This window comes from Zosterops lateralis (assembly GCF_965231275.1).
Source record: "Zosterops lateralis genome assembly, chromosome: 1".
Taxonomy (NCBI): domain Eukaryota; kingdom Metazoa; phylum Chordata; class Aves; order Passeriformes; family Zosteropidae; genus Zosterops; species Zosterops lateralis.
Window position 1 is genome coordinate 120,123,222 of NC_139762.1, and position 72,089 is coordinate 120,195,310.

The 72,089-nt window shown below is 36.6% G+C and overlaps 1 protein-coding gene across 1 annotated transcript; it reads right to left on the bottom strand.

Annotated features, from left to right (window-relative positions):
• Positions 1 to 22,539: 22,539 nt before the first annotated feature.
• On the bottom strand, positions 22,540 to 54,293 carry TRPA1 (transient receptor potential cation channel subfamily A member 1). Its single transcript, XM_083877248.1, has 27 exons — positions 53,736 to 54,293; positions 51,099 to 51,261; positions 49,899 to 50,074; positions 48,067 to 48,174; positions 47,507 to 47,615; positions 47,030 to 47,175; positions 45,630 to 45,766; positions 43,314 to 43,362; positions 40,230 to 40,329; positions 39,201 to 39,301; positions 37,747 to 37,916; positions 37,494 to 37,658; positions 36,725 to 36,839; positions 35,268 to 35,434; positions 34,343 to 34,436; positions 33,668 to 33,727; positions 32,644 to 32,742; positions 31,772 to 31,842; positions 31,208 to 31,355; positions 30,516 to 30,605; positions 30,117 to 30,286; positions 27,903 to 28,032; positions 27,594 to 27,776; positions 26,612 to 26,680; positions 25,886 to 25,996; positions 25,299 to 25,396; positions 22,540 to 23,547 (listed from the first exon to the last, which is right to left on the bottom strand). The coding sequence occupies exons 1-27, from the start codon at positions 54,237 to 54,239 to the stop codon at positions 23,316 to 23,318; spliced, it is 3,765 nt and encodes a 1,254-aa protein (XP_083733374.1). The 5' UTR covers positions 54,240 to 54,293; the 3' UTR covers positions 22,540 to 23,315.
• Between the last annotated feature and the right edge of the window lie 17,796 nt (positions 54,294 to 72,089).

The following is a 72,089-nucleotide window of genomic DNA, read 5'->3' on the forward strand; positions in this document are numbered from 1 at the left end:
TCACAGGGAAGGAGGGAGCTGCTCAACATTCACATGCATAAGACAAGGCCAAGGACAAAATATTGACAAGATCACAACTAACACTCAGCTGTGTAACCCCATGGGCTGTTTCTGTACTTTTTTATTTTGTGGTACAGGTCTTTGTCTCAAAGCGTTTTGGGAGATCACCTGGAAGTTGTAAATTTTAAGCAGTTTAGCTGATGCTAAATCCAAAACAAAATTTGATCTCAGTAATTGTCTTTGTGGATAGAAAAGTTAAAACCTTCTTCTTCAGGACAACGGAAGGAAGAATACATACATTATCTGTGTGTAATTAGTTCTATAAGCATAGGTGTGACCAGTTCCTGATCACGAGCAAAGTGATTTTCTTCAAAGAAAGTGACGGTAGAGATGTTCATGTGGGAAATTGTACTACATCATCCTCCCAAAATTCTTTGTTGCAGTGTTTGCCTACTGTTTGCTGGACTATTGTGAATCCTAAACTGTACTTTATGTTTGTCTTATGGGAAAAAAAAAAGCGCCTTGACTAAAGCAATTCCTGTGTGTGGTCTGAAGCTGGCTATCGCAAGTCAATCAGTCACACTTTCACACACCTCCTCTGTAACTCTCTAGGGTATGGAGAGAGTTATTTTTATACAAAACAATTATATTTCCCTGTACCTCCATTAAACACAAACCATGTCTCATATTTTCATCTCAGGCATAGGCAAACCATGCAGTCCTGTGCAAATCATACACTGTGTGTGACGGAAACTCTGTAATTTTCTGGCATTTGTGAAACCAAGATGTATATCCCTGTACCTTATCTTTTCCATTTTTCAGCTAAGAGATTTGCTCAAACATTAAAATTGGTGTCACCTGTATGGTGAGTAATGCCTATGAAGTTTAGTTCTTCTGCAGGGGGAAGTGTTTTTGGGGTGAGGACTATCTGAAGGAAACAGCATGTAAAAGAGTCACAAAATCCCAGAAAGAATTTTCAGACAAACCTGCAGATATTCTCCAGAGTCTCTTAAAAATGACTAAGGAGGTGCTGCCTTCACTGAGTTTGTAGAGCACTTTCAACTTCAGTTTCTGTCTCCAGCACAAGGTGAAAAGTCCTGTGATGTTTGCTACTACCCACGTCTAATTTGAACCATTTAGCAAGGCCTCCAGTTCATTGTTTTAAAATCATACATCTTAAAACTGCACAGCTGTTCACCGCTTATTGCCAGCTAGATAACAGCTATAAAATGCAAGCCATAAGACAAATATTTCTGCAGATTTGCTAGGTTATAGCCATCCAAAAATATTCCCTCTGCTGCCCAATATGCAAACACCCTTTCTACTGTTAGATTTTATGACTGCCAAGGATGGAAGTTGTAAAGAATGTGATACCATTGTGCTATACCATAAACTGCTATTTCACTAGATTCTGCAATTTCTTTGGGGAAATCTAGACCAAAAAAAAATATAAAAAGTTATGTGGAACCCCCCCTTAATTTATTAGAAATCCCTTCCTTCTCAGATACAGTCAAATACATTATCATAAATATGTTTTACAAATAGTGCTCCAAGTTCAGAGACCACCCTAACTAATGACCATGTACAGAAACCTGGGGTTTGCCTGAACAATACTATTTCTCCAGTTCTAACAGTTATGCATTAATATGGTGTGAAAAACCTATATATAGAATGCTTTTGTTAAAATCAGATTAAACTAATTCTATATGAAGTGCTTTAATGAAAAATGCTTAATGGCTGAAATACTATAAGACTGCAGTTTGAGTGCAGGTGCAAAAATGATATTCTACACTCCCTGGAGAGCAAACTTGTACATACTGTGAAATATCAATTAAAGTTTATAGTTGCCTGTACCGGTTAAATGTCTTTTTCATGGGAAATTTTCATCTTCTCTTATGAAGCACTCACTCGGGTCAAAATGTGTACTGAATTATGCGGGCATTTTGAGTTATTAAGGAATAGATTTGTTTTACAAGCAAGCTGTAAGCATTCTTTGCAGTTTTTATGAGGTCATCTACATGACTTTTAAATGGTGCTCTTGGCCAACCTCGATTCTCAGATCAGTTCATTAATTCACACAGCTGTCTTTAAAAACTACAAGAATAATATATACTGGAGTCTGGAAGAAAGAGGTGGATTTCAAGGCTGTATTTCAACCAAGGGGTCTGTTGACATCATAAACTATGAGAGGACAGCCTAAGCTGTTTTGTGAACAGCAGCAAGCTCATGATTGAAATACAGCCTGCTTAATTAATTAATTCAGAATATGTGGAGAAAGGATGCAAAATTCATTTTCAAGTGAGCACACCTCCCAGACAGTGTCAGCTGGGACATGTGCAATGTTCAGCGTTGGCAGAGGTTGTCCCAAATAAAATCTCATATTCTATGGTGTATGCTATGGTAGTAAGCCTGCTCACATATTTCTGGATCTGAATGGGGAAGACCTGGATTTAATTTCTGATTCTGCCACACTTCCTGGGTGGTTTTGGACAGGTGTCTGATTTCTCTGTGTTTTTAATTCTACATTTTTAAATTCTGGCATAGTACATCTCCTTTTTTCATTTCTTACCTATCCTTTTTCTATCTTGTTAAAAAATTTTGCCATAGTCTGTCTGCCAAACAATGCTTGCATCATAGTTGATGCAAACTTTTGAGATCTCAAGATGCTCTTGATGAGCAAATAAAATCTTAAGTACATTCATACAGGAAAGACTTGTTAAGGGGAGTGTTTAAAAGAATGCAACACAGACTAAAAAATTTGTATCAAAACTTTTTAGAAACAGCATGTGCTTCCTATTCTTAACATGCCTCTCCATAGTCTGGTAGGGAGCAAAGGTAAAAATCTAAGAAATACTTGCAGCTGAGAAGATATATAGTAGAAAATTGATTCATTCAGAATGTGGTGACTAAAGCAGTGAGGATCCACCCCAAGATTTTATCTCTTCCCCTTTACTGCAAATAAAACTGGCACAAAGAGTAAGTAGAGAGCTAGAAACTGAGATACAGTTATACTTAGCTGTATTTATTTTTTCAAGATATTTGCATTAAGCCAGATAAAGTTGCTTAGAGGCATATTTGAACTGAGTCGCTTGCAGCTGATTAATGGAGAAAGCTTTCTGAATTCAGTAAATTCTGAATGTTTTCTGAATGTGTTTATAATGAAAGCAGTCATCATGCTGTGTTGATTTCAGGTTTAATCCCTTTCCTTTCTTTGATTTTAGGAGCAAGCAATATTCAGAGCTGTTTGTAACTCACATTTTACAACCTGTGTGGGCAAGGTGGATGATCTGAGACATCCTTCAGGTCAGAAAACCTGCTGTAACCTCTGTTCTACGGCTCAAGGCCAGTGTGTGCCCCCGTCACTGCTGCAGAATCAGAGATCTCCAAGGGTCTACTCAGGAAAACAGAGCAATATCAGCACCAACAGGACCTTGTACTGATGCTGGCATATCCATTAGCCAAGTAAATACTTGGATTTCAGTCCTTGGGGTTCTTCCCTTTGGAGAGTTTCAGATCAGATTACCTGATTTCTATGAAAGGAAGTGGAAAAGCACTGGCAGTGACACATTTATCACCACTTTACCTGTAAATGTGTGACACACAGATTATTTACCTTCCATTTGCTCTCTGCCTGGCAGTAGAGGCTGAAGCAGGAAGGGATGATAGAGCAGTTTTCCTGAGGAGTTGTGCCATGGTTGTGCACTGTGACTACTGACAGTTGCCTATCATGGTGCTCAGCCTGCCCAGGACAAACTGTGGGGGCAGGAGACCAGGGTAGCCCAAGGTAGCCCAGCCCGCAGTGGGAATGGAATTTTCCCTGCCATGTAGTGGGAATCATAATGAGGAATGCCATCAGCATCCTGCTGGTGCATCACAAAGGTGCAATAAGAGTCCCTGTCAGAGGCACTGCCAACCAAGCAGCACAAGTGGGACACTGGAAAATAAATACTGGCTGCTAATCAAATGTACAGACTTTGAGGAAAGAAATGGAGTAGGACTCTTCATTTAAAACATGGTGCAGCTAAATACCAATGAAGGAGGAACGTGAGGGATGCTGGACAAAGAGAAGCAGCGTCCTATCCTAAGCCCCCAGGGCATGACTTTGTTAACTAGCCTGAAGAGAAACACTGTAAGAAGATAGCTGAGTCTCTGTTACCACATCCTGTAAGGAAGTCACTGGGCACATTAAATGTATAAAAAGCCCATAAATGACATTGTAACAGTGGAAATCACTGAAGATCAGATATAGCCTGCTTTTTAACTTAGAGCAAGGAGGAATAGCAGAAACCATCAACATTGACTAAAGAAAGATCTTAAAAAAAATGCAGGATGTGCTCTCTGAGAAGTATGGAAACTATTCTACCCCCATTTTTGTCAGAGCTCAATGGCTGGAAAGAGTAGAGCTTTGGGGTCCTGCTAGCTACACCACTGCAGAACTTTGGGAAAAGTGATGATTTCCTGCAGTGGACATTCTTCCCTCCTGCTGCCTGTGAGAAATCCAGAATTGTGTAATTTGAATAGCAACTACCTATTGATAATATATTATTTGAAGAATGCCTCCTCCCGGTAACAGGAATGCTAAGGTCTGTCACTTGGGTTTTGGCCTTTTTGGTTTTGCATTTTAACCTCTTGTTTTTGCATTTTAACCTCTTTATTATTTAATTTTGTGTTTTCTGAGCCTCTTCTGTAAGAGAGTGCTACTCAGTACCACTAGTAATATGCAATACATGAGCAGCCAGTCCTACATTGTGTTTCCAGGATTACCTCTCAAATATCTCAGTTACAGTATCTTTAGTTCACCAGTGAAAAGCTCTGTGGTTTCTCAAAGTCCTGTTTGCCAGTTAGGAGAAAAGAGGCAAATCTTCTCTACATATGACATCACACAGAAAACAGAGAAGTTGTGGCTCTTCCATTCCTGGAAGGGGCCAAGGCCAGGCTGTGTGGGGCTTTGATCAATCTGGTTCAATGAAATGTGCCCATGGCAGGAAGGTTGGAACTTATGAGCACTAAGGTACCTTCCAACCCAACCCATTTTATGATTCACAAATAAAAATTTGCAAAAGCCTCTGAAGTACTTATTTAGAGTCTACACACCTACTTTCAAATATTGATGTTTTAAATTGCATCTCTCATCCTCTGCACAGGAACTCATGACAAGTATATTTGTGTCTAGAATGCCCTTAAAATATCTTCAGAAGTGTCTGGAAAGAGCTGTAGGCTCTAGCCATGCCTCTGGAAATCTCATTATAGCCCCTGACTCATTCAGGGCAAGCAGGCAGGACTTCCACCATCATGGAGAGTGTGATGAAAGCTGGATGGTACATGGATGATGAAATTTCACACATTGCAAAACCTGTGCTTTGTCAGGATAAATGGTTTCCTCTTCCAGGACAAATCCCTTTTTCATTTTAAACTAGAATCACTGCCATTGAATACACTGTAAATAAAAATAAAAAGCTAAACCCTGGATATAGAGCTTCCTTAGTCCTTGAAAGTGTTGGCATTTTGTGGAAAAGCAATCAAACAGGTCATAAAATACTTTGTGTTGAAATGGGCCGTTCGTAACTGTGAAACAGTGAAGGCTGTGACACCACATGGGCATCCCCAGACTCCATTGGAAAAACTAACCCTTGCTTCTTGTGCTCCTCTGAATTTTCTGTTAGGAAAGCACCTAATGCATGAAAAAACCATGAAGATGCAATATCATTTACTCTTCAAGTCTTAACATACATTGCTTCTTCTTGTTCCAGGAACCAAGGAACACTGGCCACTGCGTCTTTGTGGCCTTTGCTGTGTTTTGGCAGGTAGACGCCATTAAGAGGAAAGAATAAAAGAGCTGCCCAGAATTGCTCAGCTTGCCTGTTAGCTCAGCTTTACCTTTATTGTATAACTCCGACATACATTGTTCAGTCATTTGGCCTGATATATCACTTCTTGGGCAGAAAATACACCTTTCCAAAGTCACTTTCTTCTCTGGTTTATTTTAGTTATCCCAAAAGCATTCCTTCTAAGACCCTTGCACCTTCAAGCTTGCCACATACAGCAGTTGAGAAGACGGCACCATTTCCAGCATTACTTTTTTTAGCACCACTGGCTTCCAGGAACATTTGAAAGTATTAAAATCACCTGCTCCAGCTTTCTGCCAGTTCTCTTCCAAACTCAGACTGCTTCAGTTATTCCATTTTTCTCACTGTGTACTTTATTTCTTACACTGTGTAAAAAAGACATGACAGGAGTTTTGGCAAGGATGCTCAGGGCTTTTCCTCTTTGGGTCATTTCCAGGACATAGTCATGTAATTTTAAAAGATTTGCCCCTGCTTCAGGCATGAACTGGCCACAGCAACAGCTGTGCTCCATGGATGCTTTTTCCTCCTCTCTCCTCTGGATTTCAGGTGAGGGAGCAAAGCAGACGGTCCCTAATTGTCCTGACTGCTCCTACATGGCTTTCTCTTCTACTACTGCCTATTAGTGAGCGGGAAAAGCAAATGGAAAACACTCCCTTTTTTTTTTTTTTTTTTTTTTTTTTGCAATAGTTGTTCTAGTCTGCAGCTGTGTTTAATTAATTACTTGGGTAAGTGAGATGGATAGAAGTGCTTTTCAAAGCTGTTGAGAAGAGAGCTGTCTGCAGCTAATTATACTGTTAAAATAATCCCATGGCATTCCTCAGACTTTTCATCCTCTGACTGAATAACAGTTTAGCAAAATATCCAAGGATCACTTATAGGTTTGAATAAACAGCTGGGAAGAGTGGTAAAGCAAAATAGGATTCAGCTAGGAACAACTAAATGATTTTCAGCTTGCTCACAGACAAATCATAAAAGATCAGATACTAGGAAAATACAAGGAGGATTTTCAAAATGTTTCTCCTTCTTTGCCCAAAATATTTATTTAAGTTTGCTTTTTCGTTCTTTAGATAGTTGACATGATTCATTTTAACAAAAATACTTAATACTTATCAAAATCACTTGTGAAAGTTCCTCGTAACTGCCAAGAGGGAAAACCAACCAGACTATCATGTAACATTTTTTGCTCATTTTGGGAAGAAAAATATATATGTGAAAACAGAAATAGTAGTACCACAGAGCCAAAAGAAAGATTTTTCAAGGACTTAATAGCGTGGGTATTTTTTTTTTTTCCCAGAACATACTTTTTTGTCAAACAACCTAGGTCACAGCTGAGAAATTAGATTGGGGGGGCAAAAGAGAAACATTAAGTAGCTGATGAATGGGGAGACCTGCAATAACAAAATGACAAGTTATTTTGTTCTTCCATAAAATGCTGTAAGACAGGTTTCCTCTTCTTTGCATGTATAACTCCATATTGCAAATTGTTCACGCAAGAGACATAACATCATAATGTAAAAAGTAAAGAATAAAAATGGAAAAGATCTTCCAATCTGTGGCCACAGAAGTAGTTTTATTCCAATATGTTTATCTCTGCATAAGCCTTGGTGAGCTGCCAGTGCATGGAGCATTTCTCAATGCTGCTACCTATTATAAACACACAATATCCTAAGAGGCATATTTCTCTTAAAAACACATCATCTGAAAATAAAGTGCACATATGCAAGGTGAGTAAAATCAGTGCCAGCCAATGTCTAATGATACCCATCAGAGCCACTTCTTCATAGGTTTTCTGTTCACTGAGCTTCCAAAAAACCATGATGGGAGATGATGCTTACTTAACATCAAGCTATATCTCAGTTTAAACATCACGATTTTTAGTTTTGCTGCATATAAAAACATCTTAGTTCAGAACGTTCTCTTGAGCATGACAGGTCTAAATATTAATGGAAGTGTTAATTCAGCTTTCATGTCGACAGTCCAGCTAATATTGCAATTGCAACAGCCTTTTTCAAAAGAGACACGTATTTGCAGAGCTGAGTATGCAGTAGCTACTACTTTGACAATGTGCCAGTAGCAGCCACTGTAGGTAGACAGTGGAAAAATATTTCACTTTTGTGGAAATAAGCCTGAGTATGGGCAGGCAGAAAGGAGACATCAGTGTCATGCACAGACAGCCAGTGCAGACACAGCCTGGAGATTTCATTTGGCTGCCAACTGTAGACAATTTTCTGCAATGGTTCAGAGCTCTACACACCTAGCAAAGACAACATTTTTCCGAGCTAAATTTATGCCTGACACTTTCATTTAGAACATGTCATTAGTAATCTCAACAAAAGGAAGTATTCAAACACTGAGCATCCACAAAAATATCCTTAAAGCAGCTGTTGCACTGCAACAGCTTTTAAATCCTATTGGCAATTTTCTCATATATTGATAAATCTCATTAAGGAGAGACTGAGCTTGGCAGTACTGTTTTTCCTCTCTGCCCTTCACCTTTCTCTCAAAAGAATAGGGCAGTGGTTTCTTTTATTTGGGGGGGTAAGAGTTGTCAATGAGGACAATCAACACTTGAAGCCCTAGAGATGTAGCTCTATGTCACCATAATCATGTGTGTTTATAGTTTGGCCCTCTGGTGTCCTCTGAAGGTGACTTACAATTGTCTCCTGAAGGGTCCTAATGGAGGTAACCTCTGCCTGGACAGACGTGGCCTTTCAGAGCTGCTTTACATTGCTTGATCTCTTATAGATCCCTTATAGATCTCTCTTGATCTCTTATAGATGATGCAAAAGGGGATGGAGTATGGGGGGAATGCTAAATGTGTATCAGCTGATGTCTTGTTTCTTTCTCTGATATTTCTTTTGTAATTGTATTTTCTTGGTTTATAACATGACCATGCAACCCTCTCAAATGAGAAGATAGCTGCAAAGTCAGCAGCAGGAATTAAGTACCTGTCATGGAAACAGAAGCCTGGATCCTAGATGGGACTGGATCTCAGTCCTCTGTGGAGATGTGACAGATTCTGTTTAGCTTGGTCAGGAAGAGAGTTTGTCTCCACCAAAAAATTGGCATCAATAACTCAACTGTAACAGTAAAGCTTTAGGCTTTGTGTCATCTCCTTTTACTTAGTCCCTACAGAGTTTTCAGTGCCCTCTGTCTTTGCAGTTCTCACCTAGAACAGGCATGTTTAGCAAACACAGACATGCACACAACAAAAACTTTATTTATGGATTCTTGTTGGCAGTATTTACTTTTTTAAGTGTGTTTTTCAGTTAGCAGGTTCAATTAGTCCTACTGAACAGTTGAAAGATCAGCTTCCAATCTAAAGGGGAATAAATAGTGGTCTTTTGAGTTCTATTGTCTTCCACCGTCTTCAGAATATGAAATAGAAAATGTCACCACAATCAAGTGCAGACGGTGTGATCACATTGTGACTGTGACAAACATGGCACTCAGCCCTATCTGAGACAAAAAAATGTGTAATTTCCATTTGATATTTCCACTGCTAGTTACAGCTGAAGTCAACCAACCACCGTGTCAGACATTTTCTATAGTACGTTGCATGATTCGGACTCCCCAGTGCCAGTGGGAATAAAGTCAATTAATTCAAAGGACTCCAAGACAATATCAGATAGGCTATCTCATATGGGATTTGCACACTGAGAACCTTTCACAGTGCTCTGGACACCAAAAGACTCTTATATTAGTGTTGCAATAGGTCAGTTACAAAGAATAACCCATCCCTTCCTACACCCAAAAATCCCAAAAGTGATGGAACAATAAGAGATAAGAGAAACAAAACAAAACAAAACAAAACAAAAACAAAAACAAACAAACAAACAAAAAAAAAAAAAAAAAGAGAGAGAGAACAGAAAGAGGAAGGAGAGGGCACCAGGCTAGGACATTTCTACAGTCACAGATGTACAGTCTCTGGTGATCCCATAAAGATGTAGAATATATGGAATGTACTACATTTTCTGACACTTTTCTTGGAAACTTCCCATTTCAGTGACATATCTCAATGCTGGAGACAATTCTCCCCAGAAAACTTCATGCCAATCATTCTTTGCCTCTGGTTCAGAGTGGTAAATGAACAAGATATGAAGGAATCAGAAGGTAATACATGGTCTCTCTCCCACCTGGTCTTGAGATAACTCCTTCAAAAGATAAAACTACGAAGTGACCACTGAAACGGTCAAGGCAGCAAATATAAAGGGAGAAAATGTATTTCCCTAACAGCTCCACCACTGCTAATCACACATGACATTTATAAATGAACTGTACATAATACAGAAAGCCTTTGTTGATTTGATATGTAGCAGGGGGATTTTGGTTTTTTCTATCTCACCGAAACAGTTTATGGACCACTTGGCTTTCCATTACTGATTGCACAGACCTCCTGGTGCAATGAGTGCTTATAGGGTAAGTTGATATTCAGGCAATGTTTGCAGTATAATTTAGCTTTCTTTTGGCAAAAAAACATGGTAGGATTCAGCAACATGTGACCAGTCAGCCAGCCACAGCTCAGAGGCTCCAGCTGATGGTCCCTGTCCTGTGTCATACATCCACTACATGAAGGATCTACCATGGCATGGTGCTAACACTCTCTACAATAGGACTACATTATTTTGATATGTGTGGTGTTATTCAAACCCTGCTCTGCTTGTTTCAGAGATCAGTTGTAGAGAAATCAAAACTTGTGACAACTGTAGTGTAGAATTTATATGAATCCCAGGTTACTGAAGTTATTTTCAAAGGCAGTCACCCTGTGTTTTGTATCTTATGAACAGCAATGATTTAACGTCAAGAAAGCACAATTTATTCTGATGAAATTTTCTTCAGAAATGAAACTTAGCTTCCAGTGGGACTTCATAGATTTTACAGTTTTCAGAACTTGAATCATAGATTTTTGAGCTGGAACTGAACAATGAAAAATCCTACACTGCTATTAGGTAATTTTCTCTTTAATTTTGGCCAAAAGAACACTGATTTTTGAAATTCATTCCCAAAATCTTTGTCTAACATATTTTTAAATCACTCTTATGATGGAACTTCTGACATTCTTCTTCAGACAATTTTCCCAAATCTAATCAACCAATTAACATCTTTTTTTTCCTCCTATTTGAATGAAATTTGTTGCCCTTAAATATTTTCTTTGAAATTCCACTGCAGTTAAAGATTTATACATATAATAATAATAATAATAATAATACAAAAAATACACTCCTAATAATGATTGTTGTATGCATAGTTTATTGCAGTAGTAGTGCCCTCTGTTCAAAAAAATCTGATCCATATGTCAGATGTACCCTGTGGACAGTGGAATCCTGCAGCCTGGATGCTGATAGGAGATTGGCATCCTGTCAAAGCTAGAGTGCTTGAAGGTGAAATGAGGCACAAGCAAGAGGTCCACTAACCCAGTGAAATGTGTTTGATTTGCTGTGCAAGATCTCTTTATCTTCTAACTCCTTCTAGATTCTCCTCCCTTGCAAGGTCAGGCACTCGGAGGAGCAATTTATAAACTCACAGCTCATATTCTGGTTGCAGTTCCAGAACTGACACGAAATTAAATCAGTCTTGAGTTCAGTAGAGTACAAAAATTACCTTCCCAGTCTACTGAGCCCTTCAAGACTTCCAATAAATCTCCCAGCAGCAGCATTCCAGTGCTGGCTGCCTATCTTCCTTGCCTTACAGAAAGACCTTGAAATGGAAACAGAACGGTTTTCTTTGAAGTCATATTTCATAGCACAAAAAGACATGCACAGAAACAGCTGACTTAAGTGGTTTCCCCCTCTCGTTCAAAGTATGTTCTGTAAAGTCTTAAATGGGACTTTTTAGTTAATCCCCAGAACTCTTAATTGCAGGGGCCACAGCACATATGAAAGTGGGAGCTGATACTGACAAAGGTTCCTTTTTTAAAAAGATGAGAGCAAAATACTTTAAAAATATGCAGGCTAGAAGAAACATTATTATGCTTCATCTAATTGCATTCCTCCCCCGAAAATTATAGCACTCCTCCCTAAAAAATATTAAACTTAAGCAAGTATATTCAGTTCATCTTAGAACTGGCACTGAGTGCAAATGAAATATATCCCTGCATAATTATTAAATTGAGCCATAATTACCTCTGGTAAGATTCCCTGGGCTTCAGTTAGAGATGTGCTGGGTTTTAGAACAATCCTTTCACTTCCTCTTGTGGAGAAGCAGGAATGGGTCTCAAGGCTGGCTCTGGTCCTTCCAGAGCCCATTTTGCTGGTGTATGACCTGGCATGATTGACTGCTCTGACACAGGTGACAACAGACATTCAGAAAGTTTTCAGAACCTTCATAAAGGTCACCCTATCCTTTCATAAAAAGCTGCTGTGGTTTCTTTAATGTCAGGCTTTCTGTTGCTTGAACCAGATTAAATACTGTGCAGTGGATATGGACAGCAGCCCTGGCACCTCTCAAACTTTGGTCCTGATGCTGACGCTGGCTTTAGCCTGGGACACACTTCTATTTTAGGTGCAGAGCCCTCTGAACCTGTCTGTGTGCAAGTGGGCTCCAGGAGGAACTCCCACGTGAGTGACCCGTGAGGACTTCATTTTGTTTAAGGCTGCTTAAAGTGTTATTGGAAAATTCTGTAAGGCAGCTCAAGTGAGTGAAAATGATTTGCTTAGGATGAATGTAACCACCAGTGCATTACTTCACATAATCTAAACAGAGTTTCAGGCACACTTCATCTATCATTCCCTGAAAGAGGGAGACTGAGTTAATGCTCTCTGACAAATATTATGTTTCTCAGGCAGCCCTGGTGCTGTCTTCCACATTTCCTGACCCACTTTGATTAGATATATAAACAGCACAACTAAAACACAGGTTGGATTTTGCTGTTGGAAATGCAAGATAAGGATACCATAAAGGCTCATCAACACCCCAGCCCTCTTTGTAAGAGACACCCAGCACTCATGAGATTGGAGATTCCTTCTCAGTGCTGTAAGATGAGTCATTTGGCTAATAACTATGATTTATAACAGCATTTTAATTGCTCCCTGGGCTCTCTGATGAAGACAGAAGGGGGCAGGGTGTCACACCTCGGGACAGTGTCCTTCAGGGCAGGGGGAGAGGGGAGAGCAAGTGAGCACAGCTCAGAGAGCAGCTGGAGTGGCCCAGGAGGAAAGAAGGAAAAGATGCCAGGCAGAGCCACTGATGGCTCCTGGCAGCTGGTTTGCTAATGCTGACACTCTCCTCTGAATCTAATATGAATGTCAGGGACAGGACTTGGAGCTTGTAACGAAGAGGGAAAACTCCAGCTCTTCCATGTCACTTTTGCTACAAAAAATTTGTCTAGCAAACCTTTTGGTGCTACAACTCTGTACTGGATGTTTGAGTAGGTTAAATTTGCCTTTCAAACACCCACTGCCTCAAATGTATTCATTCATTAGCTCTAAGTGGGCCCATAGCCACATCTCTGGGCATGTATACAAAGACTAATCAGAAGAAAATTAGGACATTTCTTTGCAAACATGTAAACCTCCTACATCCATCAAACTGCAATTCCCCAAAGTCAATCCTCAGTGCTCACTTTCCCAGAAAGAAGCATTACAGGGAAACTTGGAAGTCAGCGAAAAATGTTCAAGGCACACATCCTCACTATATTGCTAATCCAAAGGGCTCAGAGGTTAACTGAGAGCTGGCGGGAAGAACAAAAGAGTTTTCTCTCTCTGGTTTCCCTGATATGATCATGCTAAAACATTGGCTGGAGCAGCAAAAGCTTAAAACAGCACTCCAGAGAGCTGGCCTTGTGCCCTATCTTCAGATCTTCACTCAGTTTTTTGGGGAGGAGAGTACAAACTGAGCAATGCCACCTTCCTTAGGCTGTACAGAGAGGCATCTTTCAGGCTGCTAAATTGTCACTTGTCATAGCTAACTGTACAATCTATGTATCCTGGTTAACCAAACCCAGATTTAATTCTTCATTTTGCACAGGAAGTAAGAGTCTTATCCTACTGTATCCTACTGTCTTGTCTATCAGATATCCAATTTACATTTCTACTGAATATTAAGACGGGAAGAAGAGCATCCCAGGGTTAGTGTTATTGTCTTATGTGAGTTATAATAAGGGGATCTTTTACTGCATTTGGTGATATCTTTATATCAAGAGCCCAAAGATTTTTTTAATGGGAAAAAGAAAAAAAAAATAACAAACACAATTTCTGTCACTGCTAGGAAATAAAAAATGGCTATGACTGTCAGCTACAGCAATAGAGAAATAATAAATTTGGTTTTAACTGCTCCCAGAGATTACCACACCAAACTGGTGGGGGGCGGGGGGGGGGGGGGGGGGGATCTGGCTACAGACAGCTTACATTTGGCCAGGTCATGCACAACCCCAGCAGGCAAATAAATCTGTGATCAGGAAAAATTTACAAAAGAGAGGACAATTTATTAAGGGTCAGTTTTTAAAGTTAGCGAGGACTCTCCAGCCTGCAATGGGCTGATGCAGCAGGGGTGGGAAGAGGCCTGACAGCCCAGTCACCAGCTCAGTCCACAACCAGCTGATTGCTTACCCAGCCCTGCTGTCCCTGCACAAAGGCTAAATTGGATTCCATGGAGCCTGCTTTAACATTCTGGGGGTGAACATTATTGTCTGAAGCTTCCTGTGAGCACGGCAAGGCTCTATGATGGGACAAGGGAAACTTTGGACAACCTGGAATCTTGTCTAGGGTCAGAAAGCAGAGAAAGAAACCAAGGCAAATCTTAGTTTGCAATGACAACTGAATTAATTTAGGAATTAGGAAGAACAGGTCAGTGTTTTGTGTTTTTCTCTCCTTCTCCACTGGGACTTTCTTTCCTTTAATTGACCCATTTTATTGACTTTGCTTCAATCATCTTCAGATTGCTGCCTACATTGAGGCCCCTCTGGACGATGATTTCAAGTTCTCTGAAGTAAAAATGGAACTTTGTTTTCAATGGTCTGTGGGACTTTCTGCCATGGTCATTATTATCCTGTCACTTCTGTGCAGTTATTAGTTAGCCTAACAGCAAAATATGACTGGGAGAATGAAGAATCACTTTGGGGTTTGAGGCAGCTACACCATCCCTCCACTTCCATGGCTGCAAGCTGTGTTACAAATGCTGGCAAGCTGTGACATTACAGAAGGGGCATCCACAAGGCTCTGCAACCCTGAAAGCCTCTCAGAAAACATCATATGTGTTCAATTTGGGAAAGACCACAAGTTACAACAGTATTTGTGACACCTGCTACACATCTTGCCTATCACTGCCTTGCCTTGCCTTGCTGGTTCTGATATAGAAGGCGATCTTTAAAAATATCTTCTTATTTTTATAACATTACCACAGTAATACGTATTCTTACAAACATTCTGAGGCTGTATTGCAGGAAGAGTGCAGGCCACTGAGCCAGTGAAAGCCAAATGGCAGAAGCTCAGTTTCTACAGATTAGAAGAATCAAATTGATTAGGGTGGCCACTGGGGCCACCGCTGCTTTGGGAGGTTATTTTTGTCCTGGAATGCATAACTCACGCTGCAGCACCTGTTGTTTGGTTTTCCTGGCTGCTGGTTGTTAAGTGCACCCCACAAATGGAGATGGGAGGTCTGGGGGGTGCCCAGTGCAGCACTGCTTGTGTTTCACATCCCTGTGACTACTGCTTGCACTGGCTGACCTGATCTTGCTGATAGAAGCCAAGAGGCAAGTGCAGTGCTAGTATGGAGGCAGTGAACAAAATCTTGATGCATTTTGAGCAGCAAAGGACCATATACTCTATTCATGCTTTGACAGAAGTACAGGTTTGCTACTTCACATTAGAATCCTCTTGGTGGGGGACTGTGCAGCAAAATATCAGTGGTACTTCTCCCCTGGATGTATTCAGACTCATTCACTCATGTTCTGAAATCTGGCATAATTTGCTGTAAAGTTTTCATGAACTTCCCCAGCATTTCTTAAGTTTTTCAGGCTGAGAATGCTGTATCTTAACTTAGGTGCAAGTACCTGTGTGTGTATTCCCCTGGCAGGAACCAGGATTGCCACCTGCCATCAGAAGGACCTTCAAGCATTTCCTAAGTTCCTAGGCAATGTGGAGGTTAAATGTGGCAGAAAAGTAGGGAAGACTCACTGCAAAAAAATGCCTCTTATAACTGAAAAAATGGAGTATCTGGAGTAAAGTACCCTAAGGCTCTCTGCTCCATTTGAGTAAAACAGCAGAGCAGCTACATGTTCCACTCTCTTGGGGTGCAGGTAAACAGATGGACCTGGAAGGCATGGGACAGGGCTCAGAGCAGGTTGCCTGTGCTGGGTGAGGCTTCCATCACATTGGTGTGGCATTCAGGCTGCATCTGAAGTACTGTGTCCAGCTCTGGGCTCCCCAACACAAGAAAGACAAGAAACTACCAAAGCAGGTTTAGCAGAGGGTTACAAAGATGATTAGGGGCTGGAACATCTCTCTCATGAAGACAGGCTGAGGAAGCAGGTCCCGTTTAGGCTGGAGAAAGAAGACTGAGAGGGCATCTCACCAATGCTTACAAATATTTATGTTAAGGGCCAGACCCTTCTGTGGTGCCCAGGACCAGGACAAAGGGCAATGGGTCCAAACTAAAATACAGGATTCTATCTCAGTATGAAGAAAACCTTTGTTTCTTTCAGGGTGACAGAGCACTGTTGAGAGGTTGTGGGGTCTCCTTTTCTTCAGATATTCAAAAGCTGTCTGGATGAGATTGTGTGTAACCTGCTCCAGGTGAACCTATTTATAGCAGGAGGGTTGGTCTGGATGATCTCCAGAGGTACCTTCCTACACCAGCCATTCTATCATTCTGTGATCATTTTTATTTTCTTCAGCCCCTCTTATTAGAGGTTTTAACTTTTCTTAAAGTCTAGGAAAAAAAAGTCCACAGGCCTAGATATGTATTATTTCTCTGTTTCAAAATCCAACAGTAAGCTCTTTACCGATTATTCAACCTTTATTTAAAGACTATTTTGTAAGTTAGGATTTTAGACATTAAAAAGCGGGCTTTTACATCAGAAAATATGCATGTTGGAACTAGGATTCCATTGTTTCACTCTAGAGTCATTAATACATGTTTTATGAGCTTCTCAGTTATAATTGATGCATTGTTGTGTTTTTTCAGATAAGTGGATAATGCTTTTATCTCTTCTGAAAAACAAAAAACCTCCCTTGTGACTCACAGCCTTTGTGGGCTCTTGGCTCCATCCTTAATTCCTCCAGCACTCCTTGACTTTTCTTTCACTGGTGAAATTTAAGAAGTTTTATAGTACTGATAACTTTGCTGTCCCAAACCCAAAGGTCCCAGGTGACCTCTGAGCTAGTGTCAATAAAGCACCTCCCACATTTTCTCCACTCCTTTAAGATTTGCCATATTTCCTGCAGCCCCCTGGTTGGGTCAGAAATGCTTTATGTTTGCAGCTCCTCCTCCTCCTCATCTGACACTCACTAGTCCATGCTGTTCATATCTATAGATTTCACAATTAAGAAAATAGCTATTTGAACAGTGCATGTTCATTTGCTCATGCTTTCTGGAGAAAGTGAGACTGTGCACCTCAGGGTGTGCCTCATGGCCAGGAAGAGGAACACACATGGCATCCTCTGTGCCACCTGTGTCTGACCTCTCTGTGTGACAACATCTGCCACAACTGATCTCAGGCAAAGGAGACATCATAGAAGCACCTCAGCTGCTGTGAAGCAGCAATCAGGATAATCTCCCAGGTCATGGGAGGCTTCCCAGCTTCAGGCCACAGCTGATGTTGTGTCTTGGAGGCAGCAGAGGTGGATTTCAGCAGTCGCCTTCATTTTCTAAGCTCCTTTTACAGTGTTTAGAAATGTGTATTTCTGCCTTACATTCCTATAGGAAGTTTATATGGGAAATACTTTCTTTCACTTCTCCAAATGTTTTCCTGTGATTGTACCAGCCTCATTTTTGTCCCTCAGTCTTTCTATAAGACCCTACTTGTCTGGTGGGTGGGAGGATAAATTTGTACGCTTCTGACTGTGGTCATCTGTCTCTGCTTTATCTGATACAATTGTAGCTTTTTTTTTTTTTTTTTTTAATTCCCAGTATTCATTTGCTTATGTTACAAAATATTAGAGACCTTTTCAAAGCAAAATATCATTTATTTGAATCACATAGAGAAATCTTTTGGCTAGTTTGATAAATTTATGGAGAAACATGAAATAACACAGGGTGGGTTTTTTTGGTTTGTTTTTTTTAACATACTCAAGGACTAGCAAGGGAATAAAACCTAAATGAAATGAAATCAGTCCAGCTCCATTAATTATCGAAGTTTTTTGGGTTGAGGTTAAAGGCTGAAGTGATGCAGACTCTCTAACTTTTCGTTTGTGTGTGAAACTAGTCCACAAAACCTTTCACAAGGCTATCAGCCAGCTTTCTTAAAGGGAGAAATAGTCAGGGCCCAAACTTAGACCAGATACAGATTTGAAACACTAACCCTACCTCTCCTCAAAACTAAATGAGGTAAGCACATTCAGAGCACCTTACAGACTCACTAGAGCCGTCTGAGATTGAAGCTGTCACCTTTCTTTTTGTTGCATTTTGATGCCACCACAACTAAAATCCAACAAGGGGAGATGTCTCTCTCACATGGTCTTTGAGTGTCAGAGCCCAGCCTGTTCCGCACAGCTCAAGGGAGAGGTGCTCCTCTGCCCATGGACTGCTCTACTGGGGTGGGAGTCACATTTCCAGTGGCAGCATTTAACCATGATTACTTTCAGCCATTTAATGCAATTGTAATTATCTCACAGACTAGGGAGATATGACAAGAAATGTTAAAATCTGAATCCGCAGGAAGTGACTCAGCTCAGGCGATGAGAAATGACTCTGAGGTACATTATGGCTATCTCTCACAGCATCACTTCCATACTGCCTTATTGAATCATTCCCATGGACATTGCCAGCTCCAGGGATTATCATCAGGACTGAGCTGAGAAGAACACTTTCTGCTTTTAAAAGTTTGAGTGCTCTTAACTCTCTCTATTGTTGATCCCATGTGGCTGAATGCAGCTGCATTTGACATTGCTGTGAGCAGCACTCTTGTACTCAGACAGGCCAGTGGGCCCTTGGGGCTTTCTGTCCTTTTTAAAGTGATCACACTAATTTCAGTGTTAGTCCCAGTTCCTTTCCCTTTATTTTTTACTCCAAGTTACCGGCCTGTTTGAACCCTCTGTTTTTCACACTCCTGTTCCCTGCTGCTGGTCAATTTTTAGACTCCAGTCACTTCTCTGGATAAATAAATACTAACAACAGTACTAAAAAATTCTGAAAGTAATAGCTTTTAACTTTGCTCTGCTTTTTAAGCTGTGATTCCCAGTTATGAAACAACATAAAAAGCATCACTCCTCATCACTTTCATTACTTTCTGTCTTGACTTCTAAACTAAATCTTAGCATTACTGAGATTTTTCCCTGCCTGAGTGTCCTGGGATAGAGTTCATTTCTACAACACCGATGCATTCAAGCATCTGAAACATCTTCTCTCATGATTACTTTGACATTGTCTCAGTGCATTTCTATAAGGATGTGAATATCTTAACCTCAGAGGTTCAGGTGTGCCTGAGTGGCCTGTGCATGGACCAACCCATGCCCTGGTTCACACAAATCTCTCTTGCAGTGCCTGTGTCATTATAGATTTACACCTTGGCACCACCCAGTATCTTTTTACTGCTCAGAAAATGCTGCCTTTAAGCAGTGCTGTTACTTTTGTTATCAGAGATTTTCTCAGCTCCTGTGTCATTCTTTGTATCTCCTCAATCATTTAAAAGAGAAAGCTCAAAAAACTCTCCTGCTGACTGTAACTCCAGGGCAAGGTTTGCATGACTCCAATATTTTGTCTGTTTATTACATGGCCCCTAAGTCTTGCCCACAGTGAGACGCCTTGTAAGACAGTCAATGTAAAGACAGCTCAAAACTCATGCATACCATGCTGTAGCCTAAATGATTCCTTACACCTACAGGGCAGGGTAAAAGGTCATTAAGTTAAGGGAAAATCTCCCTCTAGTCTTCTATTTGGTCCTCTTCTACAGATAAAATATATTTTCTCATCTTTTCTTTCTCTTGCTACATGCTCTGCTTATGGGCATTTCATCTTATAAAACAAAATCTGACAAGTGAGAAGGACTTCCCCTTTGTTCATATAGATTCCTCTTCTCTCTTAATATGTCTAGCCATCAAGGGTTTGAAATCACCCCCGATCGATTTTGGGAAGCGGGGATGTTCTCCCCTACCGATCCTCTATAACACAATTTTTCACACAACGTTTTGTTGTGAAATGCTTCACACAGCCACATTTTCAGTGTGTTGGAGATAGAATAGTTTTATACAACAGAACAAGGAGAATGCAAGGCTATTTCTTTGAAGAAAAAATGTGAGCCAAAAAACCATGGAGACTTACTTGTAGAGTGGCTTTGTCTTTGTTCCAGCAGCATATCATGGAGAACACCAATATCCACACTAGACAGCATGGAACAAATTATTTCCTATATACTGAAAAGAACCTCACTCTAATCCACTTCAAATCTGGGCACTTCAGATTTTCTGCTAAGGATGTATTTGTTGCTCTAGCTAATTTTAATTTACATGGGCAAAGTATTTTGCTAGTCCATCTTTATCAGTAAGAGTCTGATGCTAGAAAGGCAGACAACTGGATCTTTGGTTTCAGCAAAGGATTGCCATCCTGTTTCAGACTACCAGCTCATGCAGAAATGTCATTTCTTGTCCCAAATTGTGATCCTTCTTTGTGTCACAGAAATCAGGCACAAATCAGGCTTCCCAACAGGAACTCATGAGAATGATCTGGTTTTGGTGGGAGGAGATGGTGCCATTGGCTGAACCATACTGCTGTTTATCTTGAGGAGAAAGCAGTGACAGCACTGCTGAGAAGTAGGAAATGAAATGGAATATTTACCCTCACCATCAGCAATATTTGATATACAATCCTGAAAGACACAAATGGTGACTATGTGTGCCTACTGTCAGTAGCCCAACTGAAAAGGTGTTACTTCCATACAGGCTGAAGAGAAGTGGGTGAGTACTGGATACAGGTACACACCCATCACAGTTTGCAGATACTACATTCACACCCAGAGGATACCATTTCCCTTGAATAGCAATTCCTAAGTGTGAATTCAAAAATTCACATTGAAACACTTTTGGTTAACATATATTTAGCTGTTCCTAACGTAACATATCTAGACAGGTGAAGGTTGGTCTCTTCTCCCATGTGGCAAGCAACTGTACAAGAGAAGTTGGCTCAAGTTGAACCAGTGGAGGTTTACATTGGATATTAGTAAAAATTTCTTCACTGAAAGGGTGGTCAAGCATTGCAAAAGGAATTGTCCAGGAAAATGAAATCATTGTCCATGGAAGAGTTTAAAAAACACATAGATATGGTGCTTAGAGTTAGTGGTGGACCTGGCAGAGTTAATGGTTGTATTCAATGGTCTTCTATTTACCTTAGAGGTCTTTTCCAACTGTAATGATTCTAAGAAGATTGCTTCTAGAGCTTGCTCAAATGGCCCAGTATCTTCAGCTCAGTCTACACATTTTTTAAACGGTGATTTATATTTCAGTTTTACTTGTACTTTTCCTCAAACTCTACATCTCTTGTACTTAGGCTCTATTAGGTAGTCCTATTACATGAAAAATAATCTTAGTCTGATGATTTCCATAGAAAGCTAAGTCATAAATTCAGTGTTGTAATATTAGCTAATTATAAAATAACTTATTTCTTTATCTATAAAATTGAAAAGGAAAACTTTTCTCAAATTGTGAACACTCAGAGAAGCTGAGAGGCAGCTGTATATAAAGGTCTCAGTTCTGTTTAAAGAGGCTTGAAAGGCCCAGACTTTTTAAATCCTGACTGCTTTGTTCCTGCTGTAACCATATGACTGTTCTTCTTCACTCAAAACAATGCATTTAGGTCCCATTTACTTACCAAAAAAATGCTATCACTCACTGCCATCTAGTGTTAATGGCACAGACTGCCAGGAATTTAAAATTACTATTATTACATTTTTCAAGTTTGGCCCTATCCTGACAACCTGGCCATTCTTTCTGCTGACAGAGGGAGCTGCAGATGGACAGCAGTGCAGCAAACCCAAATAGTTTATTCACAAGAACAGATCTGATTTCAGGGTCCACAGCAACTTCAGAGACTATAGTTAACATTTTTACTTTTTCTGCTCTGACTCTGCTTACATGTTCTCTCTTATTTCACTGTGTCACACCAGGTTTGGCCCTGGAGCAGAGCTGCTCCTCCAGCAGCCTCCTCCTCTCTGTTTTACCTGGCAAAGATTTAAAGTATCAAAGCTGGAATAGAGGAGTTGGGTGAGAACAAATTCTGCCCACTGAACATCTGGCTATTTTAAGTCACACTAATTTATGGTGTATCTTCCAGTGTTTTCTGAAGACTGAGCAAGTTCTGTACAGTGTGACTTACCTTCTGGTGACTACCTTTTAAGTAAGCAGGAATCATGATTGGTTTTTATGAGAAGAATAAAAGTATACTAAGTTCTTAAAGAGAATGTCTAAATTCAGAAGCAGAACACAAAGCCTTACCACCACGTATAGTCATAATTAGTTTATTAGCACTGGTTTTGAAACAAATATATTTGGGTACTTAAGCACATTTTAATTCATGTTTACTTCTAAATTTAATATATTACCATATATTACATAATGCACTGAATATTCAGTAAATGAATAATAAAACCAAAGTGCAGATTAAAGTAGCAAGATCAGTCTTAGCTTATCAGGAAAGCCAAAATCACATTAGCAGTGTAAGGACAGCAAGTTGTAAATGACTAATATTAAACATGTCATTCTACCATTGCTATATGCATGCTAGTACAAATGATCCTTCTGTGAATTGCTTCCACTTATTTAGAAAAGAAAGTAGCTCTTCCCTTACATTACAACTTCACGATCCTTTATTTCCTACCTTTCAGGCCTGATCCTGCAGTCCCTACTCAGCAAAACTTCCAACACACTGTCAATTAGCTTCGGACCTTTTCTTTAAGCTCCGTAAAGCCTATTTTCTCTTTCCAAACATCTGAATAGTAAATGACTAGAATCTAATTTCTAAAAATTTAGAAATTCTAAAAATATTCGTAACAGAAAATAATGTAATTACATACAGACCTAAGTGTACTAGGGCCAAATCCAGGAACAGATGTAGACAGAAGCCTTGGGAACTGCCAGGACAGCAAGGCTGGCCTCTGTTGAGTTAGGCACTTTCCTGATTAGCCAGTCACTTTTAGGATCACAGTTTTGGATGTAGACATCTCCAGTCTCCTTAAATACTGTTTTGAGCACCTGCATCCTGGTTTTGGATCTGGCCTTTTTTTTATACTTAAGTACATGATATTTCACATTAACATTATGCAAAGACAGTAAGTGACCCTAAAGTAGAACAAAATGACAATACAGCATGATATCATAGCCAAGTCTAGAAGAAGCTATTGTTCTTTTCAGTGCTTGGGTTAGGCACATTTGTTTTAACAGCTTTTAACACTGTATCCCATTTACTATTCTTGTGCTCTAGCTGCCTTTTCCTAAATTTGTGCTGAAATAAATCATTGCTGTCTTCATCCTCAGCCTCTGATACTATCTCCATTTTTTGGATAATCAGTTTAATGAGGTCATGTTGTTTTTCCAACAATGTTGATATATCTTTGAGCCTAAAAAGCAAGCAAGCAAACAAACAAATAGACATCAGGCTTTTTCATTTGATTTCAAGGGACATTTAAGTCATTAAAATTACAGATGCAAAAACTGACAGTACTTAACCTCACCCTTCTGCCAGCACTTAACTCAACCTTAAAGTCTGCTAACAAAGACTATTATCTAGAATACATTTAATTCTTCAAGCTGAAGTACTTCTGAATGTTACAGGAAATAGGATTGAAGAACAAATCCATGGTTCTTGTGACAAGTAACTTAATATATAGTTAAGGTAGAAGCAACTTTACTCTCAAAATAAAGTTGTTGACTGCTCTATCAAAAGTTTTTCCTATTGACCCATTTTTTTGTTGGGCAAGAAAAAAGTCAGAGTTGCAACGGCAATTAAGCTACCAAAAAGATTTAGTGAAATTCACAATTACTTTTACAACATATGAGAAATACTGATGAGGCACTTACTGATCTTTTTCAAAGTGCTATCCAAAGTGCAATTGATGCAATTAAGTAGTTAAGCTAAGCATCACACATACAGCGAATAGGCATTTTGAAAATCCACTCTTCTGAATGTCTAGATTCACAAAATTACAACATGAAATCTAGTGTGACTGAAAAGGTTATTTGTGAAGAACAGTTGTGGGGCTTTAGATGTAGTTAGGGTTTTAGATTGTTTTGGTTTTTTTTTAAAACAAAAAATGGTAATACGTCTTAAAATACGTGAAAATCACAAGAATTAAAATGCAAAGCAAAAGAAAGCCTTGCCCCAAACCAAAACACAAAATATGTACACAGTACTGACACTAGCTCCAGTAGTAACTGAACTCTGTTTTGAACTCTGATAATAAAACACACTGGCAATGTTGTAAAAGTTTTCAGTCAATATTTTCAGAGTAGTAAAAATGACTTTCCATAATGATATGGTCACAAGTTACTCTATTGCAAATAATTTTATAAAATTATAGTTTTCTTCCTTCTCTGTAGGAAAAATATCCCAACCAAAAAAGAGTCTGTTTTATGCTGTTTTATAATATATTGATGTAGTATGCATTTGAAGAAAGACTTGCTAAAGTCCATGATTTGTGTATATATATAGTTCTATATCTGTAAGGTGTATCTGACCCTCTTTCCATTCTTGTTAAGTCTTTCACTCAAAAATAATACTCAATCTGAATCTGTGCAGGAAGACAAAAAAAATGGTAAATTAAAAAAAAAAAAGAAAAGGAAAGAAAATAATGGATAGAAGAAAGTGCAGGAGAAAGTGAGACTGAGTGAGAAAGAATACATTTTTCTAGCTGTACACTCACAGAAAGCTTTTTAGAAATTATTCTTATGGATATGTTGGTATGATGAGTAAGTCAAGAAAATACAAGTAATTCCTTCCAAGGCTTTGAGAAACATGATTTGTTCAATCAAGACACCATTTTCGGGGAAACAATCTGAATCTGATTTACCATCAGACTAGGGGAAAGTCAGTAACAGATTGTGTATACTTGCAAACAAACTGGAATTACATTGTTTGGGAGTTCCAAATAACCCTTGAAAACCTCCATATGCAATTACCTAAAAAGAAAATGCATCTTCCCTATTACTTCAGATTACTTTAAAGAGCAACAGGCTATGTTGGTTTGGGCTGGGGACACGGGATTTTACTTTTTAGATACAATATGAAGCTTTAAAATGCTTTTAAAATAGGAGTATGTTTGCAATATTGGTTCTACTTATTTTTACAACTGTATAATATCACAAAAAATACCTGTATTTCTGCTTCAGAACTTCCAGTTCTAGTGTTGTATCAGGGCTCTGTGCATATGTGGTAGAGTCCTCACACCCAAAGCAATATTGGAACACGCTCTAAACAAAACATAAAACCAAACTTAAATATATCCTATAGATTGACAATAATTAAATACATGATCAGTAACTCTTTGCACAGTGTAAACATTGAAAAGACTTTCTGCTATGATGTTATTTTCTTAAATATTAAAACATTTGTTTTTCAAAATTTGTTTTATGAGAAAATTTAGTCTATCAACAACAGCTCAAGTAAAAGAAGAAAAGCCAAAAGGGAGTAATTCTACTTTTTATCTGAACATCTTTTATAGCTTGTCTCACTTCATAAAGTTACAGTTTATTGAGTATTCAAACACTAATTTTATCTGAATACAGCTGCACTCAAACTGATTTATCATTTTCACTGACCTTAGTCAAGGTCTAATTACAATTCCCCTGATGTCAGTTAATGGTTGAGTCTAATAAAACAATCTCCTTAGCAATGTGTGTACAAAGTCAATCATATCCCTTTTTAATAAGAATTCTTCTATCTAATATGCACCATCTTACCATAAATCCACAGTATCTCGGCCTGTTGGGATATACAGTGATTGATTCTTGGTCCACCCGACTTAAGAACCAAAATGGCAGCTTCTTCTCTAAGTTGGTATGAAGATTAACCTAAATGTAATTTTGCATTTAGAATGAGATACGTTGTGTTTAACATAAATGCACATTATATGTGAAAATAACCATCATGCCATTGTACTCAATACACTAGTACTACCCCACACTGCAAAGAGTGGTATAATATTTGAATAGTCCAGCCCAGACACTAAAACAACATGGTCATACCAGCATTGAGTATCTTAGCAGAATTTATTACATGCAGTGATAGATACGCACTCTTTTAACTAATGGGAATTTAGTAGAACAGCAGAATGAATCTGGTTTTTTGTGTACCTTCTTTCCACTGCACAGGTTCTCTACTAAAAGACCACTGCTATTTCAAGAATTGCAGTGACTGATTTTGAGATTCTGGTTTTGGAAAAACTCAGAATTCCTTAAACTGATGGTTGAAAAATTCCTTAAAAATGCATTTGCTTGTACATTTCCTTGGCAATGACTCACATGAGTGAAAATGAGATTCAGAATAAGATGCCATGTTCACCAATTTGCTTTAGAGATATCCTAAGATAGTTAGGAATGTGATGACAAATTAACTAATTATCTAACAGGTTTTATAGCAATGATATGTACATCCAATATTCAATGCTTTCATGGTGTGTTACTCACCTGCATTGCAATCCTTTTGAGTGCAGCATATTTTTGTACTTCAGCAATATCACCAACAGCCAAACCAATCTATAAAAAAATATTTTATTATCTATTTTTTCATACTTTGTGATTTTAATTGTATTTCTAATACATACTTAAATTTAAAAATATTCTAGAGTTAATTATTTTTTCACTTGAATTTGGAAACATTTTTGCATATTTGGAAAATATGTATCAATAAATGTAGAGAGTGTTTTTACTGACAACAAACACTCTGTTGGTAAGACACTGAAATGCTAATTTTGCCAAGAATAACATCCCTTCTTTTATACTCTTCATTACTGCTATAATGTTAGGAAACAGGTTGATCTCTTGATTAAGCAGGATCATGGCTGCAATAAACAAGTTTAAAAACATGAGGTGTTTGACTTTTATTGCTCTGCTCATGTGAAAATGTGATTTCCTAAACAAAAAATATATTCAATGGAACATGGCTGAAGATACATTACATATTTTCCTCCTTTTTCATCATTATGATGTTTTCTGATTCTTAACATTCAGGTCAGGTTTGTTAGTTCTAACACTACTTCTGATTGCTGTCTTGAGTGCAATGAAGATTTGAGTTTGAGCTTTATTTTTTTTTTAATTTAAATTATTGTTAGTGTTTATGAGGTTATGATACAACAAGGGATTAAACAAAAATCATCATTCCCCGATTTTCTTTATGAAGACCTCAGAATAATACATTGCAGCTCCAATTCAAATTCCATCACGGTTATTACCTAAAGATACACAAAATACTCCTGCAGAAGTGAGCTGTGGGAAAATACAGCAGTAAACTGGATGGAAAACAAGTGCAGAGAACGAGGACATTTTAATATTTTACTGAAAATATCTGTTAAATAATGAATGGCTGTCACTCACTGAAGTAATTCTACACACCAGATCTCTATACACTCATGTTTAACCACTTTTGTGTATTAATAAATAGCTTACTTACTAGCAAGTTCATAAGAAGGATTGGAATAAGCAAGGTAAATATAATGAGAACTGTGTAACTCAGGAATGGATATGGCAATTCACTGCTCAATAAAGGATCGAGGAACGCATCATGGTAATTAATGTCTCCCAGCATCATTGCAAATGTCTTCATTATGGAAAGCAGAGGTGTGCTGTATGTTTGCTGCAAAAAGAAATATCAAAATAAAGAGAAAACTCAACTGATTAAATTTATAAATAAAGTCTTGAGATGCTTTAGTCAAAGATATTATTTATAATGATAAAAGTTTAACTATATTATTGAACTAACCTGTGAACCCAAAAGGACAAAGAAGCTCAGCCCAAAGGCCAGTATCAGGAAAAAGAAAACCACAGCAATCCGAATCAAAGTCCTCAAAATTTCCCAGAACATCACAACATAGATTCCATAGTTCTCAAATCTAGGCAATAAGTAAACAAAAAAAGATGTAGAATCAGTCATGGAATCACTTAGTTTAGAAATCATTAATCAAGCACTGCCAAGTCTACACCTAAAATATTAAATACTGAAGTTAGAGTCTCTTGCAGTTATTTATGTAAGGCAGTAAGTAACGCTGGTTTTCATCTGTGGAAAGAGACACTGCCTCTCTGAGAGATTCTGTGATGGTAACAAGCCTGTTCTACTTTCACATCCAAAAGAGTCCAAGTGATCCTACTCGCAGCAACTTAAACTGCATACTCTTATATTTTAATGCACAAGAACAATTTTCAAGATAGTATTTTTCATGGATAACATTTATTCTCTCCATAGGCATAGGCAGTACAGTATTGTGCCACTGCTGCATTCAGAATAAAAACATTAGCAAATATTCAACTTTTTTCTGCTTCTCAAAGCAAAGTAGCAACCAGAACAAAGGACAACTGCCACCATAATCTATGCAGCAGCCACACAGTTGATTGAAAAGATTCCACTTTTTACAAGATGTGAAAAAAATGACATTATGTAGTTTTAGTGTAATATAAAGAACGGTAAACAAGCAAACAAAAGGAAGTACACTGCTTGGGAAGAGAAGGGGAATACCATAATTTTAAGACACCTGTGTTTCCAACAACAGTCTGTTGCAGGTAAGCCTCTTCTATTCCTGGTTAACACAAAAACTAAATCTCAGAACAGGAATTATCATAAAGCAGATTAAATTACTTTTGCTCTCAAACCTGAACTTGGGAATTTATGTCCTCTCTCAAATCCAAGGACCAAGAGATTTTTTATGCTACTACTGTAGCAACTGTGAAAATCCCTATGTATGTCTGTCACTCTGAAACACTATGTGCAAGACTGAAAAGGTCAGGCTGGAAATAAAGCAAACCTGATCCTCTCTTACTTATTAGGCATTTATTAGGCAAAATTCAATTAAAGTCAATGGAATCACAGGTTGCCTTGGGAAAAGATAGCCTAAATGAGTTATAAAAATCATGTGTAGAGTTCTACTGCTACACACTTGAAAAAACAGTCAGGCCAGGAAGGCATTTCATCCAACAGGAGAACAAAGGTTGCACAATCATCTGTTTACTTTTTACTGTTTAGGCTGAACCTCCACTTTGCCCGGGGCAGACAGGACACACCCACTCATTAGTCATCCAAGGTCACACACAGCAAGGCAAGGTTTGCAGCAGAGGCAAGACCATAAAGGTACTCCCTTTGACATTAACTCTGTTTACAAACCATGTCCTTAAACATCCCTACTACAGTAAAACAACCCTGAAATTACTCAGGAAATGTGTTTGTTTGCAAGACTTCACGGGGGTGATCAGTGCATATATACAATAAGAATCAGAAGAACATTTATGCTGTGTTATCACATGCAGTCCTGCTCAGGCACAAATGTGTTTAATTTATTAATCTTAAGCAGTACACCCGCACTATTTTTTTTCCTCCACTCAGCTCTCCTGCAGCTTGTAACTCTTGGGCACTACTGTACCAGTGACAAGATTTAAGATAATTAAGGGCAATAAACAGACATAATGTCAACTGAAGAAATAATATCATACGTTGTAATTCTTTTACAGGACACGTGGCATATGGAATTTATGGTATAAAGAAGTGAGATGTGCCATTGAGTATAGAAAATGATAAAAGAATTTACCTTCTCCCAGGTATTACTCATAAAACCTGACTTCCTTATGCCTTTCCTAATTCATATACTTCTTGGTTTTTTTAAAGTCAAAGTCTATACAATGTACTGAAAGATGATTTTAAAAAGCAAAAATTAAACCTGGCTATGCTCAATTAACATTAAAATATATATTGCTATTTCTATAGTTGCTATAACATATGTTGTGATGCTCTACATGAAAACACTGAAAATGCCTTTACAGTTCATCAGAGATAAAAAATTCCTGTAGTCCTAATCTGGAAACTTGTATAGTTTGTAAAAAAGAAAAATACAAAATGGGACTCTCGAACTTGATCAGTCACAAGTTAGGATATGCCAAATATCTGAAAATATTAAAATACTTTATTGTAAAGCCCATAATAAAATTTTACCGTTGAAGATAAAGCAAGAAGTTCATCCAAGACAAGTATACAGCAATTGCTCCACATTCCCACTGCAAATGAGCTGGTGTATTAATAAATAAAGAAGACACAAAAATTATGCTTGTAGTATAAATGGTCCAGTCCAGTAGATTGGAGTAATCCAGCAAATATTTCAGTTTCTAGGATTTAAGAGAGAAAGGTTAATATTTACAAGCCATCCATCATTAAAACACTGGATTCAACACACTAATTGAATTCTCTTCTGAATTTTAATCTTTATATATATAAATTAAAAAGTATAAATTGGCATTTCCCTTCTAGTCAGGAAAAAAACAGATTAATTTCAATATCATACAAACTGCCATGCAAGCACACTGTCTGATTAATGTTATTTCTCTAGGCACTTACCTGCTGAATCAGCTGAAATATTTCTTTGCAGATGCCCAGTACACTCATAATTAAAACTAAACACATACACACCCTTGTGAAGTATGAGTCCTGAAACAAAAATCAGAGAACAAAAGAAATTAGAAATTATTAAAGGAATGTTCATTTCATCTCTACCTATTATATATACATTATATTGCCAAGTTAAGTAACCCTGTTAGCGTGTGTCATATAATTATTACTATCTAATTCTGTTTTACTAATATTTATTGTGAAATTCATGTACTGGGTTGGGCTGTACATGTGATTCTCATGAAGTTTTCATTTATCAGGATATCTTCAGGGACCTTTTATATCCCTTGAGCTTATTTTATTTCATATTTCTACTAGCATATCCTTTTTGAGTTCCTATTTCAGTTCTATGCATTTTCTCTCATGTGGATCTTTTTTCTTTAATATTAAACAAATATTGTTCACTTCAGGGAAAAAACTGAAGTAACCATGTACCAAATAGATTTCTCAGAAAAAAAAAAAAAAAAAAAAGTGAGAACTGAAAATCATCTAAAGAGGTTGCTGCTGAATGTTTAGAAATATACACTTCAATTTTATATCTTAAGAGTTTCTGGATCATAAATTAATCTAGAAATTATTTAAATAATCATACCTTTTTGCAATAAAAATGCTAAACATATTGTGACTACTAATAAAAGTACCTCATATTCTAATGGTCTTGCTTCGTAGAGCTCTGTTCCATTCAAAGGTCTTCCTGGTTGTATGTGAGTGACCAGAAGAGTCAATGGGATGAGACCAAGAGAATATATGCCTAAATTCATTAGATGTGCTCGAAACCCATAGGCCATCCTTGAAAGTGAGAATGTTACAATTACAACACTTTTCAAAGTCAGAACAGCATGCATTCAAATTGAACAGCCAATAATGTCTTCAATACAAGGAAATAAACACTTCTTGAAATGTCCCTTTGTGATGAATGTGTTCATCACTTATGTAGACAAAAGTGTATTTGCCACTCTGAAATACTGTTTCTTTCATTTTTAACTTGGCAACCTTATTACATATTTTTGTAGAGGAAACAAAGATAGTAGTTGTCTTTGTTATAAATATCAAAAAATCTTTACTCAATACTAAATTGCACTTTACAGAAAAGACATTTTCTCAGACAACTCTATAAATACACACATTAAAAAAAAACTTTCAGGCACAATAATCTTTATCTTGACATGCAGTATTATATTTTATATCCATTAAAATAGACCAACCATTTCATAAGCAAATATTCTTTACACACAGGGTGACTGAGTAGCTCCATGCGATTGTGGCGCACCATGGCCTACAAAACACAAATACAGATGGGTCAGAGTCAGTTCATCTAGGCAAGCAAAGTGCTTACAAAACTGGCCAGGCCACCCTTTTTACCTGACTATTAGCCTAATGAAAACTGAAATGTGTGCCAGATATTGCAAATTTCTTTTGATTAAGCACTTTGGCCCAAACCCATTGCTATCTTGCCCTTTCTGCCTGCTAAGGCATTCAGCTTCTCTGCTGGGGCGCTGTTAGTCTATTTCAAGCTTCAAAAATTATACAGACTATCTTCAATTATACCTGTGAGATCACGCTTTTACAATTAATGAGAAAATTATGAATTTATTAGACAGTACAACAACGAATTGCCAACAGGAATCCCAAAAAATAAGCATATTAAGCGAGAAAGTTGGTTATATAAACATTTTCTGACAAAGAATGAGAGAAAAGAGTTGACAATACAAAAAACCAGAAAATTTGTTTCAGGCATAGTAAGTATTTTGAAATTAGTGTATGGAACAAATCAGCTTGTCAGGTATTTAAATGTCTCACATTCCAGTGCATGGTCACTACAATGCTGGAGTGTGGTTTTCTTTGACATACTACCTGCACATACAACACAGTATCTTGAGCAGTCATATTTTTATCTATACCTAAAAGAAATTTTATTTATTTATTAGAATTTTGGCCCATACTTAATTTCAATATACTTTTAATATACAGAGTTATGGGCTTTGGAGAAGAAATACTATGATGAAAAATTCAAACCTCTTGATTTTATCTAAACCAAGACAGCAGGCAATGATCTCAGAGTAGAACTAGAACTTACATTTAAAGTGATAAGTGGTTCATAGAAAATATCTTCACCATCCTTTACTTTCTTGTTAAGTGTCAAGGGACACTGAAGATATCTGAAGTTATATTCAATCTGTATAACACACATACACCAGAATTTAAATATAATGCAAATGATTTTCTCAGACTTATATGTTCTTAATACAAAAAAGGCTATCCTTTAGAGAAAAAAAAAAAAAAGCATATTGTGTCAAGGTAGTAGAATCAAGATGTATATTCACTGTTAGCTGAACACATGCTATCAAGATACACATCTGTGACTGCAAGATATTTAAATAAACAGCCATTTTGAATTGTAAAATAAAAAGTGCACATTTCTTGCTAAAATGTTACCTTAGAAACATATTCATAACTGTGACTTGTTTGTTTTTTAATGCCAACTTTTTAAAAAAGCTTGTCTTTAAAAGTTCTATGGCTTTGGTAATACAATATAAAGGAAATGCACAGTAGCAAAAAATTTGAAAGTTTTCTGTTAATGATGTGGACACAATCCAATATAATCATAAGGTGGTTTTCAATATGGTTTGAAAGATAGCATACCTGGAGAACATTCATATCTCCCTAGGGTTAAAAGCAATCTAATTCTTAGAATTTTGGACAAGTATTTACAAAACAAAGAAACACATTGAACTCTAAATTATTGGTGACAATTGAACTACTTATTATAAGCATACTTTTGATATGCATAAATAGATATTATGTGTCTTCTCTTACTGCTCTTTTGAAATATCCATAACCACTGACACCCAGCTCAACTGCAAAAATTAACACAGCAAAGATATAGTTTATGAATTGTAGAAGTTTAATATCACACTTATTAAAATATGTAAGCATGAAGGTTACAGAAACTGGACTTCAAAGGATAAAATAAGATCTGTCTTCTGTGTTCCGTGTTAAAGTCTGAGATTCATCTACAACTGCGCCTTACATACATGAGCTTCACATGTTTATTAAAATATACGTGTTGTGTACTTTCCCAGACTTTCTCATCTACTTACATAGAAGTCTCGACTTGTCTTTTCCTCTGAAGATTCAATTATGCAGTTGTCCAACACCAGCTTTGCAGATGAACAGAAAAGTCAATTAAGATGATATAGACAACGTTCAACAGAAAGTGTTTAGACCAGAAGAAAATGACCATTAAATACAAGGATCAGCTAACAGAAGCGATGACTCAGTCAGATTTTATGATGTATGTTTTGAAGACATAAAATTCCTGAGTTTTCATGTAGGAGTTCAGTATAAATGCAGTTTACAAGGCTACATGCTAGTTTACAAGAATGAAGTGTGAATAGTTTATGAATGCATATGTACCAAGTCACTTGCTATTTGAATTAAAAAGCATTTCTGTTGTGACATTTAGTAGTTAGCTAAGAGAGTGAAAATATCTCAGATGATTTTGAACCCAATTCCCTTAGGACTTTACATTTATACATAATTTTTATATTACTTTTGTAACTCCATTGATCTCAGGAAGCTAAGAACTTTTCTAATACGGAAGAACTTAAACTAGACAAACTAAGACTATCACTAAAATACTGTTTAATAATTTTGTGAACTGACTTCTATCTTATAATAACACGTATTAGTGAGCACAGTGAGCAGAAAAATGAATCAAGCAAAACTAAGGTTATTTTGTGAAGTTATTTCTTTAACATGTGCAGAAAACTTACTTTAAATGAATCAGGAAGATACTCAACCATTTCCAGCAAAGGACATTTATTGGCACTGGAATAGTGAGAGAAAGCCACAACAGCTTCTTCCCATCTGCAAAAAATTATTTCAGATAATGGAAAACTAATTGCTTCTGTTTCAACTTGACTACTTTTAGATTATTTGAGTTTTACTGAAGACATTGAAAATCATAACATATAACTATTTCATGCACTAGTAAATGGAAACTAAGCTGTTTGGGGAGTAGCTGAGTAATATTCTGGATACTTCTGTAAGAATGATTCATGTTAAATTCTGTTATCAACTAAGCAGAAATGTTTCAACTAAGCTAAGGACTCCTAAAAATATGAAACTGGAATGAATTTTGGAATCTTGGGTTACAAAATCAGGCAAGTAATAATAAATACAGTAAAATCCTGTCAGTGTTCCTGTAACTCTTACCAAAAGATTTTATCATTAGGCAATGGTGTATTGCTTTATTGCAAAAGTGGGGTTTCACTATGCCTTAACCAAAAATATTATAAACTGTAGTTTTAAATGCCACAATGAAAAATATTTGCAAAATTTAAAGTAATGATTTTAAATTAAATCTCTTGAACGGCTTCAGTTGTATTCACATTTTGATTAAAATTCTGTAGGCATTTAAGCACTATGTGAAAGGTCAAAAATATTTCTGATGGCTTCTACAGGTTTTTTACATACAGAATCCAAATACTCAATGTACTATGACAAACAATTTCCCAAAGGTCTGATGTTCATTACAATTATGCCACTTTTTATGCTCATTAGAACAGAACTTCTGGAATTTTAAAATAAGTACTCAGTTTTACTTATTAGAGATTTTCAGAACTTAAACTCATTTAAGACAACCAAAACAAAACACATGGGCAAATAAATTAAAGAATAATTTTCTGCATACTTCACCTTTTGTGCAAAATGACAGCAGACACCACGTCTTTTCTCCTATTGTGTATTGCTTCGTGGAAAAAAGAAGCTAGTGCTTTGTTGAACAGAATTTTCGCACCGTAGTCAAGAAGTAATCTCACTGCTTTTGCATGTCCTTCTCGTGCAGCCAAGTGCAAAGCTGTGTTCTGGCAGACAGGCAGTACAGCAGTACATGAGTAATCAAAAAAAAGTACAATTCAGTGCTTCCCCAATTTGAAAAGCCACATGCCTTTCTCAGCTGCAAGTCTCGAATGCTTTTACTAGCAACACAAAACATTAGACTTTCGTCCAAGATTCTGACAGAGATTACAGACATGTCCTTATGTTTACAGCTATAGCAGGGCAAAATCCAAAGAGGAAACTCACTGTAGGTAAGAAAAGCCAATTCATTAAATATATTTTAGTTTTGTAATTAATGAACTGCAATTCACAAGTAGGTAAAAATGATGGTATCTACAGACAGAGCACTTGCATTAGATAATCAAGAAGAGAAGCATCCAATTATATCCAGATGTGCTCATACAAAAAGATCTGCAAGAAAATCTGAGGGTGCAATTTTGTAAATTGAACATTTATCTTTTCTTTTGTGTTTTCATACAAGTAAAGGAATCAGTGGTTTAGGAATCAAGTTACAATGAAACTGACTTTTGAGAGCCTTCCGAATGCACACATTTTTCTGACTGAAATGAAGGACTTCTCATAAATTGAAATTAGGGCTTCTCATAAATTTACAGTCAAGATTTGTTTCTAGTCTAGTAATTCTAAATGTTTTCAACACCAGTTCTCAGAGAAATGAGCAACAGCTTCTGCTTTGGGAATTTAACAGTTCTTTAAAATGATTGCCCTGTATTTCTGATGGGACAGGTTCAAACAAGAGGCTTTCAATCCAAGAAAGGGATTCTGTCTTGACCTAATACACATTTGTCCAAACTCCAGAGCAAGACAGATGCTGTTTTTGCTGGACACCACTGTGCAGGGGATTTCAAACAATATGTTAATGAGCTATAGTTGATACCAGACTTTTTCACATTTGTATAAGTTCAGTAAATTTGTATAACCAATGTTTGTACTACATTGCTAAAATATTCTTGCATTGTAAAGGGGGCAAGAGGGGCATGTCTAACACATTCAGTGTTTCATGTTTTCTATCAGGCTATTTGGATCTTTTTTGTCTCCCACTTAAAAGAATTGGATAACAATTTCAGCAATCACATATTTATCCAAGAAATCTTTTAACAGTCGTGAAATATAACAGCGCTGAGTCTGCCATGGGAAATAAAATATTACACATGTAATGCACAGTGGAAAACTACCAATACTACTACTATTACTATTACTACTACTACAACTACTACTACCAGGCTACTACTAACAGCTTAGCCCTGACATTTTGTCTAGAAGTAACAGCAGACAAGAAACAAATAATGTTAACTTACCCCTTCTTCATCCACTCTGTCAGTACACTTCACATTAGTATCCAAAATGATCTGCATTGTGCGAGTGTATCCTCCAAAGGCAGCGTGGTGCAGGGCTGTCCAGCCTTTATAATCACTTACATGTAATGGTATAAAATTAGGTATTATAAATAAAAAAACTCTTTTTAGGGTTTAAATTTAAAGTGAATGCAAATGCCTGCTTCTTTGACTCAAACCTCTTTTCTTTGGCATGATTACTGCAGAAATGTCCATACATTCTGTCAACTATTATGTGATGATCAATTCAGAAGTAAAAGGTTCAACTCACTAATAGTATCTAGATCTCTACCTTTTCATCTGTTTCTGAGATCTGAGGATCTTTGACCTGAAGGGAGGACTTATAGTGAAAGGCAGAATGCCTGTGAACCACTAGTCCTAAGAAACCCTACTCAAGCCTATAAGTGAAACTGAAATGATTGTAATATTTCCATACCAATTTTTTTTTTCATGAAAATTTTCAATATTCTTCTCTCAGTTGGATTTAGAGAAACCTCAAGTTCCCCCAGCACTCAAAGCCTTGGTTTTACAGCTGGCCATGATTCTCTGTTTCACAAGTATTTTTTAACCATGCTCTTATACTGTATGTTTGTATTTGTATATATTAATATAATACCTACTTTAATATACTGTACCTGTATTTATATTACATTAACTTCCCAGAAGAAGAGCAAAAAACATAGGGGGATAGGGGTTTTTTTTTGGCTTAATGAATGAAAATCTGTATACTTACCAGAGGAAGAGTGCCCCTCTCTTCAGAAGAAACTGAACTACCTTCTCATGACCATTCTGGGCTGCCAAATGAAGGGGAGTCATTCCCTTCTTATCACCTTCATTCAAAAGTCTTGTGTCTTTCATGTCTCTTATAAGCCGTTGACAAGTATTGATGCGCCCATAGCTTTGCAAGATACACACAGAAATTGATGTCAAAAACACAAGGATGAGAACCGTGGCATGGATTCCATTGCCCAGACTGTGCTACTAACCTGGCAGCAAAGTGTAAAGGTGACTTCTTGTCCCTGCTCTTAGAGTAGATGGAAACGTTGAGGCTGAGTAAATTATTCACAGAGAGGGCCACACCTTGTCTGCATGCATAGTGCAACGGAGTGCATCCTTCATTATCTTCATCCACGACGAGGTTTTTAATATGTTCCATCTGTTATCCCCCAAGAAGTACCCAAAACCAAAAGCACAGAATTACACCTAAATCTCTTCTGCTCCATAGTTTCTAATAGCCTGTAACAATAGTCTTAATACTCTAAAGCATCTAAAAAAGAAGAAATGAATTTAAGTAAAAGTAAATTTAGGAACAAAGAGCACTTTTTTATCTGCTCTTTTGTGGGTCACCATTTTTTCAAACAACTACTCTTCAAACACAGAAGTTTGCCATCCTGCAACCCATCCACAGCACAATAAAGGAAATTCTTCTTTGCTGTCATTCCAACAGAATGCTCACTGCTAGCAGCAGAAGGCTTGTACCAAACATAAAGGCAGTCTTATAGTCTATATTCAATAGCAAAACTTCTCACTGTCAAAACCTAGCAGTTCACTGGTTTACAATGTAAATTTATTTCCCCTGTTTCTCTTTTTCATCTTCATTTCCCCAAATTCCTTGTCTAACACTACCCTACAACCTTCCTTAAAGGAACTAAAAAACTCCCACAATCTGATCCACTTATTTGTCTAAATTATTAATATGATCAATAATCAGAAATTCAACACAGAACTGAGAGTTATCATCACTGTTTTAAAACTGATTCACTACATCTGCTGAAAAGGGAGGTTAAATCCATTCTGAATTACAGTCAAAGGTGTTCACAGATTTCACTACATGTTGTAAGATGAGTTATATTTGATTCACATTTAAGAGGCTATTTCTGGAGCTCTGGCGGCCAGCAAATTTAATTTTTTAAATTAAATTAAAAGGCAAACTTGGGCTCTATCAATACGAGTGCTTCACTTCAACATAGCCAAATACAAATTTATGTTCAAAATGTTTTTAAAAACCAAATCCAAGACTTCATTATGGTCCAGTCCATAGAAAGCTCCTGCAGAGTATGCTGCAAACTATTTATAAAGTTCTAGATCTTGACTGAGTATGAGCACATCTCCTGGTTTTACTGCATGCAAGCTGAGAAAATAGAAGTGAAAAGTTCTATATTTTATTGCCTACCTCTTGAGCTATTCAATCCCCCAACAGCAAAATAATTTATGGGATTATGTTATTCCTTTGCCTGGCAATAAGAAAACTGTATTATTGGCCTTGAAATGCTTCCATAAGAGATACGTGATATGTACCTCCTTAAACTATTTTTGTGACACTGGCCTGTTTAACAAGTATCACAAATTTTTACAAACATACCAAAAAATGGTAGTTGCTTTTTTCTTTACATTTTCCTAGTAAGGATAACAGAAAGACATAAATTGATGCTTACTGTACCTGCAGGTATTTCTCATTCAGATGCTGTAATCCTCCAGGCTGCAATACGGTCAAATGCAAGAAATTCCGACCAAGATGATCTTTCAATGATACGTTTGCTCCTAAATAAATATGGAAATAAATACCAGCAACTTCAAAACTACTGGTTCTTGGCACTACATAATGATGTTTAAGACAAAGGAACAACTGTTGAACAAATGTTTTTTAATCTATAAAATTTTATAATTTTTTTTTAAATCTATAAAATACTCCTTCAAGTGCACCTTGTAAAGTATAATTTTGCTTCCCAAAAAAATCATCCCTACTGAAACACAGCTTTCATAATTTTCTTGCATGTAAGCATTTTGCATTTCATTGCAGCACTAAGTTTTATATGGGGCCCTTATATTCCAAGATGCTAATCACCCACAAATCAAGAGAAAATTTAAAGATGCAAATAGTCACCTCTTCTAATCTTTAAAGCTGTAACCTTTTTACAATTTCAAAATTTACTACAAGACTTTAAAAAAATCAGTTACACTATTAACAAGAGGAAATACAATAATGATCATTAACTTGCACCAAAATGCAGTAAATGAAAGAGATATTTCTCAAACATGTTCAAGGTAACTGATTTTATAACACTAAAGGTAAGAATTAAATGGTGAGCTTTAACATTTAGAGATTGACCTGCTGGTATGAAACACTGCTCTGTTTAAGTGGTTTATTTATCCTGCAGCTCTGCTTCCTTCGTGAGCTGCTAAGGAGTCCAGGGACGGAACACCAGTGCCACCTCCACCTTGGGAAGTGTGACATGCACATTGTTCTACAGCCTGTTCATGCTGTAGTGAAAGGGGTGAAATCATCACACCGATTCCTCCTCTATCTCAGGGGATACCAGCAGTATGTAGCTGTTTAGCTCAACTGCTCCTGGGCTGGATGCTGAAGTACTGAATTCAAATTGAGAGGAAAGCTGGAAGCAGAGTTTTAAAATTATGAACTCTGCTCAAAGGAAGTGTATATACATAGTATGGGTATATTCCTTTTTACCTTTCGAAAGCAGTAAATTCACAATTTTCCATGACGCACAGGAAGTGGCCAGCAGAAGTGGGGATCGACCTTCTATGTCAACACTATCAATATTAGCCCCCTGAGAAAAAGAATTCCAAGTTTATGGTGAATAACGAATGAACAAAACTTTAAAATGGTGCTGCTCTTTATAAGCAGAGCAGAAATACGGGGATTCTTAGTAAATCCAGATGATCCAGATAAGTAATTTCACATAAACAAACAAACAAACAAACAAACAAACACATTGTGTCTCTCTACAAAACTGCTAGGTTTTCTAACCATCAGCCACAGTCCAGCCACCTATATATAAAAATTATATTTGGCAAATAATAGTGGCCTACTTCTAGGTATACTGAACTTACAGCTTATTATTTTTAATTATTATTATTTTTGTTAGAGAACATTTCCATGTATTTAAATTCTCAATATAAAATTCTTACTTGAAAATACCAGGACTGACACTATGGAATAATGCAAAAATTGTAGCCCTTTGAATGATCTGCTCTTACCTATCAAACGACTACTAGAAAAATTCCTTTCTAAACCTCTAAACACGACTCAAGAAGTAATGAATCCAGAAATTGGTATAGTTAAATCTGCACAGCTCAATTTACATTAGTTTTCTTTCTTTCAGCATAAGTGATTTGAACCCAGCGCATTTTGATGCCAAAGCAGCTGTATCAACAGGGGGCATATTTTATTCTGTTTTTTCTACTTTTGCACTGACACATATTACCAGGACTGTACGGTCACTATAGTCACGGTATCACTATGGTCATATCAGCAACGTACTACTATAAGCACAAACACATTTATCTCAAATATCCCACCAAGGGAGCAGGAAGATACACACAAATGAACCAATCAGATGTATATTTTATGATGGTTTAGATATCATTTTTTTTAGATACCGAGTTGCAAGTCAAACTTGATGAGTTGAACAAAGTACACCAAAAAAATCTATTTTATTTCAGTTAATATCCGAAGATGATTGAAAAAATGAGAAAATCAATGGCAGTTTTTCCATTAACTTGAATCATCTTTGGGTCCAGTCTTAATTTGAGAGAGAATTAATCACAATCCTGAGCAATATTTACTCTCTAGGACGGTAACACCTGTAATGTAGTAATAAGAAGCACGTAATAAATGTCCAATGATTACTTTATGACAGAGAACAGGAAGCTTCCAATGTATGTTCATTAAATATTTGAGACTAATACATGCAAGACTCTTTTCCCATTTACCTTTCTACAGAGTCAGACAATATCTTAAAAATTATTTTTTTCAGGAAGAAATAGATCTTTTTTATCCAAGTGTCTCATTTATTTCAATGAATACAGGACAGCAATTTCCAGTCCCTTACGTAATATTTAATCACCTTCCCGTCAGTAATGTAATTGTTCAGCTTTCAGAAAAAATTAATTTGGCAGCATTGATAATTACTTATCACAGTAAAAAGAAACTTCTATATTGCCATGTATATTTACCTCATTTACAATACAGCTGAATTAAGAGTTTGTAAAGTAGTTTCTGAACTCCACTTAATTTTCCATTTCTGTGGCCCCAAATGCATTAACATAAATAAATTAAACAGATATTAATGTAAAAACAAACATACCAATTTTGCAAGTATCAATTACTATTTATACCAATTAAATGTTTCATTTTTCTTTTAGAGAAGATGAAAGAAGCAAAAGGGGGGAAAAGTCAAAAAAACGGGAAGAAAATGTGTAAAACTACTGCTAATTTATTTTTAATAAAATGTGAATATTTAATGTGTAAAATTTAATGTCTTTATTAAAACTGGAGAGCCTTTATGAACTGGAATTTGCTAGTCCTTTCAGGCAGTAACATTGTTGCATCTTTTCTTTTTCACCCTTGGGTACACCACAACAGAGGCAGAACCAGGAGCCCAAGGGAGGAGGCAGCACAGGTTGTACATGCAACACCCCACTAACTCAAACTGGCACATTTTGATCTATTCCCAGACAGAGCAAACTAAAACAGCCCTCAAGCATCAAAATTGACATACTTTGTATGGAAAGATAAAGAAAATCTCAGCAAATCTTCTATGGAAGAGGCCAAACTAGTCAAATGGCACTCAAGGAATGAAAGTTTGTTCTTAGCAAATGCAGTGTTAAAGATATTTATGATATAATGTTTTGTACATGCAAAAACTTGTACCTGTATTTCTCAGGTAATAAGCTTTGTTGACAGTTGGTTTTGTGAGACAAGTGTAAGTAGTCAAGCCTCACCATTTCATATTTGAATCAAAAATAAGCCAAACCTCTAGTTCTAACTAAATCAAATCCCTATAACAGATTTTCTGAGAAAAGCCAAACTGTACATAGAAGATAAATTTTTTAGTATAATTGCCATGAAATGAAGTAAAAACCCTAAACACACATAAAACAAAAAAGAAGTCTGATGATTTCTGAAAATGTCCCCAGCTGAGTGGGGCACAAAATGATTATGTCAGCCTTAGTTTAATTGACACAAATGGACATTGGGAGCATAGCCAGTAGCATCCCTGAATACATTTCTTCTCTTTGTTCTCCATAATTATTCACTGAAGAAATGCAACAAAACCACACAGAATAAAAAATATTTCTAGATCATGCACAAACTTTGATATATAGCTATGTGATCCCATAGTAATTGTATGTACAATCTTTAAAGAAATTATTTATTTCATGAAAAAAACAGATGAAATTCAATACATATTTAGCATTCATTTTTATATTTCATGTCTGAAGAATGTAGGACAACCACATCACTTCACCATATTTGGTAAAAGATGTTTATGAAACTTTTCTGAGTAAGTAAAATGGAAATAAAAATGTAACTGTAACATCCTCTGTAACTGTGGGATGATACTATGGATACTACGGTACAACTACTGTTCTACCATAACTGTCAATTACACACTATGAAATGTATATATCTACCTACCTAAATAGCCTACACCTGAGAACACATTCTACTTTCTGAATTTCTCTATGCAGACCTGCAGCAATAGATAGCAATAATCTCTCTAAACATGTTGCTTCATTAAATATTTACCATTGAAATCAAATACTCCGCCAGTTCATAATGATCAAACAGTGCTGTTCTGTGGAGAAAAATGCAAAAAATACAGTAATATTAGAAAGGGCAAATAAGTTTCACACCAAAGGGTAGCATTCTTCTTTATTTTCTAATATTTTCAAATAGGTAAATTTTAAAATAAAGAGAAAGAAGTATACCATTGTTACATAATTCATCTTAATAAAACTGGTTTTGGTGGTTTTTTTTTTTTTTTTTTTTTTTTTTGTTTTTTTTTTTTTTTTTTTTTTGCATGAAGCTCTCTTTTCAAACCAAGTTCAGTTCAGTTATTACATTCAAAAGACCTCATTGGTAGGTAAACAGGTATTTTACCACCAATTTTTAAGAGAACCGTTTATTTCATATATCAGATCATTCAGTGTGCCGCACAAGGTCAATACAGAATTCCATAAATTTCATGTGTAGTTTTTTCCAAGCATGCCTAGAGCCTCAAATTAATTTCATTATCCAAAAATAATTTGGTTGTATTTTGTGGAATAATGCCTGTGTGAGGTTAAAATGGCAATGTCTAAACATGTATTTTGACTGTGGCAGGCAAGTCTACTTGAAAAAAATATGAACAAACTAATTGGTGTAAATTGGGCATTTGGAGTCAGTAGCATTAGTTAAATATACTGATAAAAAATTGTTGTCATTTATCAAAAATATTTTAAAGCTATCTGTACACTTGGAATCTTCTTAGGTTTTATTCTATAGTAAGGCATTTAATTATGTATTACAGGAAAAAAATGGTCAAAGCATGAAAGTAGAGCACAGTAAATACACGCAGACAAAATGTTCTCACAAGTCAGACCTCTGTGAAATATTTGGAATTAATGACCAACACAGTTCCAAGGTTGTACTGTATCTCATTTGATAACAGTTGCCTTAGCATTGTAAGAGGCAATAAAACATTTGATGTACTATAGTTAGAACTGATTGTTCAAAATACATATTTTAAAAATCAAGTCTGGTTCCAAATATGTAGAGATGCCTCCATTATCTATAGCAGAGCTTTCCAGCCACACATTAATACTTGAATGCTTCACAAACATCAAAATAAATTCCAAGGTGACTGAAGAGAAAGCAAAGTCATTTTATGAAATATTTAGATGGAAAGATGACAGTAGGAATGCAAAAGCATCAAATCCTACCTATGCTTCACTGATGCTTTGTTTCTCAAGAAGTTCACACTCAGTTTTTTTATATTTTGAGATACTTGGGTGACTTTCTACCTTCCCAATGATTCTTGGTAACATAATTTTTACTGTTTCACAGATACGGAGACTAAAATAGTGTTGTCCTTTTCACCAAGCTTTTTTCAAGGACAGTAATTTTCACAGATAAGGCAGCCAGTTATCTATTAAGTAGTACATGTGTCTGCACAACTTGCTTTGGCATTCTGTCATCACTTTGTCTTCAATCATCTTCTTCCATGGTAACATTTCCAAGTGTACCCAAACATTATCCTAATTTTACAACAAACTCTTTTAATGTCTTCAATTATCTCTGAATCATTCCACTTTTTATTGTGTCCAAAGAACAATCATCGCCACTGCTTCTACCACTTATTTCATACTGTAAAACTTCTTGTAGAATAACTCTGTCAAATAATTACAGTTAAATGCAGTGAAACGTATTTTTCTTGCAAAAAATGTATAGATAGGGAAATATATTATATTCCATAGAGTTGAGAGCCAGCATGTGGGATGAAGAACATTTCTGCTACAAAAGATTTAGGAAACTTCTCCACAGTCTAGTGCTCTGGTTTTAAATCAAGTGTGAAAAGCTAGAAGTCTTGAGGATTATTACATACACAAACACCATCTGCAGCTTTGAAGTCACAGGGAAGTATACAAACATTTCCTTTTACCTGATCAGGTAGAAGGGTTTTTTGAAAATAAAATAAAATATTATTTTAAACGGTTCATACTATTTTTCACTATTTTTCTGGAGAACATAACGAGATTTTATAAGGGCATTTTGTCCACATTGTCAGAAGATGTTAACAATGCCATGAATTTGCTCCCCTACAACTTTACTGGAGTAAATTTTCACTGCAAACTGTTAGTGACCATTCCTTAACATGGTTCCAAGATAACTGGAACTTCCATTGGCATCAGCACCAAGATTTTTAACATTCTGACCAAATCTTTTAATTTTGTCATACTACACTACAACCATCTCTGATACCACGGAGAAGTTCCAAATTATTTGGGTGTTCCAAATACAAGGAATAACTGAGAATACCATGTCTCACAATTTACAGTGAAATCTGGCACAGCAGCTTCCTACCTGTGCAGCAATGTTTCCTTATTCCCATCTACAGCGTCAATAATGGATTCTTCACCAGCATAGGATGACATCATTAGCTTTACAATCTCTGTTGCTCCTTGAGTGGCAGCAAAATGAAGTGCTGTGCATTTTTCATTCTATAAATGGGGAAACAAGACAAAATACAAATATTTAAACCTCAGAAACCTAACTTTTAATCTATTAAACACAGTAGTGAACCAACCCAGGATCTGTAACTCATAATGCCTAAATTTCTATGCATGTAATAAAACTTTAGTCTTTAACTGTAATAGAATTCCAAAGATATTGAAAAAAAACAGAAAAGACTAAAGAGATAGATTTAAAGGATTACTACAAAGCTTCTTATCACTCTATACAAAGACCCTATGATTTGAGATAATTATACTCTTAACAAACATTTGTAGTTTAATTAAAAACCAGACAGATGCAGTACCCTTTAATACAGGAGATGAAGCAAATGAAAGCTACAGAAAATCATATCTAGGTCAATACAAATGAATAAGTAAAAAAATGGGCCCATATAATACGGAAAATACATTATTTTAAAATGTCATTAACTTCCTAAAATGGAATCCTCCTTAGAAGTAATTCTTTAATCAACTTTTCTCCAGGTAAAAAATAACATTGTTCCACACGCTATAAAGCTATTATAAACTAGACTCATAAGATAATTAAGCAAGATGCAGATGAATAGAACAATATTTGCCAAAACGGGATTCTGTTTCACTAGATGGGACTAACCATCCAGCTTTGATATACACCTGTGGGGTTTGAATTTCTCATTTTTAGAGCAGGACCCTTTTTGTGAATGCATTGGAATGGGCTTTTCCACAATGTCATAAGCATTATCAAAACAGTTTTACCCATCACAAAATCAGCAGCATAAATCACCTCATTCAAAAGCTGCGTGTTCAAAGAATCAAACCAGTAAAAGAAGGCAAAACTATATTTAGATTTGCTCTCATGAGTTTTTTTCATCCTTGCAAACATTTTGATCAGTGATAGATATTTTTCAAAATGTTTATTCATGAATGCATCTGGGTGCAGACTCTTACACTAGCAGTAGTATCAGGAATTTGTGTTTCCTTACAAAGATACTGTAAAGGCCAAGGGAAGGCTGAGGGTAGACACAAAGAATCAGAAAGGGCCAGACTGAAGATCCCACCTCTGGGGAGGGATGACCCTCAGTAATGTGTATAAAGAAACATCATATTTTGCCTGATTTGAACCAGACTTGCTTTCATTTGCTGCTCTCTCTGCTTTGCATTGGAAGAGAAAATGAACAATGATTATCTGCTTGTCTTTTTCTCATACAACTCAGAGATTTAGAGATACCTAGGTTTTATCAAAAATACATTTCACTCCAATGTGAGTTTTACCTGTTTTAAATCAATTTGGGCTCCAAATTCAATGCACATTTTAATCATTTCGAGGTCACCACTCTGAACTGCCAAATGAAGTGGACTGCACTTTCCATTATTGGTAAAATTGATGTGGGTTTTAGCAGAGTGACCCAATTCTTCACCTGATGGATGAAAATAAATGGATTTTTTTTTTAAGTGAGAGTGATCTAACAGAATATATAAAGGCTTTCAAAACAAGCATATTAAGTGTGCAATAATATTCTCTCAAAATATGAACCTGTCACGTCTATCATTTAACAATGGATGAACATACATTTAGGAAAGCAGCTAGTTTGCTGCTGCAATCATACAAAAGTTGTCAGCATAAATCACCCACAGAAATAACTGCAATAACTTCTTGTAAATCCAAACAGTTATAATTGCTTGTTTTCACAGTTATTTGAGAACTAAAGCAGCAAATTGGTATTCACTGCTTGGGAACATTTTATTTACCTTTCTTCAGAAGAATTTCCAGACATTTTTTTGCACCTGAAAATGCCGCTGCGTGGATAGGCATACATCCTGTTTTGTTTGGTTTACATATTTTTCCTCCATTTTCAATCTGAAAAATAATGTCTCAATACAGCTTAATGACATACAGAAAAACCTGACAAAGAAATATACTATTACAGACATAAGTTTGCTGTCTCCTTTTTTTTAAATGTTGCATATGTATTATGAAGTTTATATACAATATCTTTTGCATGTTATAGCCATACAATGCATGTGCTCCATTCTGTGTTCTCATGACCTTCAAAATCAGGTTTTTCCCTTAGGTTGGCCACTTAGATAGCTGAGTATATAATATACCCTGAGTATGTAATATATAATATAATATATATAATATACCCTCCCAAAAGATTTAAGTTTCTTAGTAACCCATGCAAAGCCAGTTGAACACTAGGTCCATGATTAACCTTGCTAGACTGAAGAAAGACTAAATCCAGGAACAGAACAACAGTGCATCAAGGTAGAGAGAATCACCTCAAAAGATGATGGATAATTATACCTACCAGGAGTGTCAGTGCTTCAGGATTGTCCTTGTAACACGCTACAATTATAGGTGTGTTCCCTGCTTCACCTTCCAGGTTAACATCTGTACTGCTATGTTGGACTAAAATCTAAATGTTTAAGAAAACAATCAGTCAATCATAAGCCAAACACAAGAACAAAAGCCTATTCCATTATTTTTGGTGTTTACAACCCATAGTACCTTTGCAATTTACTCATTTTGCATACCAAAAGCCCACAATGCATAGGCAGTTTGGGAAAAAATGCAAAAGAATGCCAAAATAGGCTGTTGAAAAATGCAGATATGAACAGACATGAAGTACAATTCTTTATCTGCCAGCAGGCAGCCACATAACTAAGCCAAACTCTGCACATAGCTGCAAAGTATTTTAAAGTCTAATTTAACAATTTCTCAATAATGGGAAGAAGTATTTTCTGTAGCACATTGCAGATAAGGATTTTAACTGAAGTTTTCAAGAGAAAACTCTCTGTCAATTGGCAATGTGCTGAAATCTCCTCAACTAAGAATCTGCTCAATTGAACACTAAAATGAGGGGAGCTGAGTCTTGATGAAAACTGGGACCCTGCAGTCCTGAAATCCTGCTCCAGTCTCTATGTTAATAGCTGACACTGAACTATCAGTATCATCAATTATCTCTATGACTGCTTCCAGCACTTTTTGAGAAGCAAAGGATCTGGAAATTATAATGACCATACTGGTTTACTTATTCCCCTGGCTACATATTTGTTTAATCATCTTTCAGTAATTTCAGTTATTTATTTTTTCCGTACTAGAGGAACTGGTACATTTAATCACTCTCAGGCAACTTGGCAATAAAAACCAAGGGAGAATTGGTTTGAATAAACAACAGAGTGGAGAAAAAATGAGAGCAACAGATTTAATCAAGAACCAAAGCACAGAAGCTGATAAAACCCCTATTTTTTAAATGTCATTGATTTCAGATTTCATTGTTCTTAATTCATAATAAATATAGATTTTGTAAAGATTTGATGACACTGAACTCAGTCTTGAATACAGATAATGTGTTTCTTTCTTTTGCATGGATGAGCTAGATAAAGAGACAAATTTAGAGAAAAGGAAGTGTTGCAATTTTAAGGTTGTATTAATCTAAAAATAAAAGAACTTTAAAAATTTTAAAATTCTAACCCTATGCTGCATATGAAGTGAAAACATTCTCATTGCATATATACAAATGGTTAAAAAATTATGCTGCTTAAAATCTCAAAGCTATTGCTATTTTACAAGGTTCAACATATAGACACCTTAGTAATTTCTTCACAATATATTTTTGTGTTTTTTAATTGCAGATTTAGTTCTGTTACTGTTCAATTGATTATTAGAATGTTGGTTCTAAGAATTGTGCTTTCTAACAAGTTTTAATTATTTTTTATTTTAAAAATACACTAATTTCAAGAATGTTAATACTTATGAGACACCCTATACAATTGTAAAAAACAAAGAAACAAAACATTATAATTTGAAATACACATGCTTACATGAAGCTTCCCTTTTAAAAAGAACACTTTTGAAGAAAGTTCCTTGTGTCTGGGAACTTGAAAACCATTTTCTGTGAAACATAAGGAATACTATCATAGCACAAACATCAGTATTTCTACAAATCAGTAAGTTACTTTTTACTGGCAGTGCTATGAGGACACCGACATTTCTATAGGCATCATGTTACACATCCTGCTCGCTAAAGAAAATGTATGAGCAGATATGGCATATATCAACAAGGCCTTGGTGCTGTGCACATGGCTGCTGCCTGAGCTACTTATCAAGTGTGTGTATTTACGTGGACTTTAGACTTACCTTCACAATTTCATTGTGCAGGGACTGAACAGCCATATGCAAAGGTGCCATCATATTGGAGTTGAGAATGTTTGGATTGGCTCCTCTGCTGAGAAGCAAACGAACGCTTTCAACCTGGTTTTTCTTTGTGGCCCAATGTAGTGGGGTATTTCCAGAAGAATCCATCACATTTAATACTATGTCAGAGGAAGGAAAACAAAACAAAACAAAACAAAAACAAACCAAAATCATCAGATGTTCTGATTGCACTGAAAAAAAAGTGTCAGGTTTAGGTCTGTGCTACTGCATTTCTTTGGAAAAGGAAAAGATTTCATGAGATGCATTGCATTGTGTTAAATGGATTAAATATTGTGCTGAATATACAGTATTGGTGAGAGGGAGTGGTGAAAAGCCTGTCAATTTCTTGCCCATTACTATACAAGTTTTTCCTCACTCAAGAGTTACTCGATTTACCTCTCTCCTTGACTCTTCTTTCTCCTATTTTATTTTACTTTGCAGCTGTTTCTTTAGAGGCTGCACAGAATAAATGAGTGCAAATAACTGAAATAAAAGGTAACAAATAAGTGCTTGCAAACTATAAGAAAATTAAAGACCATATCTACTCTGTTTCACTTCAAAACACGAAAGTAAATCAATTCACACCAGTTATAAAAATGGTCTGTTCTTCACATACATTTTGAGCTTGAAAACTGAAGATAAACTTCTACAAATATCCTAAAAAATTATGACTAAAATGACAGACTGAAAATAAAAAAAAATATACTTCAGCCAAAATAATCTAAAGTTAAATTGGCCATCAATAGGTTTACTCAGTAGCACACAGTCTATCAGTGGAGTCTAGTGTAGTTCACAATACTTATTATATAAGAGACACATAACATGTGTCTCTTATAAGGACGAACAAAAGCCTTCTGTTCAGTCATTGCCATTTTGTTTTTCGCATCTGAAGATTATATATCTGAGTGTCAAACAAAGTAAGACATATTGATTAATTGCATTAGAGAGACAACAGTCCTACATAACAAGAGTGACCCAAACCACACGTGAGGCAGTGCAAACTGTGACAGACAGTTTGAATTATATTTGAATCTATAAATGAAGATGACACTTATCAGTCCTGTCTCAGCTGGGTAATGGACGTCTTGGTTATTCAACTTTTTTTATCGTGCTAAATAAAGTAGTTCATAAAATTCATGTTACCTTCATAGGAAGAATCATCTATGATCAACTGCATTAGTTCTATTTGTCCTCCTTCCGCAGCGTGATGCAGTGGGGTGGCATTTAATTCATCCACCTTCGTAAGCCCAGAACGATTCTTCTTAATGAAGCTCCGTAGCCTGCAGGCACTTCCATCTGAAATAACCTGTTTTGGGTAAAAACACTCTCATTTTCCCATGCTCCTAAAAGGCAGGAAGTTAGCAATGCTATAATGTGTTTTTGTGGGCATGCCAACACTCAATAACTCCCGCCCAGTTGTTTGGGCTCATACAGAAGTTCACAAATCCTGATCAGATTGAGCCAACAGTGAAACTCTGATTGGTTATTAGTTTAACTGACTGCAAAATAAGATCCAGATGAGAAACAGTGCAAAATGAACAGAACTGAAAATCGTCTTGAAGACGCTGTTTTTCTCTTCTGTGGTGAGATTAAGATCGTTCTTTCGCCATGGAAAATCTCAAAGATGGAAATTCATCACTTATGTTTTTATAATCTTTCTTGCAGTGGCCATGCAAAATGAACTCAACAAAGAGGAAAATTAATAATCTTGATAAATTCCTTTTTTTAGATCTTTTTACAGAGACTGATACTGTGGCCTTGGCTTACAAGTTCAGCCATTGGACTTCTGTCATGGTCTTTGTGTCAGAAAAACCAATATATTTTTTAATTTCAGCAGCATGCTTAGAACATCAGTCTATTATCTCAGCCTGAAACAACTCAGTATCTTCCCTGTGAGCCCACTGACAGCTTGATACATTCCAGGTACCATGCTTTACAACCAAAGCTCACTATGGAAACTCTGCTGATTATTATTTTATGACATCCTCCAAATATTTTTGTTAAAGTTATTCAAACCTCATATTTCTATGTAAAGAAAGGTGATAGAATAACTTGATTGCAGTAGAATGGGCAGGAATTTAAGAAACAGATACTAAAAATTAAGAGAATAAAAAAAACCAGTTCAACTACATTGGGTGGGGAGAAAAAAAAAGAGAAAAAATGCTTATCTAAAGCAAGGCAAACAAAGAATAAAAATACGGAATTCCCTAAAATCACTGCTTCCTACACTCCTGCAAAAGAAAAGGAAAACTTTGCTCTCCAGGATCCCCTGAGTCAAAAAGACTCAATAATTTTTGCCAGTCTTAAGAAAATATACATTACAGGGCAGCCCATTCACGCGCTTGAGCACGTGTTTAGCTTCATTCACTCAATAGTCCCACTGACCTCAGTGAGGTTACTCATGTCAATAATGTTACAAACGTGTTTAAACATTTGTAAGACTGAGGCCAAATACAGGGCTGGTATCTGCCTGGAAAGTGCAATCAGAAAAGGCTAATTGAAAGCATGTGATATTGTGGAAAGGATATTTAAAATGAATCAACTGTCACAAAAATAACAGCTCAATTACACACTCAATATCTATACAGTTTAAACACACCAAAAAGCTGTCCAAGAAAACCTTATTAGAGAGCTCAATATTTTCTATTCCTTCTAATGTTCTACCTTTATTATTTCTATTGATCTAGACCACATTTTTCCATTTTTAACACTTGACTTATTTTGCAATGTAAGACAAAATGTGGCATAATTTCTATCGACAAAAATATGATTTATTAGTCAATACTGTGGTGTTTCACTCACAAAATAAGGGAGAAAGAAGTCAGTTAGGTGTTCTCAGTACTTGGCTTAGTTAAAAAGAGCAAAGCAAACTATATTAAACTGCAGCAGCTCCTTTGCCCTGTGCCTGAGCAGCTCTGTAGTGACACATCACTCATCAGAGACAAGCCATATTATGCTGAGGAGGTGTTGCTCAGGTCTACAACCAGCACACAGAAAACATATGTGAATGGAAATGACATCAGGAGGTATTTAAACCCACCGACAAACTTTGTCAAATTTGTTTAGCCTGCTGTTAAAAATTTCCAAAATTATCCAAGCCCTCCGTCCTGTAAGCAAACTCTTCCTTTGCTTAATTATTCTTATGTTTAAAAAAAACCTTGGCTAAAGTTTGGTCTAGGTCTCCCTAGCAGCAAGACAAATACATGACTTCTCATCCTATTCTGTGTTAAAACCGGGAAGATATTATGTTCTTTCTGGCTGCAATATCACTTTTGTAAGTTGCACTGACGGTCCCCTTTCCCTTTGTAACAATATCACTTTTATAGGTTGCACTGACAGTTCCCTTTCCCTTTGTAACAGTTGCAGTGCTTTTAAACTTTCCTTTCGTGTCATTTTTGCTAAGATGATCTATTAATTTCCATCATGACCTCGGCTTCCTTCTAAGAGGGGCTCTCTTTCTATGCCGGGGGGAATGTGCTCTGTGTGAGCAGCCTGCCGCCCACACTCTCCCCTGCCTTGCCACACAACATCACCGTGTGCCTTCACACCCCCGGCCCGGGCAGCTCCCAGCCCGTCTCCCATCCTCCTCCCGGCCCTCTGAGGGAGCGGACAGGGTGTCCCGGAGGGTCCCTGGGACAGAACCCAGCCCAGCCCGCACAGCCGCCCCCAGAGCCCCTCCGCACCCTGACCCACCTCACCCTCCAGCGGCACCCCTCTCTCCCAGCCCCTCCGCACCCTGACCCACCTCACCCTCCTCCCAGCCCCTCCTGGAGCACGCACCTTGAAGACATCCTGCGAGGCCACGGAGGCGGCATCGGCCTCGCACACGACGCCCTGGTAGGCGCTGGCGGCGGCCGCCTTGTCCCGGGAGCGGCAGAGCCGCAGCAGAGAGCGCTTCATGCCGCCCGGAGACCTGCGAGGCGACACAGCGAGTGACGGCCAGCCCGGCGGGGGCGGGGGAGGCGGGGAAAGAAAGCGGGGAAAGCAGGGAAAGCAGGCGGGGGCGATTCCCCGGGGCGGGCATCCCGCCGGGCGGCGGCTCCCCTGTGCCCGCGGGGAGGCATCGCCTGAACCAGCGCTGCCCACACCTACACTGCCCTCCCGCCCTGAGACTTTTTTTTTTTTTTTTCTTTTTTTCCAGAATTTTTTTGACCGGACAGTTTCGGGAACTGTGGGAAGAGTACAGAAAGAAGTAGCGTGAGGTGTTTCAAAGGGTTTTAATCCTAAAGAGCCTGTAAAGACGTCAGTGTTTACGGAAATATGTGTAACTCGGGGAACTGACATTTTACTTAACGTGAGACGAGTAGCCCTGCCAAAGGTCAGGGGGTGGAAGGGGCAGAGGGTGAGGAAAAGCTCTAGAAGCCACTGGAGGTGATTGTGATTGTTTTGCCTGTGTTTTCATGGTTTATGGCAAGCGGCAGCTTAGGGACTGCCAAAACCAAGTGTCACCCCCCAAATAGCCAATTTAACAGCCTATTTGTAGCTATCAACAAGCAATTGTCCATTATTTCGCTCATTCCCTTTTTAAATACTTTTTATACTGTCTCTGCCACAACATCCTGTGGCACTAAGTGCCATAATTTCATTATATATTTGTGAAAAAAAAAAAAAAGATATTTTCTTCTACCACTTAGTGGTCCCCGGTGTTTTTATTTTGAAAAATGGAGAGTTCTTCTCCATTTTTTTCATCCCTATTAGTGCTCATTATTTCCCAAAGTTCTTCCAGCACTTTGCTCATTGATGGGGCCTTGCACATGCGGTTTTCCTTCTTACAGATGCCACTTTTTATCTCTGAATAGCCACATCCTGCTACTCTGAATCTTTTCCGTGTTTCTTTAGAAGTGGAATGGGAAGGCTGAAGGCTTACGTGTTAAAGTACATTCAAGCAGTAGTATTAATTGTTTGTTTGATTTTTTTCTTCATTCCTCTCATAAATATTCACAAATACATTTGGGTTTTTTTTTAATGGCACTGAGCTAAGTTTCCATAGAAATTTTCTCCAGCACAATCCCTTTTCTAACTGGTGATAGTATCAATAAATAGCATTCAGGTACACACTCATATGAAGCCAGTTAGGGTTATGTTTCTTATGGGTACTCACCTAGAATTTATCAACATTGAATTTCATCTGACATTTCATTACTGTATCACCAATCTTTTGGAATCTGCCACAACCATCTGTATTTTTTGTCATTCTGAAAATTCAGTAGTGCCTTCAAAGTCACCAGAATGTTTTTTGCACCTTTATATCCTCACTGGCTTTAAGAAGTTCCAAGGAACCACCTTGCTTTACAAAGTTGTATTCCTATTCCATATTTTTGAATGCTTAACCAAATTCAGAAAATCTTCTTGCCTGTCCTCTTGACAGTTTTGTTTCATTAAAAGACTACAAGGAGGGACCTTTTGTAAAACTTTCCCAAATCCACTTAAGTCTGGCATCATTTGTACTTTTTTTGTTTGCTGATTCCTTCAGAGAAGGCATGCATAACACCAGACTTCTCTCTACAAATGCTGTGTTTCTTATTTTGATCCTGTTATTTTGAGCCTGTAACTCTGGAATTGTTTGTTGTAAGTTGCCAAAATTACAAATCCTTAACTAAATAGTTTTAAGACCATAAAGCTTAATAGTTCTAAGACTAAATGGATGGGTTAGAGTGCTTGTGGTATAAACCCTCATTTCTGTCAATTATCAGGCAACATTAAAAAATGAGACAAAAACTTTCTCCCCCTCACATGCTGCTGTAGCCACAGGTATTGCAAATATTCAACAGCAGTGCATTAAGGTAAGTTTCTGTTGCTACATCATCATTAATTGTGACCAAAAGGAACAGGGATATTTATACTATAGCAAAAAAACCATGCTCCAGAAAGCTAGCCATTAGTGCTTGCAGAGATTCTAATTATTTGGCCTGGGATCATAATGCTGGATGAGATCTCTGTATTTCCCATCGTTTTCATGGTGCCTTGATTAGGAACAGCCCCAGTTGGTGAGAATGTTCACCTTCCTGTGGTGAGAGCCCTTTGAATTCTCTGTCTGGCCTTAACTTCTCTGTTGCTCACAGTCCTCTTTATGAGAAAACAAATTCAACATCTGAGTATTGTATAAAGAAAATAAATGCTGTTTTCTGTAGGAATCATTATCTGGAAATAGAAGTGTCACTGAAATATCAGTAAGAATTAGTAAAATTATCATCCATTTCTTCTTAAGATCCCCTAAATTGTGGCCAGAGAAATGCTGTGAAACAACAGAAGTAGTGAACCTCAATCAACCATAGCTTTACTAATTTTCTTGAATCTGGTAATACTGCTTCCTTCTTTTAAAATTGCTGCTACATTTTAGTCTTCTAGTAAATGTTCGGAAGAATGTTCAGACTATGAAAAATAGTACAGAGGTTTTCTATTCCCAGTAGGATTCAAATGGAATTTTAAGTGGGCTGACCACAGCTTTTATTTCTGCATAATAATTTGACATAAGGAACTAATTCACAGAAGTAGTCGAAGAGTAACCTTTCATACAGCTGTTTTTCCCTGGAGTGGATTAAAATACATTTATACCATTTTATTTCAAACATGATCTTGCTAATGGAAGAAGTGGATCCATTAGTACAAGAGAAATTCACTAAGGGTAATCATACCACAGCATTTCATTAAAAAGATGATTGTTTAATAATTAAATTGTATATACAGTAAATATGCACCATTAGAATACTGGAGCCTGAGTAACACAGTACTGCAATGTTGTTAAATTTTCAGACCTAGGAACCATAAATTCAAGCAAGTGGCAGTAATGAAAAGGATGTACTGTATTTTTTATTTTTTTTCTTTGGAAATGATTTATATAAATTATATATTACATATTATATATTTATATAAATTATGATGTGTAAAATGATTGTTAGGGTTTTGTGAATCAGGTTAATTCAGTAAGCCAAATGAAGTCATGATGCTACTTTAGATATTGATTATAGTCATTCAGAAATTAATCTGAGTTGCTTCCTAAACAACCAAGAATGCATTGTCTCCTTCAAATTTTCAGAAACCTACTTGTACTTAAAATGGGGAAAAAATGCTACTCTTGTTGTCAAACAAGCGAAGTCAACTTGACTAACACTTTACACTTATGTCTAATGGATTTTTCATTGCATTCTTTGTTCTTGAGATTTTGCTATAGTAAGGAATGTGCTGCTATACTCAGCGGAAGGATTTAAGTTATTGACAGGCTTGTTACATGCCTAATTGTAAAAAAAAAAAAAAGGATATAGGAAAAAAGAATTCATTTTATTATACTTCCAAGTCTTCTTTTCTCTAATGACAAAATATGATATGAAATAATACCTTGCAGATTTTGAGTCCTACTCTTACTATTTTGGACAAGAAGAAATTTAAGTAGAGGCCTGCAGAATAAATCTATGATTTGAATGGAAGTATAAATTAATTTTATGGTTAAAAGCTATTGTAATAAGCAAGTGTCACTCCATGAGAACATTCTTAGTAAGCATAATTCCTAAGGTATCCAGTGCAGCCCAGCAATTAATTGAAGCAACTATTGGCTTCAAATTAGCTCCTGGACAAAAAATATTATGCTGGATCTAGAAAAAAATTAGGGATATGGTAGTGAAAGTGAATATGAGCCCTTGTTCCTGGGACGATTGGATGTTTCAGAGTGGAGTGTGTACAGGTGAGGGGTGACTGAGGTACCCATGTCTGTGAAGCTGGGAGCTGAGCCATCTCTTGCAAACTATCTTTTAAACAAGTGAAAGGCCTTTTACTTGGCAGGCATCATATGCCTCCCTCAAACCAAATAGATTAAAACATTCTCTCTGCTTCATAATAAAAACAATCATAGTCACCAAACAGCAGTTGGCTTTCTGGTAGTGATGCTTTCTCCTTCTACCATTGGAACTGTGCCAATGTGCAGACAGAGGCTGTCTGGGTCAAAGTGCTGATGTTTGATTCTCCACCACACTGGAAAACTCACCTTGTTCCTGCCTTCAGCACTGGTTTTGTGTTTTTATATTTAGTTACCACTGACCAGGCCCAGAAACCATTTGTGAAGTGAGGAACTACATCTTGGGTGTTCCCTAACCATGAAATTTGGGAAAAGCTGAATTATCAGATTTCAGAAAGTTTTTGATTGCTCAGTCTGATGAGACTGAGGCATGGAATATATGCTTTACACTGCTTATTTTGAATGAGCATATTTTGGGTTTGGAGATTGTGAAGATAAAAACCTTCAGTTGGACCATATATGAAAAAAAGAGGGAATCGATAATAAACTATTTAGAACTAAATATTAGTTTGTGTTGGAAGGGACCTTTAAAAGGTCAAACCTTCTGCAAAAAGCAGAGACATCTTCAACTCCATCAGATTGAAGATACAAGTGCCTCAGAATATTTGTACATGTAAGAGTTAGATGAGGGTTTGTTTGGGGCAAGACAGTCCTATATTTTGGAAGCTCAAGTCCTACCTGCAATCTAATTCAAGCACTTTCTTGATGACCAGTAATACATTTAGAAACGTTATTTCTTAGTGCTACTTGGTCTTTCCTCAGCAGCTGTGTGATCTACATCATCACTGCTGTCCTAATATGCATCCACAGAACTTTCCTCTTTAGTATATTTGCTGCCAGTCAGGGAACACGGCATCCTCCTTGCAGTGGTGTTTTCCATTCACTAGTTTGTCCTTTTAGAAATCCTTCTCTCCTATGGACATCCCATCCAGCCAAATCTGCCGTCTCCAAAGACATCCTAATCACACAACTTCTACTCTCTTTCTTTGTCTCTGAAAAAAGCCTTAGATTATGTTTTTTCTTCCAAAGATACGGTCTTTCGTGGTTACTGATATTGAGCTGTTATTGATAAATGTCTTTAAAGGTGGGAGTTCTTAAAAATTACTGTCTGAAGGAAAACTTGCCAGAATGTGTCCTAGTAATTCATAGCTCTCTCTTGAGATGTACTGGTCTTTACTATATACAGTAACAGAAGATCAAAATAAGTGGGAATAATTTCTTATCACAATTATATAAACTGCATTATTTATCATTCTCTTGAATTTTTTCCATGCATACATTATTTTATAATGAAAACATGCAGCAAGTTTTAAGCTCACTGGCTTGGAATTCCCCCATTTTTTAATATATTTCCTCAGTGTGCAGTGTACATTTCACTGCTAAAGCACAGCACTCAAACTTTTTCATGCTTATAGTTGCTGGGAATGGTGTTGGATAATGTCACGGGTGTTTCCCCTGCCACCAGTTTGCCAATATAGAAAATGAAGAGTTACAACCTCAAACACAGAAAAGTAGCATTAGTAAAGAATTAGTAAAGAATTAGTAAAGCAACAGCACACATCATCTCCAATATATTAATGTTGGCATTTCAAACTCATTTCTATGACCATTTCTGTATCCTTCCTACTATCACTCTTTTCTCCCTTAGCTTCTCTCTTTATATTTAAAGTCTGCTTAATCCTCTTTCCTCTCTTCCTCTGACATTACTTTCTTTCTGTACATATCTCCATCCAAAGGCTGTCTTCCTCTTAACTTCTGCTGACTATAGTTTCTCTTTTTTAAACAAGGAGGATTCACTTAATTCTCTAACTCTCTTAGGAACACACATTATTTGGAAGCACTTCCATGGTTTCTAGTATCTAAAGAGAGATGTGGATCCCAACTTTCCAGTGGTTAACTTGATTCTCTTGTTTAAGTAACTGGGAATAATAAATTGAATCTATTTTGCAGAAACAGGCAACACTGGAAATTTTTAGTAAATGCTTTCTATGGATCATCTCAGACTACTATTACTGCAATGAAATATATATATATATTTATTCAAAATAGAATGCAATTTCTATTTTCGCTGTCAGATTATATCTCAGACCTTTACTTCTTTCAAATAACAATAATGTGTTCTGCAAGTTTTCTGTATCACTTTTATTTCTTCTCAATGAATTGCTCATGCAATTGCACTGAAGTCATAAAGGATATCTTTTGGTATATGAAACTATATTTCTATCAGGTTAGAAAAAAGATTTATCAAAAATTAACTTTATTAAAAAGTATGTTACATAGTGCAAATAAGCTATATATATTATTTTATAATGAAAGAAAATATTATCTTGAAAACGGCTACATATATAATGAAGCAAAAATTATATCAGCTCACACATCTGAATCTAAAAAAAAATTGAAAATATATAGCCATGTTTTAAATTACTCAATTTAAACAAATATAATTCAGGAAAGAAAAAAATAGGCAAAAATAATGAAACTACTGTAAGTACAGTACTGAGTATTTTAGCTCTTCTTTAAGACTTGTTGACTATTGACTTGATTTCCACAAGCCCTGGCCATTCCTATCCTATCTGAAGGATGGTACCTAAGTCAAAATCAGTCCGACATTGTGTCTTACTGCCTAAGATTAAGTTATGTAGTCTTATTAGATGGAATAGATATGGGTATTTGCTTGAAATATATTTTCTATTTCATATTTAGTAGATATGAAACTATGACCAGACTGGCATCAGTAATAGTCTATTTTATTCCATTTAAAACATATATCTAATGAAATATTTTATTTTTTACAAGCATCTCTTGGAAATATACTTAATATCTCTTACTAAGGTAGATACAATACGTAGAATGGTGTTTTTTATATGGATATAATGGGGAAAATAAACAATGCCTGGTGGTCAAAAAGAAAAATACAGATTGTGAAAAACTTTTGCCAATAAAAAGAAATGAAAAATCCACACTAAACATGAAAGGATGTAATATTATTTATATAATACTTGCATTTTCCTGCTTGTAAAATATAGATTTTAAGAAAATCAACTAAAATTTGTAAATACATTTTTCCAATTAGCTGAAATTATGCCAAGTTTACATCTCAACATGAATTCAAAAAAATCTACTTTGTATTTTTAACAAAAAAATCTCCCTAAAAGTAAAACAGAATAGGCCCAACAAAAGTTTGAGTGATGAAATTTGAGCAAAAACCATATTACGCTTACCATTCAAGCAGTTTGCAGATGATTTCTCTCTGAAGCAACACATATATAAAGAACACATAAAGATATCACTGTTTGAATCCTTATCTGATGTTTATATCAGTAAGTTCTGGTGGCAGGTGAAGCCACCAGTTGTGTCATCTGGTGGCTCACTTTGTGTAAAGAGATGCTTATTTAAAAGAGGTAGGTATGCATTGCTCACTGTGGGAGGAGCATTGGCACTCATCAAGGGATCCTTGAAGCTCTCTTTTTTTAATACCTCCAATCCAACCCCATTTCAATTCTGGCTGCAAATGTACCTTCCATATAAGAAGGTTTTTTCTAATGCAGTATCTTAGAGTAGTTTCAGTTTGTCAGGTAGTCACTGGAGGGTACTTGTTTACCTATTTGCAGTGAACTAATTGCCTTTAATGGAAAATCTAAACATCACTGAAGAGGAAAACTGCCTACTTATGAAATTCACTTTGCTAATAAATGTTTCAAAAATTAGAATTACCATATAAAAAGTAGCAGACTGTGATCGATTCCTAATGTAATGTGGAACAGGGTAAGGATTGCATATGCTTTCTCTTTGAAATATAAATCTTACTTTGTCTTCTGCACTTTATTTTCAAAGTGCCACAATGTTGCTCAGTTCATTTGAACTAACTCTCATAAGACTCCTTGGCCCCATCTGCATTAGACTGAAAGCAAGATTACACAGTTCCCTGAAGCTGGAATAGTTACAGTGGTCAGCATTTTGATAAAGAACAAAGCTTCCTTGTACTAGCACCTATCAATTACATTGTCTTATCACATATACTAGAATACATAATTATGCAACCTGGGGAAAATAACTTGCATACTTCAAGAAGTATCACAAATTTAAGTTCTGTGCGATTTCATATTCTTTCAGAATTCATAAGCCTTGCTGATTCTCAAACAAGGGTTTGGGTTGTGGTTCAGAGAGTGACATTTTCAAGTTTTTTAATAATTTTGATAACCTAGAAGCTGTCAGTTACAAAATCTTTAGAATAAAATACTTACTCTAAATTTAAATAGAAGTTTATTTAAATTTCTCTTTAGATAAAGAAATTTAGAAAAGTCTTCTAAATTGACATTGGAAAAGGATGTCTGGAGTTCTTTTTTCTGCAGCTCATCTTTGCACAGCCTACTGAAAGCCACCAAGCATTTTCACTCAGCCATGATAGTATTAGCTTTGACCAGATTGCTTAGTGACTCGAGGAGACAGATGAAGCTTCCCAACTTCTCAACTGTCAAGCAACATGAAGATTTGTCCCTACAAAAGTTGTCTAGCATCACTATGTAATTCTATTTATCTGTCTCTTTGGAGATGAAGTCTCTATCTCAGTAAATAGAAAGTAGATATGAACACAAAAATAGTCTAAGTGCTAGTTGAAGCTTCACAGCACCCCATGATTATCTTTAAAAATATGGAACCAAGAAAGAATGGTCTTGACAGACTTTGCAAACTTACCAGTGCAGTTTGAGTTGTTTTCCAGTGCTGCTGTGCAGTGCTTGAAGCAAGAAATTTGTTGTATTCATGGACTGTTGCTAGAGTAGATTACAGTGCCCTGTTTTATTAATGTGGACATGATTGGAATTTTGTGGATATTGAATAGTGGTTGTCAGCTAGAAAACCTCATTTTCTCAAAATAAAACAGTGGGGTCACCATGACATTTTCTTTGAAGAAACCTCAAAATGAATAATTTTTTAAAAAGGGATTTCTACTAAGTTCAGTCATCTGATAGCCCAAGGGTTCCCACCATATCTTTCAACAGTTTCTACCTTGAAATCTGTTAAGTTTCTTGCTTCTATTTTTTCTCTAATACCTTACCACTTTCATAGTTAGGGATGTTTCCATAACTCCCAAATTAAATTTATTCATGATCTAGGGATGATAATTTCCTCTTGGTCAACATGGTTTTCTGTTTTAAGCTATCATTCCCTCACTATGGTAACTCTCCCTATATTTTGATTTACTTGGAAGAGGAAAATACAGCCCTTTACAGCCATGATTTTGTCAGACTCAGAAAACCAAACTATTAATTCATTTTCTTTTCAAAGATTCCATTAGCCTCTTGAAACCTGCTCTTGTTTGTTCTTACAGTTTCCAAATTGGCAGTTTGCAGGGTTTGTCTTCTGTGAGTCTTAAAGCAGGTAGCTACACAAGTACCAGCATGTTCAAGGATTCCAAGTGTACATTAGGACAATTTCAGAACATTTAATGGGACTAATGAACTCATTGCATTCTTTCTGTTGTCCTGAGAGTGTAGTCGTGCTTTTGACTACTCAGACATAGACTAGGAGTGTTTCAAGTCTCACTCTCTCCTTTTCTGGTGGTTAGATTGATGGTCAATTGTTCTTACATATCTCTGGGAGTAGGGATTTACAAATCAAGTATGAGGGCTGAGAACTACTGAGATCCATGCTTCAAGGATATTTAGGCCCCTAATTCCTAGATAACACTCTTAAGGAAGCAGCAAAGAAGAGATAGTATAACATGATGAAGGAAGACTTCCAGGATAAAACTGTGTCAGCTAGAGGAGTACCTAGGCTGCATAGATGTGGAAATAAATATTGCAACATCTTTTATATACTTTGCCATATGAATATCAAAAACATTCTTTCAAATTGAAAAGCCAATAAGTGCTATATTAAAAATAAGCCCTGCTCGAATGAATGTGAGCTTAAATATTTTTACCCACTTTTAAGAACTAAGCTTTTAAAACTGACACTAAAGGATTAGGAGGAGTACCTGTGAAAAGTTTACTTTCTTGTTGCAGAAGTGACACAAGTTAAGGGAGAGGTTGGGATGGAGCAGCAGTGCTCTGTAAGTCATGTGTCAGCTGGTGATAATGTATACAGACAGAAGCAGAAAAACACAGCAAAGTACACTGTATCAGACAAAACTCTAAGATATTATTACAGCATCAAAAACAGATTAGCAGTGGTAAAGTCAAAGGAAAGATTTTACATATGCCATCTAGTGAGTACAGAGCTGAGATTCATAGACTCACTATATAAACATTTAAAAAGTGAATAACAGGATAAAAGGAGCTATGAGGGTATCTTTATATGGTGGTGCTGTGAGGAAGGGAGAGCAGAGAGGACTCAAGAAAGTATTAAAATACTATTCAAGTGTTTTCTTTCTTGAAGGCAAGTTGAGCTTTAATGAGATCAATTATAAACTGAAGATGAGAAAACCTATTCACAGGTCTTGCTCAGTGACAAAACACTCCGGGTACTCAACACTGTAAAAGGTGAAACAATTTGGAAGGTTCACAATTAGAAGATTTTAATTAGAAATATTGTCTAAATACATCCAGTTGAATAAACCCTAGCTAATTTGCTCATTTAGTTTCAATTTTTTCCTCTCCTAATGATTTCAATTCTGCTGTCTGGAATGGAGTCACTACACTAGATTTCAAAGCAAGAAGAAAGATAATTATTAATAAAATTATATAGAATGTATATGAAGATAAAACCCGTATTAAGTTCAAGATTATTATTTGAACTGTGCTGTCTTCTCAATGAATATGTGACTTTCATGAAAAGGCAGATTTTTTAAATACAGAATTTCATTATCACTTCATTTAATTAAACTATAATAGTTAATGGTCACATTGCAAACAGTGTGTTACACCCTTGCTTCTTGGATACATATTTATTTTTACTTCGGGAAAATTCCAATAACTATGAATGCAGGTGATGTCAATGGGATGACAGTGTCAAATATGATATCCAGTGTATTTAAGGCATTAGTATGTATTTTAAAGAATTCTGACATTTTGACAAAACTTAAACACAAATCATTGTGAATCGCCTCATTCATTATTGCCAAACCAGAAGATATCTTAAAAAGAAATGAAATCAAAATCTTTCATGTCTTCTTGAGTGTGATTTCCGGCAATTATTAGGACATTAGAGTTGTTCCAGTAATACAATGGCTGTTCCAGTGTTTGAGTTACTGATTCAGCACCAAGAACATTAGCAAGCTCTGCAACTGCCCTGGGAAAGCAGGATGGCATTGAGCCATTCCTTTCCTAGCAGAGGATTCTCAGATACTGGGTGCATAAAACCTATGTCCACTCTTTTGCCAGTTTCACCGATCCAGAAAGGTATAATAGGATGCCTTCAATGAAAGTGGAAACTGTACCTTTGAAATCAAAAGTTAAAGAGATTAAAGTAACTAGGACTCATTCCTCAGTTTTGTAGCTATTAGTACTTGACAAATACTTGGGTTTTTTTCTAAAAGACTATATTCAGTTCTAAAAAAGTATGAGCTGTTATGAGTTTCTTTTCCTCTTATGTCAAATCAGCTTGTATGATTTCCCTGAGTATATTATATTGGCCTCAGAGAGATTCTGTATTTTTATTCAGGATTTAAAAGAAGCAATCAGTGTAGTTTATTTGTCCTGTTTCTATATTTGCTCAGTTTCATATAAGAAATTTCTATGTCAAAATATACGTTTGCATTAATCTGTATGAAATATGATGTGAAAACAAACTTTCAGAAAAGCTTCAGTTATACTTTGTGTTAGGACCAAAAAGGAGGTTAATTAACTGTTTCCAATATTATTAGCCATTATATTTGCTGTTGTCAAAACCTGTAGATTTTATGAGAGTGTTTATAAGGGTAAAAAGATATATCAAGTAATTATTTAATAATTATGTATTAAAATTGCAGATTTTGCCAACAGTCAGTCTTTAGTTGCTGGAAAGTCGTAGGTCCTGTTATAGTACATCCTAGTAGTCATTTTCACTGAAATGACACTGGATTTTTAGGTACAAAAATAACTGTAAAATCTCTCATTTTGTATGAAACTCCATGGAATCATATCAGAATTACAGATAATTAGTAGAGTGTTAAGCCTCTGTCTTTCATAAGTACACAGAGGACCTTGGGTTATATGTATAGTACCAGATACTTCTAAAATGAGAAGAAAAAATCCAAGCCTTATATCAGGGAAGACAAGAAGAAAAGAAAGAGAGGGAAGAAGGGCTGAGAGGCCAAGGGAGAGTGAGGCTAACAGAAGGCAGGAAGGAGAGGAAGGCAGGTCATGAGGAAGAAAAGGAGAATTCTTGGCCACTACTGTTTCGGCACTGTCTCTTCCTCTTTGGCAATTAATGAATTGACTTGTATATACTTATCAGTTTTTATAAGTAGCCCAGCAATCCAGACTTTCATAGTATTTTTCTATCCATGACAGGAGCCAATTTTTTTACTATTGGAACATTTCATGGATCCCCACATGAATAAATAGTAGAATGGTTTGGATTGGAAGGGGCCCTAAAGGTCATCTAGCTCCAACTCCTTACATTAGACTAAGCTGCTCAAAATATCATAAATACTCCATTAAAATTAGGTTTGTAACTGTCTTAGACACTCTGAAATGCTTTACTTGTCAGCCTTGCTCACTGCATTGAACTTCCAGACATGTGTTTGGAGTGGCCATAGTGATTGCATTTGCCCATTGCAAATAGGGCGACAGCCATATGCCAGGCAATCGTGTTGCACAGGAAGTCACAAGACACCAGTATGTTTACATCTGGTTACAGGCATTACCACATCTGTTAGTGTGACTCATTCTGTTTAGTGAAGGTCATCAGACATTTGAAAAACATTTTCCCTAAAAGTGTTGTTAAAACTATACCAAGATAATTGGTCACTCCAGCTAAGAATGTCTTGCCATAAGGCATGAAAATATGAATGAGACCTGCTGAAAAAATAACACGTTAGAGAGATTTGTAAGATGCTTATGTTTAAGAGAGTTTCAGATATACAAGCTGCAAGCCTGAAAATGCTGCGTGTCTTTCAACTAACTCTTAATAACTGAGTTATCAGAAGATGGAAAAATGGGCTCTACTAATTCTTCATCAGACTTAGGTCATGCCTTGCCTCTGTCAGAAGCTGGTTATCAGACTTGAAATACTGTCTGCATCTGTCACCTCCATATACCCTCTCTGAAGCTGGATGAGGATCTCTGTGATTTAAATATTTACATTGTGTCCCTTTTAATGTTTATAATGTTAGTAAAAACTTTATTAGATGGATTGTGTCAGGACTGTAAATATTAGCTTGGATATTAATAGTAGTCTTACAAACACAGTAAACTGACATCATTTACTTCCCTATTCAATCTAAATTAAAAATTGTATTGTTGGAAACAATGCAACAAGAAGAAAATCCCAGCTGATGAAGTGTTCAGTATATACACACAGTTTCTTTCTGCACTTTTCTAATGACAGAGAAGAAAACCTGACATGCGACTGCACAAAGCCATCAGTCTGCTTATGTCACTTACACTGAACTGATGAGAAAAAAATTATCAACTTTGGAACAATAAATCTAATGAACCTCAGTTCAGTTGAATCTTATTAGTTAGTGAAAGCAGCATAATCATTATAGACTGTGCTTCAGGATTCAACAAACTAAAGGAAAAAGAAGAAATAGAGCAATGTAGTTAGAAAGTAATAGCAGAAATAGAAGAAAATAACCTCAGTTATGCAGTCCAGTTTTGAGAGTAAAATCTTGGTTGCTGTGGAATATCCACTAAGAAAGATTTATATAACATGACAGTACCTTAGAATTCCTTACAAATAGGTGCACTACCAAGTGGATCTAATAAATTCTCTCTCAGTACTATTTGCCTTAGCTAATGGGCTGAGTGTTTCCATTTTAAATCCATCTTAAACATCTTGATTTTGTCCAATATGAAGTGAATGCATGAATTCTGTTACTTGTTCAGAAGAAAAACAAAGCTGGATCTGTCACAATTGGTTGCTGAAATTCTCACCAGATAATGTGAATTATATTCACCATTGTATTTTTAAAAAATGCATTTACATATGTATTTTGGCCAGAGATTAAAATGTCCCAAGATTTGGCATCAATAGCAAAATATTTATACATATGCATTTACAAATTTATATTTAGCTACATATGTTTCTTTTAAAAATTGGGCCAAGATGTGAAGTATGTTATACCAGTTGTATATATCTGATAGTAATCAGCTCCAAACTGTGTGATGAAACCTTCCATGAAAAAAGGCTATTAAAGTTCTTCAGAAAGGCAGAAGAAAATTTTAGTAAGACAAGACAAATATACAATCCAAATAGACAACTATTTAATTTTGTAAGAGGTAATCAGCAGAAAACTGCAGCTAAAACATTGCTATGACTTGACAGCCCAACAGCTGAGCAAGGCCTGTGGATACAAAAAGGACTGCACTGAGAAATTTCACATCAGTGATTGCTGTGAATTAGGGAAGATCATAGCACCATATATGAGAGAGAGAGAGAGAGAGAGAGAGAGAGAGAGAGAGAGAAAGAAAGAAAGAAAGAAAGAAAGAAAGAAAGAAAGAAAGAAAGAAAGAAAGAAAGAAAGAAAGAAAGAAAGAAAGAAAGAAAGAAAGAAAGAAAGACAAAATGCAGTAATTCTATTGTGAATTGATTTGGTTAGGCTACTGAAGAGCAGATGCTTGAGCACAGGGGAACCTGAAACCAAACAATTCAAGTACAACACAATCCACTGTAGGCAATATTCAGTTATACTGCAAGCAGATTCCACAAGCAATTGCTCTTCTTCTATCTACACCACTTTTTCTATCTAAACCATTTTTTCTATTTAAAATTGTTATATTTTTATTTTCAAGCTAAAACCACAGTACATTTTTGCAGAGGACATTACGTACCCATGGCTGGTTTAGGTTGATGAAACTGAAAGTCCTGTGTTTCCCACTTTTGCCCAACCCAAACCAGCAAAAGGTATCCAGCTTTTCCATGGGTGTCCTGGACAGTGCATTAAAACCTAAACTCTTCTAAACATCAGAACTTTAAACAAAAACACTCAAGATAGCGAAATGGATCTGTTGGTTTGGACACCTGCCTGCCATTGACCAGATTTGAGTTCAGTCATCTGCTCTTCCAGTGACTCCCTAGGGTGACAAACACAAGTCATTAGTGTGTCCAAGACATGAAGGCTTTTAAGATGGCCAGTATTTTCTCTGGCTGTGATATTGGCATATGCCCAGATCCACCAAGACACCTGGACCTGAAATCTTTAACCCCAAGGGAGTTATAAACATCTTTCATCTGTGTTTGAAGTCCCCAGCTGGCTGATCGTTCTGCATACTTCTTCTAAGGGTATATTGTGACTCCTGGCTATACAATCGTTTTGGTTGGCAACTCTTAGGACTAGGAATATTATCTCCCTTGAGTATATAAGTCTGTCAAATAGAGACCAATTTGGCAAAAATAAGTGGTTTGAGAAGATTTTGCAAGCATTTTTTCATTCCCCACTCTTTTAATTGTGCCATGCTGGCCTGAGAGTAATTACCACTGCCTCCACAAGAAAGGATTCATGTAAGGATTCTTGTCATCCGTGTAAGTATTCATTAAAATCCATGGCATCTCTGGAGAGACTTATTCATCTGATGTATGTTCCCCATCACACATGCTTGTTCACATGTCCAAGAGTATCTGTTCAATGATCTTACCAGGCACTGAGGAATGGCTCACTAGTGGGCAGTTTCCAGGGTCATCCTTTTCACCCTTTTAAAAAATGGGCTTGCTGTTTCCCTTTTCCCAGTCACTGAGGGCGTTGCCTGACTGCCGTGACTTTTCAAATATCCTTGGGAGTGCCTTGGCAGCATTGACTGATTCTGTCAGGACTCTGGGATGAAACTTGTCAGGTCTCATGGTGTCATATATGCTTAGGTTCATCAGGTGGTCTTAAATCTGGTCTTATCCTAAAATAGGAGGGACTTCATTGTCCCTGTTGCTGCTTTAAGGTTCAGGGTCTTTAAACATGTAGGAAGAGAGATTACCACTGAAAACAGGAGAAAAAATTGTTGAGTTCCTTAGCTTCCTCCATATGGGTTGTCACAATTTCTATCATATTGTTTTCTTTAATCTTCACTTTCTGGCCCATGTACCTGTAGGAATTTTTTTTTTTTTTTTTTTTTTTTTTTTTTTTTTTTTTTTTTTAATTTTTTTTTTTAGCATCCCTTGAAAAATTCAGCTCAGGACTTAAAAGCAGCATAAAGTTTGAAGCCCAAATCCATGAAGACACTTTGTACTTAGCATCAGACTGGCTTCAAAGGGAGATGGAGTTTGGAATGGACTTAGGTTTCTAATATTTGGTAGAGCTAGGTCTTTGTTTCATACATTATTCAGTCAACATAATAAAGAATAAACCACAGAACTTTAGCTATTAACTTTTCTTAATCATTTTAGTATATTGTCTGGAAAAGAACATTTGAATCACATATTCAAAAAACATTCTCAGTGCCTTTTCTTCCAGTTTTTTTATTCTGCATTTCAAAGTAGTTGAGAATTTAGTTTAATGTTACAACGTTTTTCCCACGAGGTAAACTAAGTAATTTTGGCAATTTAAATGTTGGTTCTGAGGTATCAATGTGGGCAAATCTAACATTCATTATACTTTCTGCAGTAACTTGGAAGTAGCTCCAGCCATTAAATCTTGTATAACTGAAAATTTGAATCGAACCTAGGATACCATGGCTTGTCATCTTTTGTGTATGTTCTATGATTTAGAACAGAATGTCCTTATCCAGCACTATCACTGGAAATATTCAAGAATCATCTGGATGGAATCCTGTGCCCTGTGCTCTAGGGTGACCCTTCTTGAGCAGGGAGGTTGGACCTGGTGACCCTTTACCCCCTTTCAGCCTTATTCATCCTATGATTCTGTGAGACTGAACTCATGTAAACTTTGGATGGAAAAACACCAAACATAATTTGCAACCAGGATGAACAGGTATTTGTGCAATCTGCTGGCATGTTTAGGTAACTGTCATGAACAACTGTATTAATGCAACTGAAAATGTTTGTAGAGGCAGTGACTATGAAATTTTGAAGCTCCCCGTGGTGACTAATTGCCCCCTTACCCATCATCACAAAGCTGTCTGGTGTCTTATGACTTGGGCTGAAAATACTTACATGCATTTCTTATGGGGTCATATGAGAAATATCATGTAAGTGCTTCTTTTTTCACCATATATTCTGAAAAAGTATTTTGGGGATTTTTTCCCCCTCAATTTGACTTTCTAGTGTAAAGCAAAAAGCAACAAAACTTCTGAATAATGCTTTCATGTTCAATATTATGACCTAGGATAAACAAAGTGCAAAACCGAAAGCAGAGTTAAACCTTTTGAAAAACTGAGGTTAAGAAAGGAATTTAAATCAATGAAAAATATGTATAGGGCTAACAATGGGTTGGTACTCACCACATGACACTAACAATATGTAAGTACATTCCTGATATTGAGGAAACAAAACAGTCTGGTACTGGGACAGGCTCTTCTGAGTGACAGCGAAATTTCCTGGATGGTTGTTCTGCTTCCAACTGTGCATGGATCCTTCTCTTTGGCCAGAACATCTGGTGATACAGACATTGCCATTACAGGGTGTGATGTACCCAGCTAACAGATAATTTTTCTCACTCTAAAGCACTTCACAGTGTTACACAGGCCAGAGTGTTTCCTCTGGTTTGCTGTCTCTGCAGCCCTGTTAGCAGCACCAAAACCCTGTCATGCGGATAACTGACTGGCAGTGAATTCCATATGTGTGAATTCCATAGGTATGAGGAGCTCTAGACCATCACACCCTGACCTTCATCTCTTCTGTGGAAAAGGTACTGTACTGTTGTAGCTGCAGGCCCTTGAGCAGCCTGCAGAGGACTTCTAGTCACTGGTTTTCAAACAGCTACCCTCCAAAGATGTGTCTCAGTCTTAAAACTGCTTGTTCTACAATCACGAGATTTCCTGTCAGTACTTACAGAGAAAATTTGTGTCAGGAAATACAAGAACTTCAAGGATGTGGGAGAACACTCTGGTGTTGTGGTTTTCATTCAGCAAATAAAATACGCCTCAGATACTTCAGTTCCTTCAATCTATGCCATGTCAGTGTTGAAATCCAGGAAATAATCAATTCAAGTGTAGAGAACACTACCATTTCAAAATGGGAAATATCCAATTTTCATCTTCCAAAAAAAATTCCCAGATTTTGCCATGGTAAGCAGCTCTTTTGAATTTCTAATTATTAAAAACAAACAAACAAACAAACCCAGCAAATGTAGAGGCCAAAATTTAAAAAAAAAA

What these genes read in the sequence shown, in the direction of transcription:
- TRPA1 (XM_083877248.1), bottom strand. Translation starts at nt 54,239, where the DNA reads ATGTCAGTTCCCCGAGTTACACATATTTCCGTAAACACTGACGTCTTT. An exon ending in CCTTTACACTTTGCTGCCAG is followed by an intron (nt 37,659 to 37,746) that starts GTTAGTAGCACA and finishes TATCTTGCAAAG; the next exon opens with CTATGGGCGCATCAATACTT. An exon ending in TTCTTGCTTTATCTTCAACG is followed by an intron (nt 28,033 to 30,116) that starts GTAAAATTTTAT and finishes CTTATTGCCTAG; the next exon opens with ATTTGAGAACTATGGAATCT.